The sequence below is a fragment of the Hemitrygon akajei genome, chromosome 15 (assembly GCF_048418815.1).
Source record: "Hemitrygon akajei chromosome 15, sHemAka1.3, whole genome shotgun sequence".
NCBI classification, from domain to species: domain Eukaryota; kingdom Metazoa; phylum Chordata; class Chondrichthyes; order Myliobatiformes; family Dasyatidae; genus Hemitrygon; species Hemitrygon akajei.
The window spans coordinates 32,223,989-32,296,077 of record NC_133138.1 but is presented as its reverse complement, the minus strand read 5'-3'; positions in this window follow the sequence as shown (position 1 = coordinate 32,296,077).

Genomic DNA, 72,089 nt, shown 5'->3' with positions numbered 1-72,089 from the left:
GATTCAAAATTAAGATGTGCGTTTCTGAAAGAGGTCTGGGTTAAAGTCAAAGGACAAATGTGATTTAATTATGTCCGGGGACAAATGTGATTTAATTATGTCTGGGTTAAAGTCTGTAAACAAATGTGATTTAATTATGAATGCAGAAGCCCTGACAAGATTAACTGTTTGTGGAATCATTGAAGACCTGAGATATGGACTATTGTTTTACAGAAACGTGTAAAAAAACAACTCCAAATATGGAATGGGAAAACACTGTGTACCTCCCGAGTCAGGGAGGGGGGTGGTAAGGAAGAAGGATAAAACCTGCTGCCCTGTAAGGTTCGGGGTTCCCTTCTCTGAGGGGGCCCAGCTCTGCAGAACTGTTAATAAACTTTGTTTCCTTGAATTTGTCTTGAAGCCATTATTCGGGAGTGTGGCTCGTTTCTGACAATGACTGTCTGGGTTTACTTCAGCTGCTCCAGTTTACTCCCACCTCCTGAAGACACACTGGTAGATTGACTAAACACAAAGTACACTGTGGTCAAATCAACACGTACAAACAAGCTGGATGAACTCAGCCTTTTCTGCACAATGACACCCTTGTGACCAATTGACTTTCTAACCCATACATCTAATGTGAAGGGTTAGTTTGCTTGCAGGTTGAAATCCGCTTCTGCTGAGTCAGTTGTTGATTGGCCCATTCGAAGGATGCAGCGGTTCTTTCCTGCTGGTTGCCTTGTGTGTGTGCCATGGCACCAAATCTGGTTCTGGGTGCCTCAGTGGTATAAGAATAGCACATGCAAGAGACTGGCTGGCTTTCCTTTGTCTCCAGGGGTTCTTCTTCACACTAAGGTCATGACCAATGCTGAAGAGCCATTGGGAACATATGCTGCAGATCAGGGAGAGCCAATGTATTTACTTAGCTAATTATCTGCTAAATGTTTAGTTCTGTAGCGGCGCAACTTGGGGAGTCTTAAGGAGTTTGAAGTGTTACTGAACGTTTACTATTGTAGTTTGTATAACTTTGGGTGGCTCAGATGTTTAGTTGAATGTTTTACTGTTTGTCTGTAAATAAATGATTAATGTGCTTATCCATAATCAGTCTCACTTATCAAACCCATGAACCTGTTTCCTTGTAGCAGGGCATCTTTGAAATGTAGAAGGAAACCAGAGCACCCAATGGAAACCAACACAGCCATGGGCAGAACATACAAACTCCTTAATATCAGTGGTGGGAACTGAACCTGCATCAGTGATGCTGTAATAGCGTAATGCTACCATGATCCTCATTATTTTAGGAAACTTGTGGGTGCTGATATTACAATGTCTCTGTTGCTCTTAGTTATTAGAATTCCCAGGTTGCAGACACAATTTTCAAAAAGTTGACTGAATCCAAACTACATTTACTGATCATAAGGCCATAAGATCATAAGACATAGGAACAGAGTTAGGCTATTCAGCCATCGAGTCTGCTCTGCTGTTCCATCATGGCTGATCCTGGATCCCACTCAACCCCATACACCTGCCTTCACACCCCATTCTTTGATGCCCTGACCGATTGGGAAATGATTAACTTCCATCTTAAATATACACATGGACTTGGCCTCCACCGCAGTCTGTGAGAGTATTCCACAGATTTACTACTTTCTGGCTAAAAGAATTCCTCTGTTCTAAAGGATCGGCCCTCAATTTTGAAGCTGTGTCCTCTAATTCTGGATACCCCCACCACAGGAAACATCCTCTCCACATCCACCCTATCTAGTCCTTTCAAAATTTGGTAGGTTTCAATGAGATTCCCTCACATTCTTCTAAATTCCAGTTAGTACAGGCCCAAAGCTGCCAAAAACTTCTCATATGTTAACTCCTTCATTCCTGGAATCATCCTTGTGAACCTCCTTTCTGAGATATGGGGCCCAAACTGTTGACAATATTCTATGTGCAGCCTGATTAATGTATTATAAAGGCTCAGCATTATCTTTTTGCTCTTATATTCTATTCTCCTTGAAATAAATGCCAACATTTCATTTGCCACTAGTTGGTAGATAAAGCTAAACACCAGTCAATATAATTGAGATTACTCTACAGCAAGGATTACAGTTGCTAATATAGGTTCACCTTCCTGTTCAGTGTACAAAGAGTTCTGCATTGTATTGTTACCATTTTTGAAAGAGGTTAAATGTGATTTTAGATATGGATCAATAAGTGATTTTGCAGTTTAGCACAAACATATTATTGCAAAAAGGAGATGTGTATCTGAATTGAATTTTATTTGCTTCTGTCAACATGTATGTCTGCAAATTTAATCAAGTCACATTTGATGGCTATACCATAATAATTTCAAATATACAAGTTCATGTGTTATCAAACAATAAGACAGAGCACAGATATAGCTAGTCACTTTGACAGATGGACTTTAATTAAAAGGAATGGTTTACTGAACTGCCATATCACAGTATTAACACCTTGTGCACAAGGTGCAAATGCTGTTGTGATCTTAGATTATCCTGAACTTCAAAGAACAAGACTGTAAATTGCCAACTGTCCTTTGACAACAAATCATTACTTCTGTTATTCAGTTTCATCCCTATCTGATGTGGGGCGAGTCTTGTGCATACGATATTTTTATTGTGCAAACGCGACTTTGCATTGCAATTCTTTGTAAAAGACAGACAACGTGAACCAGCAGTGTTGGGAAGTTGACTGAAATCCAATAATATCCTCTAATATGGTGAAATGCAATGTCAACTGCAATTATTTAGCTATCGTGATGCCATGGCCAATTCTTAACACTTAACAATGCTCTCACTAATTCAGCAGAACATTTCAGTAGACTGCTAGACACAGGATTAGCCACGTATCAGTAACCTCCTGGTATGGAGCTTTGTATGTCTACTGGGGATAGAAACATAATCAGGTTTATTATCACTGACCTATGTAGTGAACTTAGTTGCTTGGTGGTAGCAGTGCAGTAAAAGACAAATAAACTACTCTTAGTTACAAATACACAAATAAATAAGTAATGCAAAAGAGTAATAGCTGAGTAGAGTTCATGTTCATTAAGGTGTCCGAGGCTCCCTGACAGGTATTTTGTGAGGAGAAATATAGAAATATTGCAGGAGAAAGCAACTTAGACCTTCACACTGCTCTGACTTCAATGAAATCAAAGCTTCTCTCTCTCACTACAGTATTTCCAGTCTGACTCCCAGCCCTAATGCCTTTTGGGTCTAGAAATCTACATATCTCCTTAACTATATTGTGACTTAATCTCCACATCCTTCTGGAAGTAGAGAATTGCACAGGGTCACCATGTTCTGAGTGAAGAGGTATCTCTTCATGTCACATCTAAATGATACCCTGAGCTGGCGACCCTGGGTCCTAAGAGCCCCAGTCATAGAAAAGATCCTACCTGACAAACCTTATGATGATATATACATTGGAAAAAAAGATCTCCCAGTCTTCCAGACTCTCACAAATACAGGACAGCCATTCCAGGACTCCACCTGAGAAGGCGAAGAAATCTCTTACCAGTTTGGAAGCAATACCATAGGAAGCATCTGTCCAGATGCATCACAGCTTTTGAATAGCAACTGCTTTTACAACACCTCAATAAGTGGGCGGCTTGGCATGATAACATCATGATAAATACAACACTTTGCAGTACCAGTGACCCAGGTTCAATTCCTGCTGTTGTCGGTAAGGAGTTTGCATGTCCTCTCTGTGACTGCATTTGTTTCCTCTGGGGGCCCACAGTCCAAAGACATACCAGTTGGTCAGTGTAAATTGTCCTGTGATTAGATTAGGGTTAAATTGGGGGTTGCTCGGGGGTGTGGCTGAAAGGACTGGAAGGGGTATTCCGCACCTTATCTCAATCAAAGAAATAAGATTGCAGAGACTTGTTAATGCAAGCAGAATATCACGCAAAGCTGCTCTCCTCCATTGACTCTGCCTACACTTTCCACAGTCTTGGGAAAAGCAGATGATAAAATTAACGACCACCTTCTCACCCCAGACATTCTCCCTTCTCCTTGGCACAGTCCAGCACTAGACACAAACACTTGAAATACCGGGAAGCAGAGATCTTTAGGGAGGAAACTCTGGAGCTGGGAGGATTGACAGATAAAGCCACAGCCACCAGCTGAGGAGAAATTAAATTCAAGGATTGAATTCTGGCAAGAAGCCAGAATTATAGAAGCACAAGTAATTTGAGAAGGTGGAGATTTTGGAACTGGAAATGGGAGGCACCAGAGGGAGATGTGGAGCTAAGGGCGGAGATTTTATAATTGGAATATTACTTGACAAGGAGATGAGGTAGACCAGTGATGTGAATGTGCAAATGTGGAATCCCACCTCCTGTTTTGCTATCTGCCTCTTGTATTACACATTGAAACTGCAATACTCAGTGGCATGTTTATCTATCCCACAGATATAATTCCAGTGCAGTTTATCTGTAATGAACATCACTGGAGAATTTACTATACCCAATAGAAATCCAAAAGAGTCAACATTAAAGGTTGTTAATAAGCCCTTAATTAGAGCTGGTAGACAGTGGACTTTAAAATAATATTAGTACAATACTGCTAGCAAATTCTACTTCAAAGGGGGAGAAGCAGAGCAGCAACTGACTGTACAATCATTTTCTTCTATTGCCAGCCGCTACGGAATTTCGAAACAACAGCATTTCTCCGACACCGCTAACCTCAGAAGAATGAATCTGTGCAATTGATTAATAGTTGTGATATAGCAGGCTTACAGAATTACTGAGCTTTATCATATTCATATTGGGAGCTTTTACCCAGTGGTGGGCAGATATGGCTGCTGATATTATCGTAATGTTGTGACTTTGTATTTGCAGGTCGGGGTTTTCAAAACAGGCTTCCCTGCTATCCTGCTATCCTGCTCCAAATGAATTCCCACTTGCCTTCTCCTTCAAGATTCTCCAAGCTGCTCCAATTGCGGCCTTCAAGCAGCTATTATAACATCCGTTCCTTCAAATTACTCAAGCAATTGTCCAAGTCATGCATGTAATTCTCCTGAACATAGTCACTCCACCCATCTCCCCGGCACCCACCCTACACTCAAACCTCTCTAATGTGGGATTTCTCCTTCATACTTCCCTCATCATTTTAGAGTTAGTGACTTCTTTTTAAATTAAGACCCTCTTCCAGGAGAGACATAGGCTGTAGGTAGAAGTGATCACCATCACACTCAGGCTCCTAAAACATATGTCATTCCAGAAGCAAAATCAGGTTTATTATCACTGCCATGTCATGAAATCTGTTGTTTTTCAGCAGCAATACAGTGCAATATACTGTAAATCATAATAATAGATAAATACACACACACACACACACACACACACACACACACACACACACACACACACACACACACACACACACACACACACACACACACACATAAATTAAATAAGTGGTTTAAAAAGAGAACAAAAATAGTAAGGTAGTATTGTATTGATGGGTTCAGAATTCTGACGATTAGGTTTAAATTCAAGTTTACTGTCATCTAAGTGTACATATATACAGCCAAACAAAACAGTGTTCCTTTGGACCACAGTGCACACATACAGCATACATCACACACAGTGCATAAAACAAAATATTACTGCAAATTATTTAAGAAAATATAATTCAAAGTGCATGCAGTTTGCTTCATAAGTAAGCAGTAAGCAATCCAGCAAGCCGTATAAACAGCTCGCTGTTCTAGGTGGCAGAGAAGCTGTTACTCTGTCTGGCAGTCCTCATCCTGATGCTCCTGTACCTCCTTCCTGATGTTAGTGAGTCAAAGAGATTGAGGGATGGGTGGTAGGGATCCTCATCAATGCTTCAGACCCTTTATATGCAACGCTTCCAATAAATGTCACAAAAAGTGGGGAAGGAGATCCCGCTGATCCTCTTGGCTATCCTTTGTTGGATCTTGCAGCTTCTTTACCAAATATTGATGCAGCCAGACAGGATACTCTCAATTGTGCTCCTCCAGAAAGTTGTAAGAATGTGGTGGGGAAGCCTTGCAGGCCTCAATCTCCTCAGAACGTGCAGACAATGCTGTATCTTCTTGACTAATGAGGAGGTGTAGTGGGTTCAGGTCAGATTGTCCATTATCTAATAAGTGCTCCATAATAGTTCCTACCAGAGCTGCCTGAGGAGGTGATACTTACGTTCTGCTGTGGTTCAAAAACACAAGAAAATGGAAGTGAGAATAGGCTACTAGGCCCCTCAAGCCTGCTCCATCAGAGAGTAATGCCATTACTGCTCTGTGCTACCCTTAATTCCTTTTCTGTGCCTCTTCCCCATAACTTTCAATCCAGTGATCTTTTGAATATTTAACAATTCTCATTTTAACTATTCCTAATGATCAATCCTCCTTCACCCTTCAGAAAATGTTTATGATTTATCATCCTTTGAGAGAAGAAATCTGTATGCAATTATTTTTTAATAACAGCCCTTTACCTTGCCACTATGTGTCCTTGTTTCTTCCACCTTTTTCCCCCATTATGGGAAGGGCAAAATATGTTGGTCTTGCATATATTACTCCAAGTTTCCTGATGAACTGGAAAATATGACTTTACTTTTTTAAAAGCTTAATTTAATTCAAATCTATTTGCGTTAGTGCAATGTTGTGTTTGTCGTTTGTGTATCCGTCCCAGGAATTGGGATTGAGCACCATATTTGTGAGGTGTGGAAATAAAGACGAAACCTTTGACCTTTACATGAAATGTGGAGAAGAAGCCAAGGCCTATTCATGGTAGTTTTTACAGATAACATCACCGCACACAGAGAGAAGTGCTGAGTGTAATTTCTGAGCATGTATGACTTTATTCCCCATTCATGAAATGTGAATATGTAGAGCTATTAAAAATTAATCTCCATTTAAAATATATGATCTCCTTTAATAAATAATACAATAGTTTATAGATTCTGAATATGTTGATATTTCAACCTATGGGGAAGAGGCAATTCAAAGGTTGAGTGTACTTATTTATGTAGTGTCTATATTAATATTTTCATGCTCCACAGAATACAAAATTTGGCTTGCCTACTGAATGACCTTCTCTGAGGATCATAAACTTGTCATGGTGGAGAGGGATAGTCTAGGTGGGCTGAAGGTCAAGTTTCTATTCTATTTTGCTTTATAACATAGAACATAGAATAGTTCTTTATGACTATAAAATTGAAAAGAGTTTCATTCAACCGGTTTTGGAAAACTGCTCATACTTAGAAATCAGACAAAGGATCATTATAATGAGATACACACACGATGCTTGAGGAACTCAGCAGGTCAGGTGGTACTTATGAAAATGAATAAACAGTTGACTTTCTGGACCAGGACTCTTTTTTATGATTACAATGGCATTTTCCTCATGGATCCATTCAATGCACTTGTGAAGAACTTCACTCAGTGGTGAAAATGTTGAATTAACAATGGTTGAATAAAAATGCATGACATTGATAAATTTAAGGACAGGTGAGGGGAAGATTCAGAAACAGGGAAGTTATGTTACTGTCAGGGTCCGGTCCTGAATCCGCGTTCTGGGTTCTGATCCGGTCCGAGGGCTCCGGACTCTGGGTCCTGCAGTTGTCCCTCCCGTCACCCGTGATCTAGTTAGGACCCTCCTGGTTCAAGGAGGCACACCTGTAACTCATTGAGCTGCAGGTGTTTATAAGGGGCCTTGGGACTGGGACCAGGCAGGTGGTGGTTTTGTTCTGTTTCCCTGCTGGCTCTGAAATCTTCTCTACATTCTGTTATCCTGCCCGGGCTCAGATCTACTCTTCATCATGCTTCTCTGCCCTGTACCAGTACTACCAGGTTGGTCCACTCCCCCACCTTTCTTCCCATGCACTGGTCCCGCTTCTCCGCTCATTTGTTTTGTTCGCGCGGTCGTGCTGTCTGCCGGCCGTTTCCGACTTTCCCGTTATCATGGCTGTTGTGTTGGTCACCCTGGACCTATGCCCATTCCTACTCCTTGCCTCCATCAGACAGGTCAGGCTGACCTGCCACTGCCCGGCAGTGGTTCTGCCCGTTCCTATCCCTTGCCCCCGTCGGGCAGGCCCGGCCAGTCTGCCGCTGCCCGGCTGGGGTTTTGCCCCGTCCTCCTCTTCTGCCCGCACCCGCCTAGGGGTCCGTGTCGTGCCTAGGCCTCTGGTGTTTCCGCCTGGGAGGCGACCCTACCCAGGACATATGTGGCCCGCCCAGGGAGGGCTCTCCACCAGCCTATCTAGCCACCTACACCTGCCTGAACCCAGGGACCTGCCTGCCTGAGCCCCGGGGACCTGTCTACCTGCCTGCCTGAATCCCAGGGACCTGTCTACCTGCCTGCCTGAATCCCGGGGACCTGTCTACCTGCCTGCCTGAACCCCAGGGACCTGTCTACCTGCCTGCCTGAACCCCAGGAGCCCGCTCTGCTCTGCCTGCCTGAACCCCGGGAGCCCACTCCGCTCTGCCTGCCTGAACTCCGGGAGCCCGCTCCGCTCTGCCTGCCTGAACTCCGGGAGCCCGCTCCGCTCTGCCTGCCTGAACTCCGGGAGCCCGCTCCACTCTGCCTGCCTGATACTCTATCTACCTGAACCCCAGCTCTACCCTTAAATGCCATGGCATCCCCATCCTGCCCTCCCCCTAGTACTTCAGTGTCTGCATCCTGCGTTTGGGTCCATCCGGCTGCGTTCCTGACAGAACGACAACCCCACGCATGGACCCAGTGGCCCAGGCACTGGAGGCTAGTTCTCATTACCCTGGGGTCCTCTCTGCTCTGGATATTCCCCCCCACCTCCCCGTACCATCCCTGGCCATCTGGCCCCGCTTTGGTTGCCAGGAGGCTCCCTTGGGGGGGCGGGTAACTGTCAGGGTCCGGTCCAGAATCCGCGTTCCGGATCTTGATCCAATCCGAGGACTCCGGACTCTGGGTCCTGCAGTTGTCCCTCCCATCACCCGTGATCTAGTTAGGACCCTCCTGGTTCAAGGAGGCACACCTGTAACTTATTGAGCTGCAGGTGTTTATATGGGGCCTTGGGACTGGGACCAGGCAGGTGGTGGTTTTGTTCTGTTTCCCTGCTGGCTCTGAAATCTTCTCTACGTTCTGTTATCCTGCCCGGGCTCAGATCTACTCTTCATCATGCTTCTCTGCCCTGTACCAGTAATGCCAGGTTGGTCCGCTCCCCCACCTTTCTTCCCATGCGCTGGTCCTGCTTTTCTGCTCGTTTGTTTTGTTTGCGCGGTTGCGCTGTCTGCCGGCCATCCCAGATTTTCCTGTTATCATGACTGTTGTGTTGATCACCCTGGACCTATGCCTGCTCCTATCCCTTGCCTCTGTCGGGCAGATCCGGCCGACCTGCCGCTGCCCGGTGGTGGTTCTGCCCGTTCTGATCCCTTGCCCCCGTTGGGCAGGCCTGGCCAGTCTGCCGCTGCCCGGCGGGGATTCTGCCCCATCCTCCTCTTCTGCCCGAACTCTGGGATCATGCCCCGCACCCGCCTAGGGGTTAGCGTCGTGCCCAGGCCTCTGGTGTTTCCGCCTGGGAGGCGGCCCTTCCCGGGCTATATGCGGCCCGCCCAGGGAGGGCTCTCCGCCAGCCTGTCTAGCCACCTAGACCTGCCTGAACCCTGAGGACCTGTCTGTCTGCCTGCCTGAATCCCGGGAGCCTGTCTACCTGAACTCGAACTCCGGGAGCCCGCTCCGGTCTGCCTGCCTGAACTCCGGGAGCCCGCTCCGGTCTGCCTGCCTGACACTCTATCTACCTGAACCCCAGCTCTACCCTTAAATGCCATGGCATCCCCATCCTGCCCTCCCCCTAGTACTTCAGTGTCTGCGTCCTGCGTTTGGGTCCATCCGGCCGCGTTCCTGACAGTTACATGTTCGTATGGCATCCAATTTTGATTTCTTGACTTTAGAAAGAGAAAAAAGGTGATTGATAGGAATAGATCTGAGAGTTGGGAAAGATAACTAAAAGCTTACAGAAAGTTTTATCAAACCTGCATGGGTGCATGGCCACACAGTGACTGAAATATTCCCACGCATATATCCTTTGTTGCAGTGCAGCTGGAAATTTCTTTTATAATATAATGTTTTATTAAAGTGCAGTACCGTTTACAGGCTGTGTTTTTTTAAAAAAAAAAGAAAAAGAAAAAAAAAATTCCTGCTCGGAACAAGCTGCACAGCTGTATAAAAATTTGGAGGGAATGTTGCTTACACTAGTGGAGCTTGAGTTGCTCACTATAGACCAAAGAAGGTTGGAAAGCAATTGGATACAGATGTGCACAATGATGACTAGTTGGGACAAGGTACACAGAGGGAAGTTGATGTGTTAGTGGATAGTACAGGAGCTAATGGAACAAAGATCTTGTGGAGCAGGCTCAATGAGCCAAATGGCCTACTTCTGCTCCTTTGTCATGTGATCTTGTGATTTTAGTGTGAGTGTTGCTATGACCTGGATCAGAATGCGTCTGCAGATTGGAGGAACAAAGTCAATCACTGGCTTCAAAAATGAATTGCATAGATTCTTCAAAAGAAAAAAAAATAATTTGCAGCACTATGGGGAAAAAAATTTTGGGTACTGGATAGATGTGAATATATTCCTTCTAAGTCCACAGAAACAATACAATTCTAAAACAGCATTGTAAGGAGGAGAATAAATGAGTAGTACAGGAAAAAGGTGAATAATTATTTTAATAACTAGATACATGTGTCATGTAAGCAATCAGGATGATTACTTTGTCAGTACTGTATATAAGTGTAACCCTCTCACAGGGCTCATATGGCTCAACAGCTAACTTTGCTAACATCCACGTGACTCAGCAGTGAGAAGGTGATCAGATGTATATTACAATATATGTATAGAGGCAATATGACTTGGAGTTCAACCAAACAGGAAAGTCGGGTTGTTCTGATTAACAGAACCCCAATTTGAGGTGACTCTGTGTAAATACTGCTCATACAGAATTACTGGTCACCAGGAAAATGACAAAGCATACACTGCCATAAAATGAAAAAGAAAGTAAGTTTATCAATTCCAGCTTTATCAAAATAAAAGGACCCATTACAGCTAGACCAGTCTAAATTTTATATGTGACTGTTGTTGCTCATCTCTTCCAAAAGCTGGGTAAGACCGTTATTCATAGTGCTGAATTCTCATAACCAATCACCAGTAGAACTTCCCATCTTGGACTCTGTCTCACGAAGCACACTGTGCAATAGCACCTTCCCATCGTACTGAATGCTATGGGCGCCTTCCCAAAATTCTTTATTCCAAAACACCTGCAAAAAGACCACAAACACCACCATTGCCCATCACAAATCCCTCTCTGACCTGCTCTCTAGAACTTCCTCCTGATCCCACCATCATGATTGTCTGACACAACATTCTTAAGTTTGACAACGTGGCACGCCCGGGATCCTCTTCAGTTTGCGTATAAGGAGAAGGTGGGAGTGGAGGATGCTATCACGTATTTGCTGCACAAATCCCTCTCTCACCTAGATGGAGTCAGTGGTGCTGTGTGGATTACATTCCTGGACTTCTCTAGTGCCTTTAACACCATCCAGCCCAAGATCTTAAGGCACAAACTAACGGAGATGGGAGTAGACTCTCACATGGTGGATTGGATAGTGGACTACTTGACAGATAGACCTCAGTATGTGCGGTTGGGAGACTGTAGGTCTGACACGGTGGTCAGCAGCACAGGAGCGCCGCAGGGGACCGTGCTCTCTCCGGTCCTGTTCACCCTGTACACATCAGACTTCCAATATAACTCGGAGTCCTGCCATGTGCAGAAGTTCGCTGATGACACGGCCATAGGGGGGTGTGTCAGGAATGGACAGGAGGAGGAGTATAGGAAGCTGATACAGGACTTTGTGATATGGAGCAACTCAAACTACCTGCGTCTCAATATCACCAAGACCAAGGAGATGGTGGTGGACTTTAGGAGATCTAGGCCTCATATGGAGCCAGTGATCATTAATGGAGAATGTGTGGAGCAGGTTAAGACCTACAAGTATCTGGGAGTACAGTTAGACGAGAAGCTAGACTGGACTGCCAACACAGATGCCTTGTGCAGGAAGGCACAGAGTCGACTGTACTTCCTTAGAAGGTTGGCATCATTCAATGTCTGTAGTGAGATGCTGAAGATGTTCTATAGGTCAGTTGTGGAGAGCGCCCTCTTCTTTGTGGTGGCGTGTTGGGAGGCAGCATGAAGAAGAGGGATGCCTCACGTCTTAATAAGCTGGTAAGGAAGGCGGGCTCTGTCGTGGGCAAAGTACTGGAGAGTATAACATCGGTAGCTGAGCGAAGGGCGCTGAGTAGGCTACAGTCAATTATGGAAAACCCTGAACATCCTCTACATAGCACCATCCAGAGACAGAGAAGCAGTTTCAGCGACAGGTTGCTATCGATGCAATGCTCCTCAGACAGGATGAAGAGATCAATACTCCCCAATGCCATTAGGCTTTACAATTCAACCACCAGGAGTAAGATATGTTAAAGTGCCGGGGTTGATTGTATTTAATGTATTTAAGTAAACTACTTAAGAACTTTTTAAAAGCTATTATTAATGCTTTTTGAGAGAGTGATTTAGATGCATATCATATTTTTACTGAGTTAAGTATTGTATGTAATTAGTTTTGCTACAACAAGTGTATGGGACATTGGAAAAAATGTTGAATTTCCCCATGGGGATGAATAAAGTATCTATCTATCTATCTATCTACTTAGCTTTAGCTGAAACCAAAAAAATTCTACCAGCAGGACACACTGCTTTTACACAAACTTCTAAAATGAAATACCTTACAGAATGGCAATAGAAATCTTAACCAGAGCATTACATTCTCACCCACCAAAAATAGCCATGTCCTCATGACTTTGGAACTTATCAAACCTTTATTAATAACTCAGTATCCAAATTAATTTTGTGATTTCATGATCCCTCTTTCAATCCATTTGTAAACAGCAGTAGCATACTTTATTAGTGGGATAGATGCAAAATTCTGTTTCCCTGGTGTATGATATACACACCTATCTGGATGTTTCTTGACATTCTGAGACCTTCTTATCTCATCTTCGGCCTCAGGCACTCCTTGTGACTGTTCCTGTTTATTGGGGATGCCTGCCCCTGTCCATTACTGACAACTTAGTTTCCCCTGTCACTTGACTGAGCTCAGCTTCATCCCAAATTACACTGTAGCCTATTTTCTCCTCACTGTCTATCATCACATCTGCCTGTCAACTGGTAGTCCTCCCTGTCATCTCTGAGTCAGGGCTAGGAGATTCAGGAATCTCGTCATCAGTTCTTGGGGAGTTCTTGACTGCCACACTGCCATTTCCTCATCCTCTTAGTCCATACAGAACACAGTTTGTTGGGTCCTCTTTAGGTTTTTCCGCTGATTGTCTTACTGTTTTCTCCTTCTGTGCAGAGTTCTCGTACTAGGTGTAAGTTCCATGACAGGCTCTGGGTCAACACATAACTCCTCCCCTCAGGGCAAAAGGTGAATCTGATAGAGAATTTTGACAGGACTATTCCTATCCTTTGGCTTCACCAGAAAAACTAGCAGATTTGGCATCTGGCTCTGCACTAGTTAACACGTAGACACCCAGCAGTCAGCCAAATTATGGTTTCCTGGTAACTTTAAATTTCTTATTGAAACTCCATCTCAAGACATCAGTTGAGAGAACGTAATCTTTTGATTATACCTCCTCTTGTTTCCTTGATTACACTTGGTTACAGTGACTGATGCTAGCTCATATACCTTTAGCAGTTCTTTCCTCGTGTCAGACACATACTTGAGACACAACTGTGTCAAGTCTTCACTGCCAGCTCTAAAACAGAGGTCTACAGTTAATCATGCTTCATGCCCGAACATCGAATGGAATGGCGAGTATTCATGAGCTTCATTTTGTGTACAGTTGAAGCAATATGCCAAATGCCCAATATGCTGAATCCACTTGTTCTTTTTGCTCATATCCAGAGTTATTTGGACTGGAAAAGTATAGCCAGGTGGTAGTGAAAAGAGGCAACCTCAACTATCCTGAAGGAGTCGAGTTACCTGAAGGCCACATACCAGATGTACAGGCCAGTACAAATACCCGGGCATCCTGCAGGCTCATGGAAGCCACGGTGAGGACACAGGAAGACTGCAATATCCAAGTACTCCCAAAGAGTGAGACATGTCCTAGAGAGCCAGCTGAATGTGAAGAACAAGATCAGAACCATCAACACATTCACCCTACCAGTCTTCAGATACCCAGCAGTAATACTGTGCCGAGCAAAGAACGTGTTCAGAGCTGCTGACATTGAGATGTGGAAACTAGTAACAATATGTGGACAATTCCAATCAAAAGTCCAAAGTCAAGCGACTGTACCCCTGCTGGAATAAAGGAGGGTGGGGACTTGGAAGTGTCAGCCACATTCCTGGAAGAAAAGCAAAACATCCATGAATGTGTCAGGAAGACCTGCCTGGAGAATATCTCAAACAGCAGGCAGGGGATATGGAAATGGAAACGGGTGAAACAGAGCCAGAGGACCAGAGGCCATGGCAGGACAAGCCACTGCATGAGATGTACAATCACCAGTATCAGAGCTGGCTGACATAAGGATGTCCTACTGGAAATGGCAAGGCTGAGGGACAGCACAGAGGTGCTGCTCATGGCCGCACAAAAATGGTGCTGAGCCCAGGAGCAATAGAAGCAGGGGTCTATCACACCAGACAAGATGCAGGCTGTGCTAGGAATCCACTGAAACTATCCAGCACATAGTAACAGGGTGCAAGATGCAGGCAGGGACAGCATACACTGAACGGCACAACCAAGTTGAGGAATTGTGTACAGGAACATCTGCACTGAGTATGGATTGTACATTCCCAATTCCAAATGGGGAACACCTGAGACAGTAGTGGTGAATGACAGAGCTAAGATCCTGTGGACTTCCAAATACAGACTGATAAGCAAGTACTGGCCAAACAGCCAGACAGAGTAATAATGGACAATGAAAAGAAGGAAGCAATAGTAATAGATATGGCAATCCCAAATTATAGTAACATCAGGAAGAAAGAGTATGAGAAGCTGGAGAAATGTCAGGGCTTGAAAAAGCAGATAGAAAGGATGTGGAAGGCTAAAGCTAGATTAATTCCAGTGGTGACAGGAGCACTTGGGGCTGCGACACCTGGACTGGGAGAGTGACTCCAACAAATCCTGGGAACATCTGAGATCTCAGTCCAGAAGAGCACTGTGTTGCTCTGTGTGTCCAGTATTTGCAGAATTCTGGTGTTTATGAAAAAAAGACAGATCTTAGTCTCAAATCCCATTTAAAGGACAGAATCTCCAGCAGCATAGAATATGCTCAGTGAAGCATTGGAATGTGATTTTTGTTTAAATCTTTGGAAGGCTAGTTCAGTCCACTATTGCATGACTCAAAGGTAAGAGGTTTCTCATGCACAGTCAAAATTACCAAGGGAAAGAAGTACAATGTATATAAAAATGCGTGATTTTTAGTCAAGGTGCGAAAATGCAATACTTTTACCTTAAGCAAAACAGGATTTGTTCAACATTTCTCTGCCAGCTTCTATTGGAGCTTGACAAGGTTAACAAGGAATAATAATAGGTGTAACAGAAAACAAAAAAAGCACATTGATCACCCAGGCATGCTATGGGATCGGCTCCTTCAATGCTCATCAAAGTTTCAAAACAAAACTAACCCAAGGCTAATGAACAAATAGAAATCTTCAGCTGTTTGACAAAGGATCGTAATGCTGGGAATGGGTGCATACAAGCAAATTGCTAACTTCCTGGCTTTGTCTATATGTTCCATTGTATTTAATATTTCAGTAGTATTTGAGTAATATTGTAAATATATTGTTTATTAAGCAATCTTTGTTGTTTGCATAATCCATTGCAATTTATTTGTAAAAATATGTAAATGGCATATGTCATTACGCCACCTCATCATACTGTATGTGCACACTTCGCTTAGAGTTAAAACAGACATCCATGAGTTATATCCCAGCTCCCTTGCTTTCCTTTTAATTAGTTTTATGTTTTGAAATTATAAAACATAGCAATGGCAACAAGAAAGTTTTAAGTGAACCCAAGACTGCTACCTGCCTGATTAAGTGCAGCGAGACATTCAAGTAAAATTAGAGCAGCTAGAAACAGTTTAAAAAATGTGCAGAATGGTATTGTTTTCTTTGGAGTAGCTTAATTATTGTGCAAAAGCAAAGAAGATCAAGTAGAAAAAAGGCAGAGAGTGGAAGAATTCTCGGGTTCATAAGCAGTGAGTAGCTGATGATAATAATCATTAATAAAGAGCAGAAATACCTAGCTGCAGCAGAAAGATTGATGAGTTTGATTACACAACAGATAACTGGATATTGTACACTGAGCAGACTTGAAGCAAATAAAATGGCCAGTGAGTGCCACTTTGGCTGAGTACATTAGATTTAAAGTCATAAAGTTTGCTTAGATGTTTGGCTGCTCCAACTAAACTAGCCATAATGAGTTTGCTGATATTGTGAAAGGAATGCATGGACTCTTAGAGCCAAATAGATGATTGCTGAACAATTTAGGTTTCATAGATGGAATCAAAAAGAAGTGGAGTCCATTCCAGTGTATGTGGCTGAATTGTAGAAGTTCTCTGAGCATTATCACTTCAGAAATGAGTTTAATGACATAATGAGAGATTATTTAATTTGTGGAATCTTGCAAGAAAGCATTCAAAAATGTCTCTTACCTGAAGCACACCTTACATTTAAAAGAGCAACTTAGAGGTCAAGGAGGAGGAAGTGTTGGGTCTCCTAATGAGTATTAAAGTGGATAAGTCCCCAGCGCCTGAAGGATTTACCCTCTCCCCCCCTCAGTTATTGAGGGATGCATGCGACAAGATTGTTGGAATATCAATAATATTTTGGTTTATGTGCTATGTGTGACATTGAGGGTGCGCATTGTCTGGAGGAATATTGTTTCACTTGGTTGTATATATACAGTTCGATGACAATAAACTTGAACTTGACCATTGTTCCTGTACCTAAAAAGACCAAAGTAATGTCAGAATCCCTGGCATCCTGTCGCACTCACCTCAATAATAAGCAAATGCTTTGAGAGGCTGGTCAAGGACAAAACCTGTAGCATGCTACCACCCATACCATACCCCCTACAATTTGCCTACTGACACAACCAGTTGACAGATAATGCAATAGCCACAGCTCTACACACCGTCCTTACACATTTGAAGAAGAAGGATGCTTATGTAAGAATGCTGTTCTTGGACTACAGTTCAGTATTCAACACCATAATTCCCTCCAGGCTTGACAAGAAGCTCAGAGACCTCAGCCTTCACCCTGCCTTGTGCAGCTGGATCCTGGGCTTCCTGTCAGATCACTGGCAGGTGGTAAGAGCGGGCTCCCACACCTCTGCCCCTCTAACCCTCAGCACAGATGCCCCTCAGAACTGTGTCCTAAGGCCCCTCCTTTACTCTCTGTATACCCATGACTGTGTCGCCACCCACATCTCCAATCTGCTAATTAAATTTGCTGACGATACTACGTTGATTGGCCTTATCTCAAATAATAATGAGGCAGCCTACAGAGAAGAAGTCATCACCCTGACACAGTGGTGTCAAGAAAACAACCTCTCCCTCAATGTCACAAAAACAAAGGAGCTGGTTGTGGACTACAGGAAGAATGGAGACGGACTATCCCTTATTGACATCAATGGATCTGGGGTTGAGAGGATGAACAGCTTTAAGTTCCTCAGCATACACATCACCGAGGATATTATGTGCTCTCTACATACCTTATGTGTGGAGAAAAAAGCACAATAGTGCCTCTTTCACCTCAGACAGTTGAAGAAGTTTGGTATTAATCCCTAATTTCTAAGGACTTTCTACAGGGACGCAATTGAGAGCATCTTGACTGGCTTAATCATTGCCTGGTATGGGAACTGTACTTCCCTCAATCGCAGGACCCTGCAGGGAATGGTGCGGACAGCCAGCACATCTGTCGATGTAAACTTTCTACTATTCAAGACATTTACGGAAACAGGTGTATAAAAAGGGTGTGAAGGATCATTGGGGACCTGAGTCATCCCAACCACAAACTGTTCCAGCTGCTTCCATCCGGGAAACTATATTGCAGCATAAACGCCAGGACCAATAGGCTCCAGGGAGCTTCTTCCCCATCAGACTGATTAATTTATGCTGATGCATCTGTAGTTCTACGTTATACTGACTATCCTATTGTAGATAATATTTATTATAAATGACTATAAATTGCACATTTAGACGGAGATGTAATGTAAATATTTTTACTCCTCATGTATGTGAAGGATGTGAAGAAATAAAGTCAATTCAATACAATACTTTGGTTTATTTTGTAATATGATTGTAACTACATTGTGGGTGCATCATATTTTAATCTCCCATGTAGTCTTCAGTTAATTTTGAGGATAATTAAAGATGGTATGTGCTGTGCACAATATACGGGGCTCATCGCTGTAAGTGGCAGAGAGTGTTCAGAGCTGCCATAAGCTCCCCCGGTCAAAGATAAATGGAACTATTATTGTGTTTTCTGGTAGATATCATTTTGTGAATATTGGCAGTTTTCTTTTCACTATTTTCACTCATTTTTGAAGCACCTAATAAAGGCTAAATGACTCCTACCTTTGTTTTCCCTTTGGTAACAATCATACATTGAGAAACAACAGAAATATTTTACTCTGTTGTGCAATGTAAAGGGGAATTGAAAGCTTTCTGATAGTGTAGAGAGATGTTAACAGTATCATACAGAGCTGATGGTGTTCTTTTGGGGGGAAATTCCAGGTCATTGTTCTTTGTAAGTGCCTGTTTTTTTAATGAATATCACCATACAGGCCCTGTAAACACTACAAAATTCCCTTTCTATGAATAGTTTTCAATGCTGTAATTGGTCTTTGGGATGTTGTAAGTTCACATAACAAATTGTAAATGTCTGGTCTTTAACATGAAGTTATTTGGAATAGCCAATGTGGGTGATTAATGATTGAGTCAGAAAATTCCCAGATATGTAATGGCATCAGACATAAGGGACACTTAAATATTTCTAGTCATTTAGTAAGCTGTGTATTTGGTAGCAATGGAAGTTTAAAGCTGATTCTAATTAAATCAGTCTCCAAAAAGAGTTATTGCTACTCGAAAGTGATTATCACTAATGTAATATTCATACATGTATTTATTCAGTACAATATATATTGCCAAAAGGATATGAAATTGTAATAAATCAAAAGTCGCTTGTGGTAAAATAACACCCCATAGTAACAGCTGGAGCAAAAGACATTAGGACTTGGTAGTTTCATTAGAAGCAAAATATTCTCATTATTATTATTCAGTATCATCAAAAGAGGAAATTGATTCTTGTGGTGCAAGATTAGCTTAAGATAAGCTACATATTTCTTTTGTAATTCCTCTCTTAACATTAGTTTTTTTAACAATATTCTGATGGTTCATTTATTCACAAAACGTGGAACTGGCATGTTTAAAAGCTTGTATTAATCCTCCAGGTAATGATTATCCTTGGAAACTTTTGGAGTGTATGCAAGCACACAATCTGCAAGATAATTCATCTTCTTGTTATTTTGTAACAATGAATATTCAACAGAAAAAATAAGCAAGAGCAACAAAATTCCTTTGTATATTAAAAGTAGAGTAAGTTATGCAATACGCCAACTGTTGGTGTAGTGGACTTTAAGGCAAAAGGTCATGAGGTCAGATCTGGCCGGCTCTTTGCACGCTTTCCATCTGTACTGGGTTGAGCGTCGAGTTAACAGCTTGGCCTCATAAAACAGTCAAATGTTATTGAAATGGCAAAAAAAAGGCCACCTAATGTGCCACAAGGCATGAAAAGGGACAAGAACAAGCTATTCAATTGAAGGGCATTTTCATACTTTCCAAGATCATTGTGTGGACTGCTAGAAAGGATATTATCAAAAACCCAGTCATTATTCATGGAGTACTCTGCTGTGAGGACATCAGTCTGCAATTTTCCTGCCCATTAAAGTAATGTTGAGGGAGCAAATTGGGGTGGTGTGAGCTGTGGTAATGACAGGCTGGTGAGCCATGCAGAAAACTTTGGCTTTGATCTCCAAACAGCCTGATTCAGAGAGTCACACAATACAGCACAGAAGGAAGCAACTGGCTCATTATGTAGGTGGTGGCTCTTTGAGAGAGTTAACCAGTTAATCTGCTTCCCCTTCTTTTTTCCTGTTAACTCTTTTGTGTTTCAATTATATTTATCTGCTTCCCTTTTGAATGTTAACATTGAACCTTTTTCCAATATCCTTCCAGGCTGTGCAATGCATAATGGAACGCTCACTGGATGAAAATATTTTACAGTGTTCTCTTAGTAGACTCTTAGGCTCACAATCTACCTCATTTTTGACATTGCACATCATTGTTTACCCGCACTGCACTTTCTCCATAGATTTTACATTTTTATTCTGCCTTGTTATCATCTTACCTTTTTTCTACCGTAACACTCTTATTATGTACCACTGGGGATCATATTTTCTGTGGACTATCACTTTAAAATGTCGGGAGAATGAGACTGGCTTTTGGACACTGTTTGAGTTGTTATTAAGAGAGAGAGGGAGGCATCCAACGCAATGAGAGAGAGAGAGAGAGAGAGGAAGAGACTGCTCGAAAGATTGATGTTATGGTTTCTCTACAAGCTTGTTACCTTTCCACAAGGGCACTTGTTTGCTTGTAAATCTCTTACAGAGAGAGGAGGGCCGAGCAGGTTGATTGGCAGCTAGTGTTCAACATGTGGGGATAAATAAATACCAGGTCCGCTGATACACAGGCAGACACATGGTTTTGGACAGTGGACGAGCTTTGTTGTATCCACAAGAAGGTGGAGTTATTGGAGGATCAATTTGGGGAAATCGATCAGTGGCTCTCGCAGTGTGAAAACGTGTGACCGGTGGGGAATTATTTGTGTGTCCACCCTAGCCTGGGTGATAATTCCATCACAGAAGAATGGTTGCATGTGTTATGGTCATAGTCAGTGACTTCAACAGGATTTCGGAGGATAACGGGGATTTCAGAAGACAACGGGAAGATCGATGGCATCAGCTCACCTCTCACCTCTCTCTCTCCAATGTTACTCAACTAACTGTCTCAAACTGAACTGAACTCTCTTCATCATTGTAAGACAATATCCATCCACCCCTAGGTTTGAAAGAGCCTAGTCTTTTTCCTATTTCCACACTTAGGTGTATATATATATATCTCTCACTGCTAACCTGTTTGATATATCTGAATTTATATTATTGTATTGCGTTGTTACTAATAAACACTATTAGTTAACAGCGATACCAGACTCCAATTTGCTTTCCATTTCTGCTGGCTCTTTAACCCATCACAGGGTACGTGACACTCAGTTTGATGATTCTGATCCTTACAAATACGATGCAAGACAAGCTTTTCAATGCATTTTGGTGCATGTAACAATAATTAATCAATACCAATATTAATACCATCAGTCAGGAGGGACAGGAGCCTGAAGGCCCATAATACCATAAGGCAAAGGAGCAGAATTAGTCCATTGGCCCATCGAGCCTACTCTGCCATTCCATTGTGGCTGATTTCAAAGTTTAAAATTCAAAGTAAATTTATCATCATATACAACCCTGAGATTCATTTTCTTGCAGGCATACTCAATAATTTCATTGAATAATAACCTTATCAGAATCAATGAAAGGATTATTATCCCTCTTAATCCCATTTTTCTGTCTCCTCCCCATAGATAGGCATCGATTATTCTTGAGAGACCATGGATTTGCGCCTTGGAAGGTTTCCAGGGTGCAAGCCTGGGCAGGGTTGTATGGGAGACTGGCAGTTGCCCATGCCGCAAGTCTCCCCTCTCCACACGACCGATGTTGTCCAAGGGAAGGGCAAGGGCTGATACAGCTTGGCATCAGTGTCGTTGCACAGCAATGTGTGGTTAAGTGCCTTGCTCAAGAACTCCTCCTCATAACCTTTGATTTAACAAATCAAGAACCTATCAGCCTCTGCTTTAAATATATGCAATGGCTTGGCCTCCACAGCCCACTGTGGCAATGAATTGAACAGATCCACCACCCTCTACCTACAAAAATTCCTCCATGTCTCTGCTCTGAATGGATGGCCTTCTATTCTGAGGCTGTGCTCTCTGGTCCTAAACTCCCCCACTATAGAAACATCCTCTCCCCATCCACTCTCATTAGGGCTTTCTATATTTGATAGGTTTCAATGAGATCTCCCTTTAATCTTCTAAAACTCACACTTCAAGTTTGAAATAACAGCTTTCTCCACACTGTATCAGGTTCTTGAAGTGATCTGAAAAATGCTAACTCTACATCAGACTACATTTCTTTCTACTCTCTTAATCTGTTATTGGTATAATTTGTTCATTTTATTGTTCATTTTGCACGTGTGAAAATTTTATGTCAATAAAAGTTTATGTTAAATTAGGGTTGTCCTTGTTTTGCAATGTATTATGCAGCTGTTGTAAACAAAAGTTGTGGCATTTATACTCTATGTATGTCTATGACAGCAACAAACTTAAGACTTGAAGATTAATACAATTTATGTATTAGAAACAGAATCAGGTTTATTATCACTGACAAATGTTGTGAAGTTTGGTCCTTTGAGGCAACAGTACTGAGCAAGATATAAAAATTATTTTAAGTTATAAAGAGTAAACAAGTAAATACTACAAAAAAAGAATAGTGAGGCTGTGTTCATGAGTTAATGGACCCTTTGGAATTGGTGGAGGGGATAAAGCGGTAGCTAAAATGTTGAGTGTAGGCCTTCAGGCTCCTGATGGTAATTATAAGGGAATATCCTGGATGGTGAGGGTCCCTTATGTTGGATGCCACTTTCAGGAAGTACTTCTATTCGAAGATGTCCTCAATAGCATTGATCATTGTACCCAAGATGGAGCTGGCTGAGTCTACAAGTCTCTGCAAAACTTGTCCTGTAAGCTCACACGATAGCAGAAATGTCTGTACTTTGAGTTTTGCAATCCTTCATTTGTAAAGAACTGCAACAAAAATCTTGGCTGACTGAATTGTCCAGATTATTTTCTAAATTCCTCATATAGATATTGATTTTCAGTATCAGGAGCAGTCAAAGAAGTTATGTTGGTATGGTAGTTAAGCAGTCATATTTTTGGATCCTTGATCCAAATATATAGATTTGAATGACATTTTGGAATGGGAACTGACTTCACAAAAGGAAATCCATTATCCTCTGCTGCCTAGGCTTTATGTCCCTGAATGTACAGAGGGTACTGAAGTTGGTAGGGTTGTAAAGAAATCATATATAGATTCTTGCCTTTATTAGCCAAGGCACTTGAATTCAAGAGTTAAGAAATTGTGTTCCAACTTTATAGAACCCTGGTTAGGCCATATCAGGAGTATTGCATTAATTTCTGATCACCCCAAAATGGAAAGGATATGGAGGTTTTGAAGAGGATGCAGAAGGAGCTTACTAGGACACCGCCTGGATTAGAAGGCATGTACTATGAAGGGAGGTTGTACAAACTAGGATTGGCTTAGAAATAACTCAGAAGATGTGTAGCTCAGATGGTTGATGGTCCTGTTGAGTTGTTCTCTGATCTTGGCAATTTACTTGCAAACATTTCATCTCTTTGCATGGTGATGAAGCATTTGTAAGTGAATTGTCAAGATCGGAGAACAACTCAACCCATCCAGGGTTGTCTTCTCTGGAATGCCAGAGTGAGTCAAGAACTGATAGAAGATTATAACATTATTAGAGATATTGATAAGAGTGTTTTTCTCTTGAGATCAAACTGTTTGATACTCGAAGGCATGCATTTAAGTTGAAGGGGGTAAGTTCAAAGGAGATGTGCTGGCCAAGTTCTTTTTTGCACAGAAAGTAATAGGTGCCTGAAATACACTGCCAGGGGTGGTGGTAGAGGCAGTACAACAGATGTGTTTGAGAGTCTCTTAGACAGGTACATGGAATATGCAAAGATATTGACCATGTACAGGCAGAGGGGATTAGGCATCATTAGCATAATTAGTCTGGCACAACATTGTGGACCAAAGGGCCTGTTCCTATGTTGTACTATTCAATGTTCAATGTTACATGTTCTATGTTACTCCAGATCAACAACATTGAGGTTACCTCTTGACTCTTCACTTCAAAGAATACTAGGGATAGTCTAAATGTTGCCATCACCAGCAACATTAAAAATAAACAAACATTAAAAATTACAGAGTGACCATCATGAATATTGATCGCATTTTAGCCACTATGCAGAATGCCTTCCAAGTAAAGAATAGAACAGGAAAGGTTGATTAAACTGGAAGGAAATGAGCTCATATCTCAAGGTAATAATCATCCATCTGAACATGATTTTGGAGAGCTGGATGAACTGAAGGATTAAAAACAAGATCTATTGGCATCAGCATCTGCTCCATGAGATGCTTAACAGGGACTCCATCTGCTTTTCCTGGCAAGTGCAAATATCCAATGCTATAAAGTTTAAAGAACAGCTATAAGTTATTCTTGTTGTGACCAATGCTTATTCCCTGGCCAGTATTTTGAAAATAAATAGCTGACACAGTTGAACAAGAGATTCTACAGATTCTGGAAATCCAAAGCAACACACACAGAATGCTGGAGGAACTCAGCACATCAGGCAACACCTATGGAAATGAATAAACAGTCAATGTTTTGGGCTGAGACTCTTCTTCAGGACCTGAAAAGAAGGGGGAGGATGCCAGAATAAAAAACATGGGGGAAGGTGGGGAAAGAGGATAGCTAGAAGGTTCTAGGTGATGACAGGTGGATAGGAAAAATAAGGGTTTGGAGAGGAAGGAATCTGATAGGAGAGGAGAGTAGACCATAGGAGAAAGAGACGGAGGAGATCCAGGGGGAGGTGATAGGCAGGTGAGAAAACATGAGACATTATGGTGGGGAATAGAATAAGAAGAGATGGAGAGGGATTTTCTTTACTCGAAGGAGAAATCAATCCATCTGTGAGCATCTGTGGAGGGGAATAAACTGTTGATGTAGCAGGCTAAGATCACTCATTGGGACTTGAAAAGAAGCAGGCAGAAGCCTGAGTCAGATATCAGATGTAGGGGAAGGAAAACAAGGTGGCAGGGAATAAATGAGACCTGATGTGTGGGGGGAGTGGGAATAGGATGGGAGGGAGAAGGGATATGATGTGAGAAGCTGAGAAGTGATAAGGGGAAAAGGTAAAGGACTGATAGGAGAGGACAATGGAGGAAAGGGTAAGAGTTGGATAACCGAAAGGAGGTGATGGGCAAGTTATGATGATGGGGAGAGACAAGAGAAGGAGTGAGAGGCCCTCCAGAATGGGGAAACAAAAGAAGACTGTAAGATCAGAGTGGGTATTGTAAGTCCGAGAAATTGATATCTCTACTACCAGGTTGGAGGCTAACCACACAGATGGAATATAAGATGCTGCTCTTCTGACCTGCTTTTTGGCCTCATTATGGCAGTAGAGGAGGTCATGGGTAGACCTCCTCAGTGTGGGGCCTTGTCCAAATTCACATAACGGCACTGCCAGCAGAACTGCTGCATTACAGAGCCAAGTTTAGTCCTAAACACTGATACCATCTGTGTGGAGTTTGCAAGTTCTTCCTTAGTGTGTTCCAGGTTACTGCTGTATTGGTAATATTTATTAACTAGAGATACAGATCAGTAACAGACCCTTCCAGCTCAACAAGCCCACACTGCACAATTACACCCAGGTGACCAATTAGCTTACTAACCATATGCCTTTGGTATCTAGGAGGAAACCTAAGCACCTGGAGAAAACCCACACAGTCAAGGGGAGAACACACTTTGTGTTTATTTTTGTTATAATTGTTTCTTTCTTGAACAAATGCTTTTGCTTCCTGAACCCATGCAGAGCTCGTTGACTTCATCAACTTTGACTCCAACTTCCACCCTGCCCTCAAATTTACCTGGTACATTTCTGACACATCCCTCCCCTTTCTCAATCTCTCTGTCTCTATCTCTGGAGACAGCTTATCTACTGATGTCTATTATAAACCCACTGACTATCACAGCAACCTGGATTAAACCTCTTCCTACCCTGTAACTGCCACACTCAGGTTGGAAGAACCACACCTTATATTTCATCTGAGTAGCCTCCAAACTGATAGCATGAACAAGAATTTCTTGAATTTCTGATAATGCCCCCTCCCAACTCCTTCACCATTCCCCATCCCCTTGTCCCTCGCTCACCTTATCTCCTTGCCAGCTCATCACCTCCCCCCTTTTCTTTCTTCCATGACCTTTTCTGTCCTCTCCTATTAGATACCCCCTTTTCCAACCATGTATCTCTTTCATCAACCAACTTCCCAGCTTTTTACTTTAGCATGTACCTCCTGGTATCATCTATTACCTTGTGTTACTCCCTCCCCTCCCCACCACCTTTTGACTCTACTCTTCATCTTTTTTTCTCCAGACCTGCTAAAGGATCTTGGCCTGAAGTGTGGACTGTACTCTTTTCCAAGGATGCTCCTTGGCCTGCTGAGTTCCTCCAGCATTTTGTGTGTGTTGTATGGATTTCCAGAATCTAGAGACTTTCTCTTATTTATGTTTAATTTATGTTTATTTTATGCAGCACTTTATGAATCAGGTTCAATACTAATATTGCATTGCAACAGCATGATGCAATACATGATATTAAAAAACTGTACATTACAGTAAGAAGTATTTAATAAGTTAAATTAAGTAAATAGTGCAAAAAAAAGTAAAAAGTAGTGAGGCAGTATTCATGGGTTCAAAAGAAGCTGCTTCTGAATCCTTGACTGTATGCCATCAGGCGTCTGTACCTCCTCCCTGGTGGTAGTAATGAGAAGAGGGCATGTCCTGTGTGATAGGGGTCCTTAGTGACGGATGCTGACTTTTTGAAGCATTTCTCCTTGAATATGTCCTAGGTGCTGGGGAGGATATTGCCCATGATGGAGCTGACTGAGTTTACGCCTTTCTGCAGCTTAGTTAGATGCTGTGCAGCGCAACACCCCCCCCCCTCCCCATACTAGATTGTGATAAGGCCAGTTAGAATACTTCCCATGGTACATCTATAGAAATTTGTGAGTGATGCTATGTGCCAGGTAGCTGGTGCAAGTAAGCTTTTCATTGTACCTTTGCATATATGTATTTACACATATAACAATAAACTCAACCTTATTGTGCATTCCCACTGATCCAGGCAGCATCCCGATAGACCCGGCGCTCTGGTGTCCTCACACATACCAAAGGTGCAGCAGGGAAGTTAACTGGGCATTGTAAATTGTCCGATGATTAGGTTAGGGTTGTCAGTTGTTGCTGAGCGACTTGGCTCAAAAGACCAGAAGGGTCTATTTGACATGGTAGCTCTAAATAAATACATAAACAAGCATCTTCTACATCCTTTTCAAAGATTCCTGCCAAATAGTCTAACAGGCTGTTTTGTTTTCAAACTTACAACAATGTCAAGGTTCAGGAAAAGTCACTGCAAATTTTCAAAAATAACTTGAAAGCTGAAGGCCAAGTGATTCATTGCTTGTCAATCTTCATTGAATCATACAGTCAGCAGCCCCTTTTTTAGTTACATCTCTGTACTTGCTCATTAACGTAAATATCTAATCAGCCAATCATGTGGCAACATCTCAGTGCATAAAAGCACACAGGCATGGTCACGAGGTTCAGCTGTTGTTTAGACCAAATGTCAAATATGTTAAGAAATGTGATCTAAGTGATTTTGATCGTGGAGTGATTGTTGGTGCCGGAGGGGGTGGTTTGGCTATCTCGGAAACTGCTGATCTCTTGGGATTTTCTCACACAACAGTCTCTGGAGTTTACGGAGAATAGTGCAAGAAGCAAAAACAGCCGGTGAGCAGAAGTTCTGTGAAACACCCGGACAATGAAAGAGGTCAGAGGAGAATGACCAAGCTGACAGCAAGGTGATAGCAATTCAAGTAACCACGTATTATAACAGTAGTGTGCAGAAGAGCATTTTTGGATGCACAGCATGTCGAACCTTTAAGTGGACGGGCTACAACAGCCGCGGACCACAAACGTGCTGTCAGTGGCCACTTTAATAGCTGCAGAAGACACTGAATAAAGTGGCACTGAATGTACATCCTTTAAGCCTGTGTTTGTTGGACTTGAAATACATTTTCTTTCTAAACACATTCTCTGTAAAATAAGTTGGCAGGAGAAAGGGAACTGGAGTGATAAGGCTGAGGATGGGACAGTTGGTATATAGGTCAATGCAGTGTGCAGTCAGACAGTGAGGAAAATCAGGTTGCTGATAGGGAAAAATTGTAGTCAGTAGGATGAGTTGAAGTGCAACGTGGGGACAAAATATAAAAGTGTAATAAATATGAGACTGAAGGTGTTATATTTGAATGCATGTACTATATGGAGTAAGTTAGATGATATTGTAGTGTAGTTAGAGATTAGCAGGTATGAAGTTGTGGGCATCACTGAATTGTGGCTGAAAGAAGATCATAGTTGGGAGCTTAACATCCAAGGATACACATTGTATTGAAAGGACAGGCAAGTGAGCAGAGGGGGTTGGTAAAAAATGAAATCAAATCTTTAGAAAGAGGTGACATAGGATCAGAATATGTAGAATCCTTGTGGGGAGAGTTCAGAAACTTCAAGGATGTAAAGACGCTGATGGGAGTAATATACATGCCCTGAACAGTAGCAAGAGTGCATGATATAAAATGCAATGGGAAATAGAAAAGACATGTAATAAGGGTAATGTTTCAATAGTCATGGGGTTCTCAATATGCAGTTGTTTTGGGAAAATCAAGTTGGTGTTGATTTTCCAGAAAGAGAATTTTTAGAATGCCTGTGAAATGACTTTTTAGAGCAGCTTGTTGTTAAGCCCACTGGGGAAAGTTAATTCTGGATGGTGTTCCATAATGAACCAGATTTGATTCGGGACCTTAAGGTAAAGGAACCCTTGGGAGTCAGTGATCATAATATGATAGAATTCACGCTGCAGTTGGAGAGGGAGAAAATAAAGTCATATGTATCAGTGTTCCAGTGGAGTAGAGGGAATTGCAGAGGCATAAGAGAGGAACTGGCCAAAGTTGATTGGAATGGGACACTAGCATGGATGACAGCAGAAGAGCAGTGACTTGAGTTTCTGGGAGCAATTCGGAATACACAGGATAGAGGCGACCATGGGTGACAAGGGAAATCAAATTCAGCATAAAAGCAAAAGAGAAGGCATACAATACAGCAAAACATACTGAAGAGTCAGAGAATTGGGAAGCATTTAAAAACTAAGAGAGGGAAACTAAAAAAAGGAGAGAAGAGCAAACTGTTGCCCATGTAGCATGCTCTCCCTCTCCATGCATCTGATGAACCCAAAGGAACGGCAGAGACCAATACAGTTTGGCACCAGCAGTTTTGCAGGAGTTGTCAGTCAGCGTTGAATTCAATGCAGGGCTGCCTTAGGGACTACAGCTCTGGAGTTTTCCTTTTGGGGTTTACTGCTGAAGCCTTCCCCATGACTGGGTGCAGCCACAATGAGTTTTCCTTCTCTTAGATGAGCTGCCAACCACGGCTGATGAGCTTCACCTGCCTGAAGTGATTGGTTTAAGGTGCTAGTAGCCTGCCTTTTACCCTTCTCCTCTCTGTAGAAATGTTCCAGGAGGCCAGGAGCTGAACTTGGTTGTCAGGGACTCTTTGAGATGCAAGTCATTGGGAGCATTTAGTATGTAGTGGGAGCTTGTCCCCACTAGCCCTCCTGGCAATAACAAGCTTAAAGGATCTCTGTGTTGCTTGGATTTCCAGCATCTGCATATTTTCTCTTGTTTGTGATCCAGGCTGTTTACTTGGATTGTTAGAAGGCCTATGACAAGGTGTCACACATAAGGCTGCTGAACAAGTTAAGAACACATAGTATTACAAGAAAGAGGATTAGAAGGATGAGAGGAGATCCGATTGAAACATAAAAGATTATTAAGGGATTGGACATGCTAGAGGCAGGAAACATGTTCCCGATGTTGGGGGGTCCAGAACCAGAGGCCACAGTTTAAGAAAAAGGGGTAGGTTATTTAGAACAGAGTTCAGGAAAAACTTTTTCACCCAGAGGGTTGTGGATCTATGGAATGCTCTGCCTCAGAAGGCAGTGGAGGCCAATTCTCTGGATGCTTTCAAGAAAGAGTTAGATAGAGCTCTTAAAGATAGCGGAGTCAATGGATATGGGGAGAAGGCAGGAACGGGGTACTGATTGTGGATGATCAGTCATTGAATGGTGGTGCTGGCTTGAAGGGCCAAATGGCCTACTCCTGCACCTATTGTCTATTGTCTATTGATACTAGTGTAGATAGAAGCTAGGCTGACTGGCAAGAGTCAAAGAGTGGAATAAAGGGGGCCTAATATGGTTGGCTGTTGGCGACAAGTAGTGTTCTGCATGTGTTAGTATGTGCTACTTTTCATGTGATATGTGAACTGATGGCTTTGTGGCCAGGGTTTCAAATGATACATAGAGAGGTAGTGTTGAGTTTGCTGAAGGACTGAGACAGTTTAGGAATTGGGCAAAGAAGTGGCAGAATGAGTAAAATGCAGGGAAGTGTATGGTCTTGCACTTTGGTAGAAGGAATAAAGGCATAGACTATTTTTTAAACAGGGAGAAAATACAAAAATCAGATGATCAGTGCCAAGGGACTTTGTCATGGTTCTGGTTGGCCGTTCCCCTTTAACACTTCTTTCTCCCTGATCATGCTCCAATTTCAGTCAATTGCTGCTAGTTACCCAATAATCGTACACCTGGCTTTCATCAGACTGGGAAATAAATACGAGGACAACTCTATCACAGGTTGCCAGTTTGTTGGTCAATTCTTGTGTGATAATTTGTTCTGATGAGAACTGTTAGTTCTAAGTTCTGCTCTAGTTTCTAGTGAATCCTGTCTCCTTGTCAAGATCCCTCTGGTTTTCTGCTCTGTGTTCAGGTCTATGCCAGCCTCCCCAACTGAGTTGATGTGTCAGTGTCCTGCACTTGGGTTCTCCTCCATTACTCCTGTGTAACAGACTTGGGAGTCCTTGTGCTGAATTCCCTGAAGGTTAACTTGGAGTTAAGTGTGGTGAACTAGATATACCTGTCTGACTGCTCCTGTGGCTCCTCCCACAGACCCCTGTATAAAGGTGACTGTGGGCTGCTGCTCTCCCTCATTTTCCCCAGGATGTAGTGTTGTTTATTCTTCCAGTCAATAAAAGCCGATATCTCGTTTCCTAAGTCTCAGCGTGAGTTATTGATGGTGCATCAGTAAGGAAGGCAAGTGCAATAGTAGCATTCATTTTGAGAAGTTGTGATGCTGTGGCTTTATAAGGCATTGGTCAGACTGTATTTTGAGTATTGTGAGCTGTTTTGGGTCACTTATCTGAGCCAAGATGTGGAGGCATTGGAGAGGGTCCAAATGTTGTTTATGGGAATGATTTGGTAATTGAAGTGTTAATATGAGGAGTGTTTGATGTCTCTGGGCCTATACTTGCTGGAGTTCAGAAGAATGGGGGGGGGGGTTCTTGATGAGATGTATTGAACATTGAAAGGTCTAAACAGAGTAGAGAGGATGCTTCCAATAGTGTGAGTCTAAGGCCAGAGTGCACAGCCTCAGAATAGAGTGATGTCCATTTAGAACAGAGATGAGAAGGGATTTCATGAGCCAGTGGAATTCATTACCACAGATAGCTGTAGAGGTCAAGTCATTGAATATATTTAAAGAGGTGTTTGATAGTTTCTTGGTTAGTCAGGATATTAGATGTTTTGGGGAGCAGGCAGGAGACTGGGATTAAGGGGAATTATAAATCAGCCATGATGAAATGACAGAGCAGACTGTGGGTTGAGTAGCCTCATTCTGCTCCTATGTTTTATGGTACAATTCCAATGTTACCTTAAAAGTACAAATAAACTCTCTTGGGCTTTCTGCTGGGTACAAGTACTGATTTTAAACAACATTTTGATAACAAATTCAGCTATCTTGAGTTTGTCATCAAACTGTCAGTTAAAATTGATAACTGTACCCACCTGGAAGCCCAAGAAGAGTTTATTCATCATATATGCTGGAAGAGCACTAGATCTTTTTCACCTTAAAAGTAATTCAAGTTAAAGATGATACTTTGCAGCACATCTAGGTATGTAATTTAATTTTGATACTGGACCACAGCTTACTGATTGATAACCCCACCAATATGCAGCATTCGATATTGATGTGACACCATATATAGGGGTCAGGAAAAAAGCACAACATTTAACCTTTTGTTGCATTAGAAGGCTGATTATATCACCATGGCAACCCAAGTGCAGACCTGAAGCCTAATGGATTAATGTCTGTCTGTGAAAGAGCTTAATTACCACTATCCCAGGCATTCCTTGTGGAGGTGAATTAGCACCATTCTCACTTACAGTAATGCATTAATGGTTCTCATTTCTAACCTTCATCTGATCCACTCTCTTATGGCCACAATTATGTTGATTCACTTTCAACTTACTGCCACCAAAAAGTGGGTGTTATATTTGTCTTGCTTGGAATGTGTGACCCATCCTTCATAAATATCCTCTATTAAATCACTCAAAAAGTGCTTTCAATGTAATGGTTCTGTTGATTTAACAAGGATTGGCACTCAAAACAATGTACCAGTATGTGATGATGAAAGACTACGCTGATGCTGAGTGGACCAAGAAACCACTTGGTTATTTGAGTGAACTTGAAATCTTATTTTAAAAAGAGACATGTCTTTATTGAAGCCTCTTTCACAATCACAAGTTGTCCCAGATCCAATTAATTAAATTTGCAGTGTCACCATCATTGCAATATAAGCAACTGATTTACACTGAATGATGCCTCAGACACATTAAAGTGATAATGTACAAGTATTCTGGTTTGGTGACTCCAGTAGCAAAAAACTGAAGATACCTGAAATCTGAAATAAAACAGAAAACCAGAATTTCTCAATAGGTCAAGCCAGGTACAAGGAATGAGAAAGAGTTACAGTAGAATTGCAAGCTAATAGTTATAGTATGCTACAGCACAGTAAAAAGCCCTTTGGCCCATCTAGTCCATGCCAAATGATTAGTCTGCTGAGTCCATTGATCTACAACCAGACCACAGCCTCTAAACCCATCCCATCCATATACTTATCCAAACTTCTCTTAAATGGTGAAATCAAACCCATATCCACAGCTTGCTAGTTCTACACTCGCACCACCCTCTGAGTAAAGAATTGCCACTCAATTTCCTCTTAAACATTTTGCCTTTAACCCTAAATCCACGACCTCTGGTTGTAATCCCACCCAACCTCAATGGAAAAATCCTGCTTGTATTTACCCTATCTTTAGCCCTCATAATTTTGTTTACAATTGTGAAGGTACAGCTAGGGTAAATATAAACAGGCTTTTGCATTTGTTTTATGCATTCTGGGGATCTAGGAATCATTAAAAGTCCAGCATTTGATGCTCAATAATACTATCATTGTCCTTCTAGAAGTTCAGTGTCACTGGGCAGGAAGCTTTAAGATTATGACCTAGCAGTGATACAGTAACAAAAATATTTCTGAAATTGGATGATGGGTAGCTTGGAGGGAAACCTGCAGGTGGTGGTGCTCCCCTATGGCTGCTTTGTCTAAAGCATGTTTATGAGAATGATTTTGGCAATGGAATGTTAATATATGAAGAGTGTTGAATGTCTCTAGGCCTGTACTCGCTGGAGTTTAGAAAAATGAGGAGGTTTCTCATTGAAACATATTGAATATTGCAAGGTCTAGATAGAGTGGAGAGGATGTTACCAATTGTACATGAGCCTAGCACCAGAGGGCATAGCCTCAGAATAGAGGGATGTCCATTTATAACAGATGAGAAGGAATTTAATTTCCCAAAGTGTAATGAACTTGTGAAATTCAGTGGAGGCCAAGTCATTGAGTATATTTAAATCAGAGGTTGATAAGTTCTTGGTTAGTCAGGCCATTAAACATTTTAGGAAGAAGGCAGGAGAAAAGGATTGAGAGGGATAGTAAGTGCCATTCCTCCATAATTTTGTTTGTTGCTCAAGATTTTATCAACTGCAATCTCTTCTGATGTGACCTGTCCATCTGATCCGTGGTTCTTTAACACAAAGCATAAATACAGGGGTGTTGGAGGTTGGCTAGGAGCAGATTCTCTGTCTAGAATTTTGCCTTGCAGCAGATGTTTTAGTGCACTGTAGGAAGGTGAAGCTCAATTTCCATGGAACCAAAACTAAGTCACAAACAATTTTTTTTTACTAGCTACTGAATATACATTGCTAAATATTTAAATTTGCATGAGTGCTCATGGATATGCATGTTGTGGTGGTTATGAGGGGTTTGCTGATTGTTATGGCTTGTGGAGAGGTTTGACAGCGAAGCTACTTGTTGAACTCATTATCCAGTCTCTTTTCGCTCCTCTTGAGTGCTCTTGCTGAGGAATGTCCAACAATCTGCACTCCTCTGAATATGAATTCTAGTCATTCTCCACCCCCTTAACTGCACAATTGAAGATCATCTACTGCTACCTCCTCTGTCTGCAGATTGCATTGTATCCCCATCTAGCCATTAAAATTTAAGAGAGCACTTCTTTTGAACACAGCATTAGTTTTAGCCCACACATTTTGAATACATGCCACACAGAAAAAAATGCAGATGAGTTGAATCAGAAATGCAAAGAGAATAAACCATGAAAAGGAAACACTCAATGTTAGCATCTATGGAGAGGAATAAACACTTGATGTTTTGGGCTAAGACTTGATTTGATATATATAAAATATAGTCTAAGGCACATATATATAGCTAGGGTGCCTATGATGTTTGCACAGTACTGTAGTAATTTTATGCATTAGACTGTACTGCCTCAACAAAAGAAAACAAATTTCATGACATAGTGAGTGGTGATAAACCTGGTTCTGATACGAGTTTCTTCTGTGGACTGAGAGTCCGAAGAGGGCAGGGAGAGGGGAGGCAACAGGAAGCATCAGAGAGACGTTTTGTAAAGATTATTAAATCAATTGTCTGGAATCAAGTGACATTGCCTGGTGTCTCAGAGCTGGTGCACCTGCTCCGTACCACACTACGCCCTTGGCAATCCTTCTCTGATACCTGTCCTACACCCCTCCTGCAGTGTTCCACCCTCACTATTCCCAACATTCTTCATTCCCACCAGATTTACAAACTTGCTGTCTAATCTACGTTGTCAAATACAGTAGTGTCCAGAAGTCTTTGGCAACCCTCTGCAGCTTTTTATGATCCTGTGCAGTGACCACTCCATACCAGACAGTGGTGCAACCAGTTAGAATGTTCTCTGTGATACAATTGGATTCATATTCTACAGGTTCTACAGAACCTGTAGAATATTATAGCCAAGTGACTACAAATAAATTAAATGCTTCATAAACGTGGCTTGTAATGCCTGTCATTGCATTTTATTTCAGAATCAGAATCAGGTTTATTATCACTGGCATATGTGGTGAAATTTGTTAACTTAGCAGCAGCGGTTCAATGTAATACATAATATAGAAGAGGAAAGAAATAATAAATCAATCAGTCAATTAATCAATTACATTATATACGTGTTGAATAGATTAAAAATCATGCAAAACAGAAATATTATATATTTTTAAAAAAGTGAGGTAGTGTTCACAGGTTCAATGTCCATTTAGGAATTGGATGGCAGATTTGAAGAAGCTGTTCTTGAATCCCTGACAGTGTGCCTTCAAGCTTCTGCACTCCTATCTGATAGTAACAGTGAGAAAATAGCATGCCCTGGGTGCCAGAGGTCCTTAATAATGGGCGCTGCCTTTTTGAGACAATACTCCTTGAAGATGTCCTGGGTGCTTTGTAAGCTAGTACCCAAGACAGAGCCGACTATATTTACTATAGAACATATAGAACATAGAATAGTACAGCACATTACAGGCCCTACGGCTCACAATGTTGAGCTGACCCTCAAACCTTGCCTCCCATATAACCCCCCCCCCCACCTTAAATTCCTCCATATACCTGTCTAGTAGTCTCTTAAACTTCACTAGTGTATCTGCCTCCACCACTGACTCAGGCAGTGCATTCCATGCACCAACCACTCTCTGAGTGAAAAACCTTCCTCTAATATCCCCCTTGAACTTCCCTCCCCTTACCTTAAAGCCATGTCCTCTTGTACTGAGCAGTGGTGCCCTGGAGAAGAGGCGCTGGCTGTCCACTCTCTCTATTCCTCTTAATATCTTGTACACCTCTATCATGCCTCCTCTCATCCTCCTCTCCAAAGAGTAAAGCCCTAGCTCCCTTAATCTCTGATCATAATCCATACTCTCTAAACCAAGCAGCATCCTGGTAAATCTTCTCTGTACCCTTTCCAATGCTTCTACATCCTTCCTATACTGAGGCGACCAGAACTGTACACAGTACTACAAGTGTGGCCTAACTAGAGTTTTATAGAGCTGCATCATTACATTGCATCTCTTAAACTCTATCCCTCGACTTATGAAAGCTAACACCCCATAAGCTTTCTTAACTACCCTATCTACCTGTGAGGCAACTTTCAGGGATCTGTGGACATGTACCCCAGATCACTCTGCTCCTCCACACTACCAAGTATCCTGCCATTTACTTTGTACTCTGCCTTGGAGTTTGACCTTCCAAAGTGTACCACCTCACACTTCTCCGGGTTGAACTCCATCTGCTGCTTCTCAGCCCACTTCTGCATCCTATCAATGTCTCTCTGCAATCTTTGACAATCCTCTACACTATCTACAACACCACCAACCTTTGTGTCGTCTGCAAACTTGCCAACCCATCCTTCTACCCTCACATCCAGATCGTTAATAACAATCACAAAAAGTAGAGGTCCCAGAACAGATCCTTGTGGGACACCACTAGTCACAACCCTCCAATCTGAATGTACTCCCTCCACCACAACCCTCTGCCTTCTGCAGGCAAGCCAATTCTGAATCCACCTAGCCAAACTTCCCTGGCTCCCATGCCTTCTGACTTTCTGAATAAACCTACCGTGTGGAGCCTTGTCAAATGCCTTACTAAAATCCATGTAGATCACATCCACTGCACTACCCTCACCTATATGCCTGGTCACCACCTCAAAGAACTCAATCAGGCTTGTTAGGCACGATCTGCCCTTCACAAAGCCATGCTGACTGTCCCTGATCAGACCATGATTCTCTAAATGCCCATAGATCCTATCCTTAAGAATATTTTCCAACAGCTTTCCCACCACAGACATAAGGCTCACTGGTCTATAATTACCTGGACTATCCCTACTACCTTTTTTGAACAAGGGGATAACATTTGCGTCCCTCCAATCCTCCGGTACCATTCCTGTGGACAACGAGGACATAAAGATCCTAGCCAGAGGTTCAACATACTTCTTTCGGTCCTGTGCAGTAGCCCTTCCCTACCAGACAATGATGCAGCCTGTCAGAATGCTCTCAGTAAATCTATAGAAGTTTTTAAGTGTATTTGTTGACATATCAAATCTCTTCAAACTCCTAATGAAGTATAGTTGCTACCTTGCCATCTTTATAGCTGCATGTTGGGACCAGGTTAAGTCCTCAGAGATCTTGACACCCAGCTTTTCAACGGAATGTAATCCAAATCTGAGGGCAAACAAGAATTGCTGAATGTAGAGCAAACTCGATGGGCTGCATGGTCTAATTCTGCTCTTATGTCTTACAGTCTACATACCACAAAGCGCAAAAGCTGCAAGCTACAATTGACCTACAGATGGAGGACCCTAAGGCTGTTTTATTTGAGTCTTGTAATATGCATTTTAAAAGCTCTTAAAAATAATTTTAAAAATTTAGAACACATCCAAATACTTGAAACAAATTAGAATTATCTATATAGCGTAAACAGGTCAACCATTTGGATTCTACCTACTTCAGTCATTGCTGGTATAACACTCAGAAACTGGATTCAGTTTACACCTGACCCCAGTCATCAGTGCCACTTCGTGTTAGGGACGTGAAAACATGTTTTTCAGCTGGTTACATCCAAAATGATCACTGGGCACTCATCTGTATTAAAGATTTAAAGATTATCTTTATTTGTCACATTTACCCCAAAGCTTGCAGTGTTGTGTGCATCAAATTAAATCAACGATGATTGTTCTGGGCACCCACAAGTGTCACCGTTCTTGCGACGCCAATATGACATAACCACAAACTACGAGCTCTAACTGTTGGTCTTTGGATTGTGGGAGAAAACCAGAGCATACAAAGGAAACCCACATGGAGAATGTAGAAACTGCTCATAGCCAGCAGCATGAATTGAACCCCAATCAGTAATCACGGGCACTGGTTTTGTAAAGCGATGAGCTAACTCTTATGTTAACTTGCCGCTCATTTTCCAGCACTTTGCCAATAGCCTTCTACACTTGGGTGATTCAAATCATCGTTGTGACTGCTTTTGCCATTCTCCTTGCCAGCACTACCTTACAGTTACTCATCATACTCAGGGTGGGAGTAGGGCGCTCTTAAACATATCCTCTCTAAATTCCTTATACCTTATCTGAGCTCTATGTCCTCAAGTTTTAATTGGGATACATGGTAGCATAGCAGTTAGTGTAATACTATACAGTGTCAATGACACGGGTTCAATTCTGTCCCTTTTTGTAAGGATTTTGTATGTTTTACTCTTGGCCTCTGGCTGCTCCGGTTTCCTCCCACATTCCAAAGATATAAGTGTTAGGGGTTAACTGGTCACTTGGGTGTAGCTGGGCAGCACAAACTCATTACGCCAAAAAGGTTCTTTTACCACACTATATCTTTAAATAAAAAAAAATCAATATTAAACTCCGATAAGGGGGAGGTTTTCCTACAATCTGCCCTATCTCCACCACTGACAAAATCTGTTTATGTCAATCAAGTTCCCTCTTAACCTCCACTCACAGGGGAAAGCAGACCCAGACTCTCCAGTCTCATACCTAGAGGTCCCAACCCAGGCAACTCCAGTGCTATCGGATATTTCCAATAGTGTTAAGACCAAAATTTTATAGCGACACAGAGTCATAGATTAATACAGCACAGAAAGTGGCCCTTCAGCCCATCTAGTCCATGTTAAACTATTACTCTACCTAATCCCATCGAAACATGAAACATGTTTCTGCTCCTGAAACATGGACCTCCATGCCCCTCCCATCCATGTACCTATCTAAATTTCTCTTCAATTTTGGGATCAAACCCACATCCATATTTCCGCATGGAGCTTGTTTCACAGTCTCACGACCCTTTGAGTGAAGAAGTTCCTCTCATGTTCCCCTTAAACATTTCACCTTTCACTCTTAACCCCGGATCTCCAGTTGTAGTTTCAACCAACCTCCATGGAAAAAGCCTGCTTGCATTTACTCTATTTATGCCTCTTATAATTCTGTAGACCTCTGTAAATTCTCTCCCATTCTCCTACACTCTATAATCTATTCAACCTTTCCCCATAACTCAGGTGCCTAAGACCTGTTAACATCTTTATAAACTTTCTCTACACTTTTGTATGCCGAACTTGACTTGAAGTCTTCCCAATGTTTTATAAAGTTGGACCATAACCCTCCTGCCCTTGTATTCCATGTCCTGACTAACAAAGGCCAGCGTTCTATATGCCTCCTTAACTATGTTACCTACATATGCTGCCACTTTCTAGAAGGTTAAGTGAGGTGCACCAGTGTCAGATCTCCAGTTCATCACTGGTTTGTGCTTTCGGACAGAGAGTTGATGAGTTCAGAATTGAGCCAACTAGCAGATGTCACTGCAAGTTCCCTGTGGCCAAGATTAAATAAGTTCCAGCATAAAGCTTTCACTGGAAAATTTTTATATCGGAGATTTATGGCTAAGCAACTAAATCACTAGAATTTTTTTATCAGGCTGTATTCATGAAACCAGTTGCAATGGATTGCTAGAGATTCTGTATTTGGAAAAGAAATCCCTCATATACACACTCCATTTTTAATCTTGACTGAGGAGTGAGTTCCCACAGTGTCAAACAACCTGAGAGTTTAATAATCAGACCCTGTGATCCTTTAGGGCAGACTCCCCTATGGTGACAGATTGTATCTCATCACTCTCACATCTATGTCTCACTGATTCACCTTGTTTCTACTGCTTGTCATCCCAGCAGGTCTTGCTAGCTCTCGTGCACGTTTGAACCCTAGATTCTGACAAACCCTACCAGCAATAAATTAACAAGTCAGGCTGCAGCATCACAGAGTTAACCATTTGTGTACATGACTGTTGTTGTGGATGTGAAACAATAGGAGTACATTAAAAGAGGATTAGAACTACAGCAAACTGAATTATTAGTGACTGTAAATAATTAGAAGGCTAATACACTTTAATTTGCACATCAGAAAGATGCAGAGTCAGGAAATAGTGATGATTATATACATTAAAAATACTAATTAATGCAGAAGGAAATTAGCAATAGTCTGGATATTTTAGAACATAGAACACTACAGCACAGTACAGGCCCTTTGGCCCACAATGTGGTGCTGATCTTTTAACCTACTTTAAGATCAATCTAACCCTTCTGTTCAAAATAGGCCTCCATTTTCTTATCATTCATTTGTCTGTCTAAGAGTTTCTTATTGAAAAGAAGACTTCAAATTAGCTGTTAAAAGCTTGTTTGAGAATGAAAGATGCTGCATTTACATATACTGCACTTTTTGCAAGACCTAGAAGCTCTTCACAACAATCAGATATCTTTGATTTGTAGGATTTGTAATGCAGGAAACAGGACCTTGCTGGCTTCTGAACAGCAAAGTGACCATGACAATGGCGACAGGAAAGACTACAGATGTTTCAAGCTGAAGCAACAAAACCATCTGCTGGAGAAACTCGTTGTGTCCAGAAGCGCCTGTGGTAGGAAAGGAATAAACAGCTTTTGGTTGAAACCCTGCATCAGGACCCAAAAAAAACAGCAAACCCTTGCCCCCTGCTGATGCTGTTTGACATGCTGAGTTTCTCTGGCAGACTGTTTGTTGTCAGTGGAGATAATTGATTAAATAATCTGTTTACTGTCTATTTAATGAGGAATACATAGAAAATAGGTATTCATTGCCTCCTCTTTAAAACAGTCAAATGATGCAATTCACATTGACATGAATTCAGAAGGGTCTTTACTTCATCTTACATCCTAAAGATAGTACTTCGCGCAATGAGGCACTCCCCCTGTGCTGGCACTAGTATGACTCTAACAGTACTAATTATTTTTTCCTGTTACTTATTGGAGTTGGAATTGAAGTCAAGAAAAGGAGGATAATGATGATTACCCAATATTGATTAAGGTTATTGACACTCTTTGTAATACTGTGTTTTCAAGTAACAAGACCAGGAGAACAAAGCATGATTTTTACACAAACGAGATGACAGTTTGGCATGTTATTTATTTATTTATTTACTGAGATCCAGCATGCATTAGGCCTTTTTGGCCCTTCGAGTTGCACTGCCCAGCAATCCCCTGAGTTAATCGCAGCCTAATCATGGGACAATATACAATGGCCAATTAGCCAACCAACTGGCATGTCATTGGACTGTGGGAGGAAGCCAGAGCATCCCAAACAAGCCCATACAGTCACAGGGAGAGCATACATACTCCTTACAGGTAGCAACGGGAATTAAATCTGGGGTGTCAGTACTACAAAGGCTCTCTGTTCTGTCCATACACAGATGCCCCAGTAGCTTCTAAAGTTACAGGAACATTACTCACATCATTCATAAATTGTCTCTCAAGTTTCTGCTAAACTGATGGGAGACTGCATGCAGTGAGATGGTCACGACCAATGATGTATTCATGACCAGTTAGTACACCAGAGTCAATAGCTGTTCATACCTGGAGCAGCTTCCAAGAAGAACTTTCCTCACATCAGCAAATCCAAATTTGTCTCCTCAGAAATCAACTCTCAGCTAAAAATATAAGACACATTTGGATAATGTGTATAGTTGGCAAAAGTTCTTCTCTCTGCTACAGTTGATATTAAAAAAGTAATTGTTTTTGCCAAAGTAGTGGGGCAAGAAAATGAAACTCAGGGTTGTATATGGTGACGTATATGTACTTTGATAATAAGTTTACTTTGAACTTTGAACTTGGAGGTGAACTTCATCTCAGAGAGTTAAGCATTTTCCTAACTAGAAAATACAAATGGAATTTAAAATAGAATTCAGTGAAATTAAATTTTGGGAGGAGTATACAGTATGTCATAACACATTGAAAATTTAATATGTGCCACTGAGAGGGAATTTCTGTCTTATTGGTTATAAGGCTCTGAGAAGACTTTATATAGTAGATTCTGAAAGTTTGTTTCCCTGGCAGGAAGTTCCTGGATAACGAGAAATGGTCTTTGGAGCACAGGCCCATTAATTGGAAAAGATTTGAGAGGACATTTCTTCCTCAATGATTGTGAATGTTTGTATTTCTCAACCACAGGGAATTGTGAAGGTTCAGTTATGAACATCCAAGGCTAAGACTCAGATTTCTGGACTTGGAGGCAAAGACAATGAGAACTGGGCAGGGGAATACATTTGATAGAAAGCAGAAGGTGTAGTCTTACTGAGTAGTAGAGCTAATTTAGACCATATATATTATATTGGTTTCCTATTTTAATTGCTTTTATTCAATTTGCAAGATCAGGGCATGGAGCAATATTTCCACCTAGTTTGTGTTGTGTACTAACTGCTTGGCAAAGGGAAGCTTTGAATTCCATTGAATCTCCATTGGCTTTTTTATTTAATTTTTATTTATTTAGAAATACAGTGTGAATGTGGACCCTCTGGCCTACCACTGCCTTGCAATCTATTGATTTAACCCTACCCTAACCACAGACAATTTACAATGACCAATTAACCTATTAGCTGGTGCATATTTTGACTGGGGGGGGGGAATCGGAACACCCAAAAGAAACCCACACACACACATGACAAGGACATGCAAACTTTCTTAAAGATGACACTGGAGCTGAACTCTGAAATCTGATGCTCCAAGCTGTAATCACATTGCAGCTAAGTGCGATGTGGTGTCCTAAACCAGTTTTTCTCAAAGCATGCTGAATGATTTAAGAAATACAAGGCAAGGCAATCAATGTCAGAAAATCTTCAGAAACCCATTAAAGATAATTTTTTTTCTGTGTTAACAAGCATGTTATTTTCACTTATATTTTAGTTTATTTTATAGTTATGTTAAAACAATACATAATATTCAAATCCCAAATTTTTCCCAATTAATAGGCCTGCGCTCCAAAGACCATTTCTCGTTATCCAGGGACTTCCTGCCAGGGAAACAAACTTTCAGAATCTACTATATAAAGCCTTCTCAGAGCCATATAAAACAACAACACATTTAATGAGCTATTTTGTTCCTTTATTTTCTATCTTTTCTCCTTGAACTTGATTTTGACAGTCTGGCTCCCATTTCTTAATGTACATATCTCATCCATCACTAATGGTTCCAACAAGTAGGAAGGACAGATGAGATGGAAATCTGCATACACACCAACAACACACCTACACACGCAACACCAGTCTTTTCACTGCAGTTATTAGCTGATCTGCTCTGACAACTTGATATATGGACTGACTATTTTAATCATGTATTAAAATAGAGTCTTTCAATAAAATGAAATAAAATAATAGAGATTTGTTAATCTGGATTCCCAATAGCCAAGAAGTAAAACAAAAGAAGCATTTGATATGAAGCAATGTAGCATCTCCTCCAGTCAGCAATTTTGTAAATTTATGATGGAATATAATTTATGGATTAACTTGTCTGATTTTACTGTTCAGACAAACAGAAAGAAACTTGTACTGAACAGCTTAATCACATTTGGGAACCAGAAGGTAAATAGAAATTAAAAGTTCATTTGGCTGGGATGATTTGATTTAATTTACATAGAGGTATATCAGTGCCTCTAAGAGTGCTGCCATTTACTTTATACTTTCCAATTCAACTTCCCAAAGTGCAACACCTTACACTTGTCTGGATAATTTTGCAGTTTCTCTACCCACATTTCCAACTGGGCTATATCCATGATAATTATATCTGTAAAACATTTTAGAATTTCCCTGCATAGGTCCACATTGTTGTATTGTCACTGCACTGGGGCTCCCAGGAAAGAAAAAAAAATGCTATTATCTGCACAAATTCATTCATACGTGATGTTTTCTTTTGTCTGTTTGAGGCTTAGAAAAAAGAGTACAGAACCATAGAGCTACATATACAAAATGCTGGAGGAACTCAGCAGGCCAGACTGCATCCATGGAAAGAGTAAACAGTCGACATTTCAGGCAGAGTCCCTTTTTCAGGAGAACCTTCTCCAAGATAGGGTCTTGGCCTGAAACATCAACTGAGGTAGTGTTCTTGGGTTCATTATCTGTTCAAAAATCTGACAGTGGAGGACATGAAGCTGTTGCAAATACACTGAGTGTGTGTCTTCAGGCTCCTGTATCTCCACTCTGATGATAACAATGAGAAGGCGGCTTTCCTGAGGAGATTGGGATCCTTAATGATGGTTGCCACCTTTTTGAGGAATTGCTTTTTAAAGACATCCTGGGTGTTGGGGAGGCTAGTGCACATGTTGGAGCTGGCAGTGTTTACTACTTTCTGCAGCTTGGATGCTGAAGTGCATGGTTATAGTCTATTTTTCCCCAGCATAAGGATATTTAAGTTTTAAGGGGAGTGGGGAAAGATTTAGAGGGAACCAGAGGGACAAGTTTTTCACACAGACTGTAGTATATCTATGGAACAAGCTACCAGAGGAAGTGGTAGATGCAGCTACAATTACAATTCTTAAGCGATATTTGGACTAGTATCTCTTGGATAGGATAATTTTGACAGATCAGGCAAAAGGGATTAGTTCAGGTAGGCACTTTTGTTATAATGGATAAGTGCAATTAGTTAGAGCTTTGGACAATAAGACTGCAATGCGACTTCATTCAGTGCAAAACAGCATAATGACAATTCAATTACTAAACACACAATGACTAAATTTAAAATAACGTTTGAGATATTTAGAATAACATCTAAGTTACACAACTCTAAAATTAAAAGTAACAGTGGCTGCCCCATTCAAGTGTTGCACATGCCCATGTTACCAAAATCAACAATCAAATATAAATTGACACCAAGAATTATGCCCATATTTTCCACATAGAGATTGTCCCTGGTGCCTATGGACTATGGGTTGGTGGTGGGGGGGTGGGTTGCATTGTTCAGATACATGACAGCACTGGGGAAAAGCTGTTTTTCAGTTTGGATGTCCATGCAGAGATATTTCTGTATCTCTGCCCGATGGAAGGAGATTGAGAAGGTGATTACTCGAGTGGGATCAGTCCAACAAGATTTTAAGAGCCCGCCATAGAAATCAAGAGTTGTTGATGGCTTCCATATCCAGTAGCTGTGTTCCGATAATGATCTGTGCAATCCTGATCACTCACTGAAGCACTTTCTGGTCGATCTAGTTGCAGCTAGTGCACCTTACTGCCATGCAGAAGGTCAGTATCCTCTCAATTACACATAGATAAAGGTTTATTGGGCTATTGGGCAGATTTACCTGGATCAATGCTGTATTACTCTACAATTCTATGACTATGTGCATGATCTCATGTGCTTTAATTTCTTTATCAATATGTCTTGCCATTTCAATGATCTATGCACATGCACTCAGGATCTTTTTGCTCCTGCGTGTATATTGGAACCATTCCATAATCTACGTGACTTCTCCCCATCTCTTCTCAACGTATATATCAGCTCGTATGTCACTCTGTCTATTCTTCTAACCTGTATGCAGCCTGTGGAGTTGATTTTCATTGTTCCTTGTCTTTACTATTGCCCAAGTTTGGTATCACAGAAAATGTTCTATTCTAACATCTAAGTCATTTATCGGTATTAAAAAAAACGCAAGTGTCCCTGCTTTAACCCTTGAGGAATAGTGCTGGAAAATTAACTTTTTTTCCACAAGATCTAGTCCAGAATACATGTCAGTTTATGGCCTCCTTTACTGTCATGATAGGCCGTTCTCATATTCTGCTTGGGTAATCTCCAACCTAACAGCATGAATATCAATTTCTCTAACTTTCAGTAATTTTCTCCCTTCCTCCTTCTCTCTCTTTTTTCATTCCCTGTTCCAGATCCTCTTTTATCCCTTCCTTTCCCCTTACCTGCACATCACCCCCTCTGGTATCCCTCCAACTTTCCTTTCGTCCAAGCTGCTCTCCTATCAAATTCCTTCATCTTAGCCCTTTACATTTTCCAAATATCACCTCCCAGCTTCTTACTTCAACCTTTCCCCCACCCACCCACCTTCCCCCTCACCCAGCTTCACTTATCACCATCTGGCTTGCATTCCTCCTCCGCACCACCCCCCTCGCCCCCACCACCACCACACTCTAATTCTGGCTTCTTTCCCCTTTCTTTCCACTCCTGGACGAGTATTTCTGATCTTTATTCACTTCCATAGATGCTGCTTGACCTGCTTAGATCCTCCAGCATTGTGTGTGTGTTGCCCTGAATACTACCAATAACACTTAGACCATAAGATATAGGAGCAGAAGTAGGCCATTCAGCCCATCGAGTCTGCTCCGCCATTCGATCATGGGCTGATCCAATTCTTCCAATCATCCTCATTCTCTTGCCTTCACCCCATACCCTTTGATGCCCTGGCTAATCAAGAACCTATCCATTTCTGCCTTAAATACACCCAATGACTTGGCCTCCACAGCCTCTTGTGGCAACAAATTCCACAGACTTACCACCATCTGACTGAAGTAATTTCTCCACATCTCAGTTCTAAATGGACGCCCTTCACTCCTGAAGTCGTGCCCTCTTGTCCTAGATTTGCTTGCTGGTGCATCAATAAAATGCTTGTTTTAGTGCAAAAAGAGGAAGATCCACAGAAGCTAAAAGTCTCCCGGTGCTTTCATTATCATCATTACTATGTGCCATTTAGTATGACGTGGGTGATCATGGTGACCGCGATTGTTCTTGGCAATTTTTTCTGCAGAAGCGGTTTGCCATTGACTTCTTCCGGGCAGCATCTTTACAAGACAGGTGAACCCAAACATTATTAATACTCTTCAAAAATTCTCTGCTTGGCAAAACCAGGATGTGTGATGTGCACCAGATGCTCATACAACCATCCACAACCTGCTACCATGGCTTCACATGACCCTGATCAGGGGGCTAAGCAGGTACTACACCTTGCCAAGGGTCACCTGCAGGCTAGCAGAGGGGAAATGTGGTAGAGATTTATCTCCACTCCACCACCCAGCTGCTGAATGCATTATCTTTTCTATAGACTCCATTTTCACTTTTATCTCATTCTTTCATTAAATCCCTGCAGAATAAATATCTTAAATCATTTAACTTTCCACCCACATTCCCATCATTATATGTGTTCCTTTTTCAATTCTCTCAACTTCACTTTCTTTTTGGTTTCTAATATTACATTGTTTTTCAAAGCTGTTATGAAGATCACACTCTAAAATCTTGTATGGCCTTTACTCCTCTTTTGCACAGAATTTGCCTGATTGACTGGCTTACTCTTCCCCCGCAATACACTTAATATAGTTCCTGCTTTAGCTGATGTTTTTGCTTCAAACCTCAATTAGCTGCAGTTTTTTAAAGAACATGGAGCGCAGAACAGTACAGCCCAGGAACAGGCCCTTCAGCCCGCAATTTTGTGCTGAACCAGCTAAAGAGTAAATTCTTAAAAATCCAATAACTAACCTACACAATGCCCATATTCCTCCATCTTCCTCATATTCATGTGCCCATCTAAATGTATCTTAAAAGCCTCTCATATATTTGCCTCCACTACAATACCAGGAGGTGCATCCTAGGCATCCACCACAATCCGAGTAACTAACTTATTCCTCACATCCCCTTAAAGCCTAACCCCCTCACCTTCAATGCATGCCTTCTGGTATTAAACATTTCAACCCTGGGAAAAAGATGCTCCTTGTCTAACCAGAACTACACGCAATACTTCAGATGTGGCCTAACCAGAAGTTCTATAAAGTTGCAACATAGCCTCTCGATTTTTGACCTCAATTCCTTGACTAATAAAAGTAAGCATTCCATAAGCCTTCTTTACAACCCTATCAACTGTATAGCCACTTTTAAGGAGCTATGAACTTTTACTCCAAGATCTCTCTGCTGAGCAACAATGTTAGGGTCTTGCCCTTAACTGTGTACTGACTCCTTGCTTTAGTACTACCAAGGTGCAACACCTCACGTTTATCTGCGTTAAACACCATCTGCCATACCTCTGCCCAGATCTACAACTGATCTATATTCCGTTGTGTTCTTTACCAGGCTTCTACAGTATCCACAACTCCAGCAGTCTTGGTATCATCACAGACTTACTGACACACCCATCTATGTTTTCATCCAGTTTAATTATAAATAAAATATTTAATTTTTTAAATAAATAATTTGCATAAAGGATTCTTTTGCTAGAACTGTCAGAAGGGAAAGTAAGAGGGAAGCTTGGTGTATGTGACACAATTTGTTTTGTGGAACAGCCTTAGTTGCAGAACCCCATCTCAACATTGCTGTACAGAACATGGAACACAGAACAGTACAGCACACAATCAGGCCCTTCAGCCCACAATGTTGTTCCAAACCAACTAAATTAGTAATCAGATGGCAAGGTAAACTAATCCCTTCCACCTACACAATGTCCATACCCTTCCATATTCCATAGGGGTATTGACAAGGCTCTTGGATACCAAATGAATGTGCAGGAAATAAAAAGATAGGGACATTATATAAGCAGAAGGGATCAGTTTAGTTCGGTATTTGATTACTAATTTAATTAGTTCATCATGACAATGTGGGCCGAAGGGCCTGTTCTTGTGCTGTACTCTTCTCTGTTCTATAAACTTACTTGCAGCAGCGCCACAGGCACAAAGATAAGCTGTATTCATAGGAGAAGCATAATAAACATAAATTATACAAAATTATTGATGAATAACACATTTTAAACAAAAGAAGTCCATTGTGGTATAAAGAGGTCAAGGTGCTCCTAGTGTTGCTATGCATGGTCAAGATGAGGGTTGTGTAGTTTGGTTCAAGAACCAAGTAATTTGAGGTTAGTTTTAGAGTAGAATCAGAATCATGAAGGTTATAGATAAGGAATCAGGTTTAATATCATTGAGATGTTATGAAATGTGTTGTCATGCAATAGGAGTATACTGCAATACATAATAATAAAAGTGGTGAATTGCAATAAGAAGTATATACTATATAAAAAGAGAAAATTGAACTAAATCAGTAGTGCAAACAGAGAGGTGAAAAATACTGAGCTAGTGCTCTTAGGTTCATTGGCCATTCAGATATCTGATGGGGTGGGGAGGTGGGGGGGCAAGAAGCTGTTCCTGAAATTTTGAGAGTGTGTCTTCAGGCTCCTGTACCTATTCCCTAATGATAACAATGAGAAGAAGGTATGTCCTGTGAGATGGGGTCCTTAATGATGGATGCCACTTTGCTTTGGCTAAACTGAAAAGATTAAACTTGTATTGTGTATTTTGAATCAGTAAGGTAAGCAAGAAAATGTTGAAAATTGGATTAAAATGTATATCTCTGATGTGGATCTCGAGATGACACAGGCATTGAGGTATGAGTGGACTTTTTCTGTTTTCATTTTCCATGATTACTTTTATTCACCCAGCCCTCAAATTCACCTGGTCCATTTCTGACACCTCCCGTCCCTTTCTTGATCTCACTGTCTCTATCTCCGGAGACAGCTTATCCACCAATATCTATTACAAACTCATGGACTCTCACAGCTACCTAGACTACAGGTCATTCCACTCTGCTACTTGTAAAAATGCCATCCCCTTCTCTCAACTCCATCTCTGCTGCATCTGCTCTCAGGTTGAAGCTTTTCATTCTAGAACAAAGATGTCCTCCACCATCAATGCTGCCCTCAACCGCATCTCTTCCATTTCACGTACATCTGCTCTTACCCCATCTTCCCACCACCCTATCTGGGATACGGTCCTCACCTACTATCCCACCAGCCTCTGCGTCCAGCACATAATTCTCCGAAACTTCCGCCTCCTCCAACAGGACCTCACCACCAAGCACATCTTTACCCCCCACCCCACTTCTTGGTTTCCACAGAGATCGCTCCCTACGCGACTCCCTTGCCTATTCGTCCCTCCCTACTGATTTCCCTCTTGGCACTTATCCTTGCAAGCAGAGCAATTGCTACATCTTCCCCTACACCTCCTCCCTCAATACCATTCAGGGCCCCAAACAGTCCTTCCAGCTGAGGAGACACTTCACCTGTGAGATCGTTGGGGTCATTTACTGTGTTTGGTGCTCTCAGTGTGGCCTCCTGTATGTTGGTGAGACCCAATGTAGACTGGTAGCCCACTTCGCTGTGCATCTACGCTCCATCTGCCAGAATGTGGGGATATCCCAGTGGCCGCCCATTTTAATTCCACTTCCCATTCCCATTCCGATATGTCCATCCATAGCCTCCTCCACTGTCGTGCTGAGGCCACTCTTAGGTTGGAGGAACAAAACCTTATATTCCATCAGGGCAGCCTCCAATCTGATGCAATGAACATTGATTTCTTGAACTTCTGGTAATGGCCCCCGACCACCCCCACACCCCCTTCACCATTTCCCATCCCCTTTTCCCTCTCTCACCTCATTTCCTTACCTGTCCATTACCTCCTTCTAGTGCTGCTCCCCCCTCTTTCTTCCAAGGCCTTTTGTCTCTTTCACCACTCAACTTCCCAACTCTTGACTTCATTCCTCCCCTCCAAGTTTCACCTATCACCTGGTGTTTTTCCTCTCTCCTTTCCCCCCACCTATTTCTCTCCTGTCCTGCCAAAGGATTTTGGCCCACAACTTCAAATGCACTTTTTTTCCATAGATGCTGCCTGGCCTGCTGCGTTCCTTCAGCATTTTGTGTGTGTGGTTCGGGTTTGCAGCATCTGCAGAATTTCTCGTTTATAAGATAGCGATTATGGTTTGCAGGTTCGTTCCAGAATCAAATAATTGAAGGGAAGTTGTTCTTCAATCTGATGGTGGGACTCACTGGATCCTTTGGTTCCCCCCCCCCCCACCCCCCATATTTCAGTATATGTTGATTTGCTGCTGTGAGTTATCCCAGTTTAAAAAGGACCTTGTGAGGCAGAATTGGTTACAGGGAAATAGTTAATTGTAGGCATGCCTCTTAATATCAATGCTCTCTAAGAGCTGGCACAGACATGATAGGTGAATGGAGTAAAGGTATTAGTATCACAATGCTATTACCACTCAGGGCATTCCAGAGTTCAAAGTTCAATTCTGATGTCATTGGTAAGGAGTCTGTACCTCCTCCCCATGGAGTGAATGGGTTTGCCGCAGGGTCTCTGGTTGCCTCCCAGAATCCAAAGACATGCCAGATAGATTAACTGGTTATTATAAATTGTCTATGATTAGGTTAGGGTTAATCAGAGTGTGGGGTTGCTGGGGCAGCGTGGCTTGAAGGGCCAGAGGGCTTATTCGGTAGTGTATCACTAAATAAATAAGAAATAAAATAGTTAAGTAAGGAAGTAAAAGTGGCTGAGGGATTGTGAGAAAAAAGGATAACATACAAAGACCTGTCAAAATGAACAATTTCAACCAGCCCAGGCATCCAGGCATTTGATGGAAATAGGAGTAGATTAGTACTATCGATGGAGTCTACCTGAGTGGGCATTTTTGTCATGGGGTAACTACAAGGCATGCTGACCTTGTCTGGTGTTTGTTGTTATTATCTAAGATGCTTATCATCACAAACCTGTCATCTGGCAGAACACAGATTGACTTAAACCTCCTGTGTCCATTTAGATGTTTAGGTTGCTATTAGTGTTCTGCAGATAGTCTAATACCCGAGGCAGTGACTGAGACTTCCTCCTAGCTATGTCAACTCCATAGAAATCAACCATTTGAAAAACAATTTTTTATGGTATTTTTATTTTGTGGTGCTGGCCAGCTTATATAAATTCAGTGGCCTCTTTATTAGGTACATCCTGTACCTAAAAAAGTGGTCATTGAGAGTATGTTTATGGTTTTCAGTTGCTGTGACCCATCCACTTCAAGGTTCGACGTGTTGTGCATTCAGGGGTACTCTTCTGCACACCAGTGTTGCAATCGTAGTTAGAGCTACTTTCACTTTCCAGTCAGCTTGAACCACTTTGGCCATTCTCCTCTGACCACCCCCCACCCCCCCCCAACATGAACAGCACGTTTTCATCTACAGAACTGCTGTCCATTTAATGTTTTTGTTTCTCCCATCTTCTGTAAATTCTACAAACTGTTGTGCATGAAAATCTTAGGAGATCAACAGTTTCTGAAATACTTAAACCACTCCGTCTAGCACCAAAAAGCATTCCATGGTCAAAGTCAATTAGATCACATTTCTTCCCCATTCTGATGTTTGGTCCGAGCAACATTTGAACTTCTTGACCATGCCTGCATATTTTTTATGCATTGAGTTGCTGCCACATGATTGGCTGATTGATATGTGCACTAATGAGCAGGTGTACAGGTGCACCTAATAAACTAACCACTATTTGTACAGTATATTATAAGGATATAAGTAATATTACAAAAGCTATTCTGAGAATTAATCATCTTGTTGCATGATACTATAAAGTTATTGCAATTATATAATGGGTTACATATCTCAGTAATTCATATTGTATCATACACCAAGCTGCTCTCTTCAGCTACCGGATGAGGTAATCGTAGCCTTTGGCCAGGAATAGATGTCATCAGGTGGTGTCCAACCTTCACTGAGCATTTCAACTCTTAACCTCTACACTATCCAGTTGGTGCATCAGCAGTGCTGGTCAAGTCACTGCCCATCTGCTCCTGACTTCCAGCTCTACTCTTTTCACCTGCTACATATCCAGCAAGAGGATTTTTCTGCTTCTGCCCCCATCCTGCAACCTGTTTGGTTCTTGTTCTTTTCATCAAGGCCCAGCGCAGACAGAAACCTCCATGCTGACCTTGCCGGGAAACCCTCTGCAACCGATCTCCGTGGGGAATAGCCAATTCTGCCATTCTTTGTTCCTGCACTCCTGGACTAAGGATTGGTACCTCAGGGCCTTTCTCTTGTGAGCCTCCTCGCATCCTTCATCCCATGGCATTGTGACACCGGAATGAGTTTATATTTAGCATTAAATACGTACTTATACTAGTATGTATAAGTACAGGAGATAGGATGTTACATTGAAGTTGCATATGATATTGGTGAGCCTAATTTAGAGTATTGTATCTAGTTTTGGTCACCTACCTACGAGAAAGTTGTAAAGAAGATGGAAAGAGTACAGAAAAAAATTTATGAGGATGTTGCCCGGATTGGACTTGCAAGGAAAGATTGAGTAGGTTAGAGTTTTATTCCCAAGAACATAGAAGTTTGAGGAGAAATTTGGTAGAGGTATAGAAAATTATGAGGGATAGACATAGGGTAAGTGCAAGCAATCTTTATTCCACTGAGGTTGGGTGAGACTACAACCAGATGTCATGGGTTAGTGGTAAAAGATGAAGTGTTTAAGGGGAACATGAGGGGAAACTTCACTCAGAGGGTGGTAAGAGTGTGGAATGAGTTGTCAGCACAAGTGGCGGAGTGATTTTGATTTCAGCATTTAATAGAAGTTTGGATAGGTATGTGGATGGTAGGGTATGGAGGACTATGGTCTGAGTACAGGTCGATGAGAGCAGGTGGTTTAAATGGTTTGGCATGGACTGGATGGGCCAAAGGGCCTGTTTCTGTGCTCTATGACTAGTGTTACGTACCCCGTAATGGGTTAAAAAGGACCAGCAGAAATGGACACACCTGGAGTCTGAGTCTTCCGTTATAAACTCCATTTTATTAATAACTATGTGATAAAGTAATATAAAACCAGATAAGGTAAACAGGTTAGCAAAGTATATGCATATATAAGTGAGTAAATAAAATTCCCAAGCTTCTCCCAGCTCAGGTGATTAGATGATACAGTCTTATGGTGGTATGGTAAGTAGCCAGTTCAGTTCTGGAATTTGATTTGAGTAGAGTTGGAGAGAGAGAGTTTTGTCTTCCCAGTCCCGATGCCGTTGATCTTCCACATTGTCCTCCTGCTCCCGAAACTTACAGTCACCGACTGTGACCACAAAAAGAGGATGCCATTTTCACGTGGTACCGCTATCAACCCGGGCAAGGGTTAAACACACCAATAGCATTCCACCGGTCACCCCTTTGTCCACACTGCCAGCAAAAACCCCACCTTTGTCGTGGGCACACAAAGTTCAATCAGTGTCTTCCTTGGTGCCTGGCATGTCTGATTACAAAGCCAACTGACCTTTTATATATTCCACAAGTGCTGAACACTAGCTGTCCATCATATAGTTCTGCCTTTCAGTTTCCAAGGCAACTCACAGACTTTCTCTCCCTCCGTTGCTCTCTCTCCTTGCTGAAATAGCGCACATGCTGTTCGCTCCCTCTCTCTCATTTTATAGGAACAGTCCACTTAGAATAATCCTTCAGATCTCATCACACTAGTGTCAAAAATCCTGAAAGCATGTACTACTAGGCTCAAGGACAGCTTCTGTCGTTTTTTTTCTATCATCCTCTTAAATGATAAGATAGATACTTGACCTCATAAGCTAGCTCGTTATGATTGTGTTTGATTTTTTTTTTACCTGCATTTACTTTAATTGTTTTAATTCACTTGTTTACCTGCATTGCACTTTGTGGATTTTACACATTATTCTGCATTGTTATTGTTTTGTTGTTGTTCTACCTCAACACACTGTGTAATAATGTGATTTGTATGAACAGTATGCAAAACAGTATGCAAAAAATGTTCAACTTACGTTAATGCCCCTCCTCCCCTTCTTACCCCATCCCTGACATATTTAGTTATTTGCCTGTTCTCCATCTCCCTCTGGTGCTCCCCCCCCCCCTTCTTTCTCCTGAGGCCTCCCGTCCCATGATCCTTTCCCTTCTCCAGCTCTGTATCACTTTCGCCAATCACCTTTCCAGCTCTTGGCTTCATCCCACCCCCTCCGGTCTTCTCCTATCATTTCGCATTTCCCCCTTCCCCCACTACTTTCAAATCCCTTACTATCTTTCCTTTCGCTTAGTCCTGACGAAGGGTCTCGGCCCGAAACGTCAACAGCGCTTCTCCCTATAGATGCTGCCTGGCCTGCTCTGTTCCACCAGCATTTTGTGTGTGTTGTTGTTTCAGTGAATCTAAGTACATTTCACAATAATAAACCAATACCAATAGCAATAACGGATACTAATGAAGAAGATTGTCTACAATTTGGCTACACTCTTAGTGTATTCACTGCAGTGTTGTCAATGTGTTAACTGAAGCGATTAGCAAATCTTCATTTGCGTTGTAGAAATCATCCTCTTCCACACTCAAGCCCACACTGAATGAACTTATACCTATTCTTGTACATCAAAAGTTTATCAATGATATGACTCTGCAATAAATGCAGAAACTGGAAATACTCAACAAATCAGACAATATTTGTGGAAAGAGAGAGTTTCAAATCATTTCTGATCTGGTTCTGACAAATTATCTTTGTCTTAAAATGATAATCTTGTTTCTTCTTCCACTGATGCTGTTCAGATTATAATGCATACAGTAGGAATAGAATTAGGCCATTCAGCCCATCAAGTCTGCTCTGCCATTCAATTATGGCTGATTTATTTTCCTCTCAACCCCATTCTCCTGACTTCTCTCCATAATCTTTGATGTCCTCACGAATCAAGAACTTATCAAGCTCTACTTGAAACAAACTCAGTGACTTGGCTTCAAAAGCTGTCTATGGCAATGAATTCCATAGATTCACCATCCCTGACTAAAGAAATTCCTCCTCATCTCTGTTCAAATTTCCATCTCACACTTTGCCTCCTGTCAATCAGCCACTGATTTATCAGTGCCAGTATCCTTCCTATTATATCCTGGGCTCTTAACTAGTTAAGCATCCTCACATGCAGCAGCTTGTCAAAGGCCTTCTGAAAATCCAAGTGCAGAAATTCACAAAGGTTAGCACAGCGCTATTACAACACCAGAAACTCAAGCTGAATTTCCTCCCTTGTCTGTAAAGTGTTTTGTCACTCTTCCATAACCACGTTTTCTTTCTCCAAGTGCTCCAGTTTCCTCGGTTATCCCAAAGAGATGTGTATTAGTAGGTTAATTGGTTATGTGGGTGTAATTGGGCAGTACACAATTGCCAAGCCAGTAAGGCCAGTTTCATGCTGTATCTCTAAATCATGGGTTCCAAACTTTTTCATACCATTGACCCCTACCATTAACCCAGCAGTCAGTGGACCCCAGGTTTGGAAGCTCTGCTCTAAATAAATGGAAGTAAATTTAATGACTGGGAACTTCTATTCAGCTATGCTGTTTTCTTGATGTTATGATTCACCCAATTTTGGCATAAATTTTGCAGAAGGTGATTTATTTTAAGGGCAAGTTATAATGATCCAAGCTAAAGCCGTTTGCATCTACTTGCAAAGTGTTCGTCCTCAAGTTCAAGTTTAATTGTCATTCAATGATACACATGTATACAGCTGAACAAAACATCATTCCTCTGGGGCTAGCGTGCAAAATATAGTACATACAGTCACACACAGCACACAGAGTTACAATGGCTCATACATTCAATAGTTCAATGGTTGAATGGTTCAATTTAATATCAGAGAATGTATACAGTATACAACCTAAAATTCTTTCTCTTAGCAGACATCAAAAAAACTCAAAAAATGAATGACAGAAACAATATATTATTAGTGGCATGGCCTGAAGATTGATAGTGCTTGAGAAGTGAAATTTAGAAAGGGAATGCTTAAATTGTGTCCCCACTCCGTAACTCTTGCCTTCTTTCCAGCCCCAAGATCGTGTTGCCTAAAAGAAGCTACACCGCGATTGCCAATTCAAATAATTCATTCAGTATGCAGAAAAGGGTTATCGGTCACTTGTACCTGCATTGAGATTCCGTTAATTAATGCAGTATAAACTGGATGCTGCATTGGTATTAACTAATTACGAAGATATGAGAATTCAGCGCAAATATTTATTACAGAAGGATTTGGCTGGTTATATCAGCATAGGACAATTATTCATTTTCTGAATCAAAGGGTAATTTATGTCTAGGTGAAGACACATACTTATTTCTAAGCACTCTCTGAATAGAATGTGTAGTAGCTTTAAATGGCATGATTTATTCTTGTGTAGAGCGTGGCTTTTCTAAATATGAATTTGATGTTTTTTTTTAATCAAATCCAAAGAAAATTGCTTTGTTCTTGAAACAGAAGTCTGAAATTGGATTTTGCTAAGGTTTTTTCTCATGTTGTTGGCATTCTTTTTAATTTTTTTTAACATTCAATTTGTCCTTGTTTGTCCAACACTTGGTTTTTTAGTTCATTCTGAACAGTGCACTCAGTGGCCACTTTATTAGGTACAGGATGCGTCTAATGAAGCAGCTACTGAGCATATGCTTGTGATCTTTTGTGGCTGGAGCCCATCCACTTCAATGTTCGGTGTGCTGTGCATTCAGAAATGCTCTTTTGCACACCTCTGCTGTAACACATGATTATTTGAGATACTACCTGTCAGCTTGAACCAGTCTGGCCTTTCTTCTCTAACCGCTCTTACTCACAAGTTGTTTTTGCCCACAGGACTGCCATCCACCGGATTTTTTTTTTTGGTTTTTTGCACCCTTCTCTGTAAACTCTGGAGACCGTTCTGCATGAAAAGCCCAGGAGATCAGCTGTTTCTGAGATACTCTAACAACCCCACCTGGCACCAACATGGTCAAAGTCACTTAGATCGCATTTCTTAACCATGCTGAACAACAACTGAACCTCTTGACTATGTTTGCATGCTTTTGTGCATAGAGTCGCTGCCACATGATTGGCTGATTAGGTACTTGCATTAATGAGCACATGTCCCTAATATAGTGGATACTGAAAGTAGAACATGGGGCATAGAACACTACAGAACAGGAATAGGCTTTTTTGCCCACAGAATGGTATATTGTAGTGTGCCATGGTAGTGTGGTGGTTAGCGCAATGTTATTACAGCTCAGGGTGTTGGATTTTGGAGATCAATCTCAACATCGTCTGTACATCCTTTTTGTGGAGGGAGCGCATGGGTTTTCTCTGGGTCCTCTGCTTTCCTCCCACAGCCTAAAGACGTATTGGATATCAAGGCATGTGCGTATGCACACACATTCATCTGTTGCTACTAGTGCACAGAGAAATTTAAAATGCACACAAAAGGTTTTCAATCTCTACCTCGTTGGCATGCAAGTATATTTCACAATTTTATGCAAACACTTTCCTTTACCAGTTTCTGATGCCAACAGTGTAGACAACATGAAGTTTGTGATGATTGGCCTGCAGATTTTAGAACTGGCTTATTTATACTGCTTTTATTGAAGAGATTATTGATTCACTATGTCGAATTCCAAAGAAGCAAAGGGCAAGAAGCACAGAAGAACTGCTAGTTCATTTAAAGTCTGGCTTGAGATTTACTTCCACTTAAAAATTCAGTGTACACATGTTGTCACTGGGCACAAAAATTGCACAGCACAAGATTTTTGTGCACACCGGTCATTGCAAATTAGAGGGAACATTGCTGGATAGGTTAATTGGTGATTGTAAACTGTCCCGTGATTAGGTTAGGATTGAAATAGGCTTGTCGGGGGTTGCTGGGTGGTGTGGCTCAAAGTGCCAGGAAGGCCTATTCCATTCTGTATCTCCAAATTAATAAAATAAGTAAAATAAAGGTATCCATGCTAAGCTTGATGCTAATTATTGCCTGCGATGACCCATTTCTCTCCATTCCCTACATATTCATCTATCAATGTATCAGTGTATCAATGAATACTGATTATTGAAGAACTTATGTTACCATATACTAGCACGAGATTCATTTACTTGCAGGCATTTAAAGGAAAATTAAAGAAATACAATAGAATTTATGAAAAAAAAGAACTCTACTTCTTAAACAAAGACTGACAAACAATATGCAAAAAAAACAAGCTCAAAATAAAAATAATACTGAGAACATGAGTTATAGAGTCCTTGAAACTGAGAGATGTAAGATTTTAACATTGTTTAATGTAATTGTTAATGTAGGACACAGTGTAAATGAGAACAAAATAATTGGTACTCTGGCTCCAATGCAGCACAAAAAAACACAGTAAGATAAAGAGCACAATAATAATTAAAACACAATAAATATAAATACAAGAGATAGCTTATATACACAGATTAATTTTACAGTACTGTGCAAAAGTCAGAAATCGATCTATATTATATATATACATACACGTGTGTGTATGTGTATGTATATATACAGTTTATTTGTGTGTGTATGTTTCTGTCTGTGGTGCCTAAGACATACGTGAGTGATGATAAACTTGATTATGAAAATGGTCTCTTTTGTGGACTGAGAGTGGGAAGGCAGTAAGAGGAGAATCACGTTTGGGGAAAAGGGGAAGGGAGAGGGGAGGAAGTGGGAAACATGAGAGAGAGACTGTAATGATCAATAAATTGTTTGGAATCAAATGACCTTGCTTGTTGTCTTGGGGCTAGGTGTGTCTGCACCCGAACCACCACCCGTCCCTGGCACTCCTCTACCACCTGTCTCACACCCCTCCCACGGCGCACCAGCCTCGCCACTCCCAACATCCTTTGCTCCTGCCAGATTTACAAACTCATTCTCTACTCCATATTGACAATATAGTACCATGCAAAAGTCTTAGATGCATATATATAGCAGGGATGTCCAAGACGTTTGCACAGTACTCTATGTCCATAAAGTGACACGAGACACAGGAGTGCCTGAACATAAGGTGACTGACAGGAAATGATAAAGCTAAGGGTGTGGAGGGATGGGTTAGTGGGTGGAGGTGCTAATTAGCCTTACAGATGAACACATCCACCTTGAGGTTCAATTTATGGATGTCGAGGGTGCCACTTACATAGAATAAGCTGCCAGAAGAAGGTACTGAGTCTGGAATAATAAAATTTAAAAGATATTTGAATATGTACATGATTAACAAAGTGTTTTCATTCTCAGAACTGCTACTCACTAGATTTTTTTTTGTTTTTCACACCATTCTCTGTAAATTCCAATATTAATAATAACATGTTTATTGACTACTCTTCATAGAAACACTGTTGTACAAATTCAAAGTACTTTACAATGATGTTAGTGTGCGGCTATTGGAGTGGGTCCAGAGGTGATGCATAGAACTGATCCTGGGAACGAAGGGGCAAAGGTATGAAAGTGTTTGATGGATTTTAGAAGTATGAGGGAGGACCTGATTAAGACCTATCCAATATTGAAAGGGCTAGATAGATTGCATGTGGAGAGGATATTTCCTATAATGGGGGAGTCTAGAATCAGAGGACCTAACCTCAGAATAGAACATCATCCCTTTAGAATAGAGATGAGGAGTTTCTGTAGTCAGGGAGGTGAATCTGTGGAATTCATTGCCACAGAGAGCAGTGGATGCCCTATGCATGGGTATATTTAAAAAAGGAGGTGATAGGTTCCTGATTAGTAAAGGCATAGTAGAGGTTATGGGGAGAATGGGGTTGAGAGGGATAGTAAATCAGCCATGATGAAATGGCAGAGCAGACTCAATGGGCTGAATAGCCTAATTCTTCTCCTGTGGGATTTGAACCTGCAGTCTGGAGAGTGTATGAGCCCTCACATCTAAGAATTGTCATACCTACAAATCACCAAAAATAAGGATGTGCACGCAGTGGCCACTTTATTAGGTACAGTACATCTGTACACCTGCTTGTTAATGCAAATATCTAATCAGCCAATCATGTGGCTGCAACTCAGTGCATAAAAGCATGCAGGCATGATCAAGAGGTTCAGCTATTGTTCAGACCAAACATCAGAATGGGAAGACATGTGATCTAAGTGACTTTGACCGTGGAATGATTGTTGTTGCCAGACAGGGTGGATTGAGTACCTTAGAAACTGCTGATCTGCTAAGATTTTCTTGCACAACCGTCTCTAGAGATTACAGAAAATGGTGTGAGAAACAAAAAATGTCCAGCGAGTGGCATTTCTGTGGACAAAATTGCCTTGTTAATGAGAGAGGTCAGAGGAGAATGCCCAGACTGGTCCGAACTGTCAGGAAGGTAACAGTAACTTCAGTAACCATGGGCTGCAACAGTGGTTTGCAGAAGAATGACTCTGGATGCACAATCCGTTTAGCCTTGAATTGGAAGGACTACAGCAGTAAAAGACCATGAACGTACAGAAATACATTCAGTTGCCACTATATTAGGTACCCCTTGTACCTCATAAAGTGGCTTCTGAGTGTACATACTCTTCAACATTACATGCCTCATCTGTCAGTATTATCAAAACAGCGTCATATATCACACCGACAAAATGTTATGGCTGCTTTCTGACAGATGGTGATCTTGAAAGCTTTGGAACAATAAAGTGCAGAATATGCTGACTTCCACCTGATGTATTGCAAACCTTTCTTGCTATGGGTTTTTTGTTTTGTTCTGGCAAGGTGGATTTCCCTCTTATTGTTCAATTTTAATGCTGGACTTGTGAATTGGCTGCTTGTTATAGAAACCACTGAAACTACTCACTGTGGAAACCTGACAGTTTCTACTACAGCTGTTCCAGTCATGTGAAATGCATCCGAAAAGATAATCCTTGGTCAACTTTCAAAAATTTATTGAATAAATGCTTAACTTATTTGAAGTCTGTGGGGACAAAGCAATAAAAATGGGATTAGTTTCATGTTCACACACACAAAATGCAGAAAGAACTCAGCAAGTCAGGCAGTACCTGTGGAGAAGAATAAGCAGTCAAAGTTTTGGGCTGGGACCCTTCATCAGTACTAAAAGGGAGGGGGAAGAAACTAAATTGTCCGGCTTCCTCCCCCTTCCTTTCCAATCCTGATGAAAGGTCTTCAGACTAAAACCTGGACTGTTTGTTCCCACAGAATTTTATGTGCTTTACTCAGTATTTCAATCACTTGTGTATTTAGTTTCATGTTATAATTTCTAAGAATGAAGTATTTGCATTCATATGGTACCATTCACTTCTGAAAGCACATCACAGCTGGTGATTTTGGAGTACAACAATTGTTGTAATGTAACAAAGGGATTGCCGTTTTCCATGCATTAAGTTCCCACAATAATGATGAGAAAACCACCAAATAATCTGTCATTGTGATGTACAGGGAGGGATAAATTGGATCAAGATTCCAATCTCAAAGCAAACGCTAAATGAAATTGTGCTACCACTCAAGTTGATTATGTCTATTGGTGGGTCATCAGGTGGCTATAGAGGATGACATGGGATCCACAGAACCAGATGGATTCTCTTAATGGAAAATTTCTGTGCATGGTTTTGTTTAATGTGGAGAGGCTGATGCATGGGCAGCCATCACATGGTCCTTGACAGATCGGGATCATGGTGCAGTGGCATGGAGTTCAAGATGACTGGAGACCCCTCACTGCTGCAGTCTTCCTCAGCTCTACCACTGAGGACTTAGTTAGTTCGCTCTTTGTCTGGAACCTCCCTTTTGTCACCATCAGTGACCCTACCTAGAGCTAAGCGCCAGATGGATAAACTCCAGACGTCATCAGTCTTGGGGTCTCAGAAACTGACAAGACTCTCCATCACAGCAAGGTGATGATTCTCAGAGAAGAGTAAGTGAAATATACTTACATGAGAAAGCAGACTAGACATTAATACCTAATCTCAAATTCAGTGTTTTGTGCCTTGAAGGGTGTCCTTTGTGTTGCACTGGGGCTTCAGCATAAACTTCAAAGCACAGAGTGGCTATCGAGCCACCAGCCTGCTGATTCAGAGGAAGAAGTATTGCCCATTGAGCTGTGGAAGATACAGCAAGGCAAGTATTAAAACAGTGTGCTGACAGATCAAAGTTCAGACCTGTCTTTTCTAGGTGTGAAAGTTCAGCAAAGCAAGAGTCATAATGATTAGCACACGAGATTCTGCAAATGTTGGAAATCCTGAGGAACACACAGGAGATGCTGGTTTTTGTGTGTGTTGCTGACAGCTGGTCAGGCAGCATCTATGGAGAGGAAGAAGCAGTTGATGTTTCAAGCCAAGACCCTCCATTGGGACTGGAAAAGACAGTGGAGGAAGCCAGAGTAAGAAGGTGGGGGAAGTAAAATGAGTGCAGACTAGCAGGTGATAGCTGAAGCCAGGTTAAGGGGGAAGGTAGGTGACTAGGGAGGGGTATATGAACCTAGAAGCTGGGAGGTGATCAGTGAAAGAGTTAAAGGGCTGATAAGTAACCGGGTAGGAGAGGACAGTGCACTTTAGGAGAAAGGGAAGGAGGAGAGGCACCAGAGGAAGGTGATGGGCAGACGAACAGAAGGAAAGGAGTACGAGAGGAGACATAACAGAGAATGCAGAAAGAGAAGGGGGAGAGGGAGAAGCTAACAAAGTCAAGCAGAATGATGTTCGTGGCATCAGGTTGGAAGCTACCCAGGTAGATTATGAGATGTTGAGTCAAATTGGTAAGCTGACAGAAACAGTATGCAGACATAGTGCAGTCATTCAGATCTACCATTACTTTGAATGCTTTACTCTTCTCTGTACAGCCTTTTGTTCAAGCCTGTGAACCCAGCACACTGAGCTACCAAGAAAAGATAAATATGCAAACAAAGAATTCAATGGCAACACTTACTATTGGACAGTTATTTTAATAATTCTCAAATATTCTTGAGAACTGGTTTTAATTGGCTATTAACATCTGAAATATATATCATAATTGGTATTGAAGTATGCAAATAATGGAATTCAGAAGGGAACAAAATTTCTGTTGAATGACATTCATTTCCAGCTAATCAATTTCAGAATAAAATGGGTATTTCTTGTTCGAACTTCAGAGCAGTTTCGTGATGGGGCTGGACTGGCTTCCTTGTGCACAAATAATTGAAGTGTGATTGCAATGAGCGTGAGATTTACTTAGTTGTTTATTTATTGAGCCGCTGCATGGAATAGACCTTTCAATTCAAGTTGCACCACCCAGCAACCCTCAATTTAACTCTCGCCTAATCACAAGATAATTTACAATGATCAGTTAACCTACTAACCAGTACGTTCTGGAGGAACTGTGGGAGGAAACCGGAGATCCTGAAGGAAAGCCACAGTCACAGGGAGAATGTAAAGCTCCTTACAGGAGCTGTCAGAGTCCAATTAATTGGTGATAATAGAGCCACAGAGGCCTGTATGTAGCAACAACTGCATGTGCAAGGTTAAGTTGGATATTGGTAAAGTTCAATTTGGATGAACGATCCTGATACATTAAATTTTTCTCTCTCTGCAGATGCTGCCTGACCTTCTGAGTGTTTTTCAGTATTTTCTGTCTTCTCACTTGTTCAGGACACATTCAGAGCCCTGTTAGTCACCCAGTAATTGGACTAACTCTGGAATTCAAGACATTATACAGAACCAAACTTCCTTTTTTGCAGACTGACAGTCGTGCACATCGATCATCTGCACCAAAAAAAAATCTGTCTATGTGACCCTGCAGCTAAAGGGATAAACGATGGAAGATGTTTGATATACGTCAGTCCTGCATCAGCACCATATAGCATGTAACACTTGTAGTAATATATTTATCACTCTGTCTACCATCAGTTCCCCATACCTCTATATTTCTCCCTTCATTGTTTACTATGGTAATGCTAGTAGGTTAATAACAAAGTAAACTCATTGGCAAAACAGTAGTGACTTGAGTTTTCCGTTGGACATAGAGCTCACAGTGTTAAAGATTCAAATATTGAAGATTAACTTTACTTGTTACCGGTACATCAAAACATACAGAGAAATGCATGGTTTGCGTCAATGACCAGCACAGTCTGAGGATGTGCTGTAGGCAGTTCACAAGTATCGCAACAGAGCATGCCCACAGCTGAGCATTTATAATGTTTGCCATGGTAACACAGTGGTTAGCATAATGCTTTGCATTCCAGCGACCTGGGTTCAATTCCTGCTGCTGTCTGTAAGGAGTTTGTACGTTCTCCCTGTGACCATGTACGTTTCCTTCAGGTGCTCCAGTTTCATCCCACAGTCCAAAGATGTGCCGATTGCCAGGTTAATGGGTCATTATAAGTTGCCCTGTGATTTGGCGAGGGCTAAGTAGGAGGTTGCTGGACAACGTGGCTCAAAGGATCGGAAGGGCTTACATGCTGTCTTTCAATAAATAAAATAAATAAATAAACACTAACCCTAACCTGTACATCTTTAGAAAGTGGAAGGAAACTAGAGCACTCGAATGAAACCTACATGCTCATGAGTGTACAAACTCCTCACAGACAGTGGTGAGAATGGACCCCTAATTACTGGCTCTGTAAAGTGTTACAACATCCTCCTTCTACCTCATTATTTTCTAGCACCCTTAAGGTTAAATGGAATGCAAACACAAAATAATTCATTTATGAAAATATAGACACTAGAAAATTACTGAATAAGATCACAATTTATTTCAGAATGTGACACAGCTTACCACTCTCTGCTTAAAAAAAGGTTAGCTTTATTTGTCAGATATACATCAAAGCATACAGTGAAATGTATCATTTTGCATCATGGACAAACAAAGCCCATGAACGTTGCTATCCTTCCTGCACCAACATAGCATACAGTGAACTACATTGTTCAAATCAAATCAAATCAGTGAGGAATGTGCTGGGAAGCCCACACTTAAGCACATCACTTTAAATCTGTTCTGGGTTTAGCTATCTTCATTTTCAGTCATATCATGTCATTACTTGATAGCAAGTGTGTGCTTTTCATTGATATTGAGGTTGATGACAAATATTTCCCTCCCATTTTATCACCATGGTGCCAAACTCCACAATCCAATCAGATAAAACTTTCTGATTAATAAAACTCCAATCCTATATATCCATCTAAATGTAAAGAATAACAATCACAGCATTGTGGTTCAGCGATGTGCAAGCTTCAGTTTCCAGGTGATAAGGATAAAGCCTACAGACTTTAATCTCGTGGTTTTTGACTGCAACATGCTTCAGTCTATCTGCCTTCTTACATATGACTCTCATTGTCTTGCCTGAAATTTATCTTGATGGTATTTTGACAAAGCTTCAGTGCAAAGTAGCCTTCTCCCCTGAGTTGTTGAAAATATTGTTACAGAGCTAAGCTCTGCTGCATCATTTCTGACGCTGAACTAATCATCGAACTCAACCTATGGTTCTAACTTCCAAGGATTCTACGTTTCAGTATTGTTTATATATTTGTTATTTTTTTTGCTTTTTTTGATAGTTTCTCATCTTTTGCACATTTTCCTTTTGTCAGTCTTTTTTGTGTAGTTTTTCATGTTTCTATTGTACCTCTTCCTTCTATTGAGAATGCCTGCAGGAAAATGAGCTACAGGGTTGAGTATAGTGACATATACAATGCTTACTTTGAGATTAAATCTACTTTGAACTTTGAAATTTGACTTGAATGAAACAGTCATTAAATGAACTTGTTCACATGGTATCTATGGAAATGAATAAACAATTGACATTCCAGGCTGAGGCTTTGACTGCCTATTCTTTTCCATTGATGCTGCATGGTTTGTTGAGTTTCTCCAGCATTTTGTGTGTGTTGCTCTGGATTTCCAGTATCTTCAAAATCTCTTGCATTAATCGTTAAATGAATATCTTCTGTTATGAGCAATATCCTTCTCTCAGTTAAAGAGGCCAACAGCATAACATACATTCATTTTTAGAATGCCTTACTCTGCAGATGAGTCTCTTCTGACAGAGTGGACTGTTAATCATCCACTGCATTCCCATTCTGGCCTCCCTCTCCTCAGTCTCTCCAATTATTTCAGTGATGGTCAAGGTAATGGTTAGGATTGGGGTTAGGGTCACAATTAGACATGTCGATCTGGTGAGCTGAACAATGATTTTAACAAAGAGCAATTTCAGCACTTACTCCTTTAATGTCAGATGTCCTTCATCTGCATCATTTCATTTTTTCATTTTTTTGTGTAATTTCAGAGAAAAATCCTGCTTCTTCTGTTCTCAACTCTTACAGATCAACCTTTACCAAAATGTGACCAAAAATCGACATCCTTCAGACAGTTCACAAAATGATTCTGTTCTTTTACTTTCAAATATGATACTGCTACTATTGGAACCTGTGATTTACATTTTGATAGTGTGTTTTTTGGACAATTGAGCCAAATGAATGATCTGGCACTTTGCTCTCTCTGAGGGAGTTCAGTGAAGTTCTGAGCGGAGTTCGTTGCCTGGAGATGGGGCGCAAGCCTACGATTGACTCCATTTCATGCCAAGGTTGTTGGTTAAAGTGTCAAGCAAGATGGAAATCAATGAAGATGGAAATGGAAGGCGAGCAGATGTTCAGCGTCGTATGCATGTATTTGACCAGTACCTCGCTCCCTCTTGCCTGCTGATGCCAGAAGAAGATGCCTGCATTCAGCCAGTCTCTCTCCTGCTCTTCCTCGCTGCTCCCAATGGAAGGTGGCTATGTTTGACTGGTCTCTTTCTCTCCCCATCTCATTCAATGCTTCCAGAGGATGGTGCCGGAGTTTTGGGTCTAGCGCAAGGTTTAATCAATGTGGTTTGTGGATTCGACTCTGTAGTACCCAATTTCCCCTTGGGATCAATAAAGTATGTCTGTCTGTCTGTGGCTCATCCTGTTTCTGGCTTCCGGTTATTTCTTTTTTGGTCTTTTGTGCGATTTTGATCAGGGTGGACTAGCGTTGCAACCTCCAGTTAATGAATGACACAGCGCTAAATTGAACTGATCTGAACTAAACTGAATATTCCTGGACTGTTTCAATGACTCTGTGGTTTGATGTGTTATGTTCTGTGTTCTTCACTTGTTCTTTTTGCCATTTGCATGATTTGTTCTTTTGCACGTTGGGAGTGTTGATGTTATCTTTGAATGGGTTCCATGGTGTTTCTTTGTTTCATGGCTATCTGTGGGAAGAGGATTCTCAGGGTTGTATACATACTCTGATGATATATGTACTTTGAATCTTTTACTGTTAAAACTTCTTCCTTAATCACAGTTTATTCAATTTCCACAGCCCTCCAACTTCAAAGTATAAAATTCAAAGTAAATTTATTGTCAAAGTTCATATATATTACCATATATACTACCATGAGATTCACTTTTTTGCAGACATTCACAGTAAGACAAGGGAATACAATAGAATTAATAAGAAAAACACACAAAGACAAACAAAGTACTAACGTGCAAAAGAAGATAAACTTTGCAAATGCTAACAAATAAACAAACAAGTAAGTAAATAATACTGAGAACATGAGCCCTTGAATGTGAGCCCATAGGTTGTGGAATCTGTTCAATGTTGAAGTGAGTGAAGTTATCCAGTGGGTTCAGGAGTCTGATGGTTGAAAGATAACTTTCCTGAACCTAGTGATGTGGAACCTAAGGCTCATCTACCTTGTTCCTGATGGCAGCAGTAAGACAAAACCATGGCCTGGATGCTGGGGGTACTTGATGATGAATGCTGCTTTCTTGTGGCTGTGCTCCTTGTAGAAGTGCTCAGTGATGGGGTGGCCTTTTCTTGTGATGGACTGGGCTGTTTCCACCACGTTCTGCAGACTTTTCCATTTCCATCACATAGCTTCCTTTGTCCTCTTCACCTTTCTCACATTTATCCGAATCTTTATAACCGTGCTTATCTCTAATGATACCAGAATTAATGGAAAGCCTTTAATCTGAAATTATAAATGTTCCTTTTCATATATGCTGCCTGAACATTTGCAGAAGTTTCTATTTTTATTACAGATTACCGAGATTATTATTTTCTATTAAGCAACTTACTTCCATAACTGTAGATTCACGTGTGGATCTGAGTCATTGCATCTTTCAAATGAAGCATTAAGAAAAGGTATAAATACAAAAGAGAAGTGGGTTAATGAGAATATAACTACACAAGGTAATGTGCCAAAAACATACATGAAAAAAATAAACAATTTGGTTGAAATTAGTCAATGAAATTACTGTATTTGCAACATTGCACAAAGTCTCGTATTGGTTTCTGGTCCAAGCAAATTTTCCTTACAATTCATTTCTTCTAACTATGCACTCAGTAGTCACATTAGTAAGTGCCACCTGTACCTAATAAAGTGGCCACTCAGTGTATGCTCAGTCTCCTGTTGCTGCATCCCATCCACGTCAAGATTCAACATATCTATGTTCTATATTCTGCATTCAGACAGCTGCACATTTTCTGAATTATTTCCAATTCAGAGATGCTCTTCTGCACACTACAGTTGTAATGTGTGTTGTCCTGTCAGTTTGAACTAATCTGGCCATTCACCTGTCCTCTCCCATTAACAAGGCATTTTTGCCCACAAACTTTCCCTCACAAGATGTTTTTTCATTGTTTGCTTCTTTTTCTGTCAACTACAGAGAAAGTTGTGAGGGAAGATCCCAGAAGATCAGCAGTTTCTGAGATACTCAAACTACTCCAGCTGGCACCAACAATCATTCCACGATGAAAGTCACTTAAAGACACTTAACATATATATAACAATCACAGCACGGAAACAGGCCATTCCGGCCCTCCTAGTCCGTGCCGAACTCTTAATCTCACCTAGTCCCACCTACCCGCACTCAGCCCATAACCCTCCACTCCTTTCCTATCCATATACCTATCCAATTTTACCTTAAATGACACAACTGATCTGGCCTCTACTACTTCTACAGGAAGCTCATTCCACACAGCTATCACTCTCTGAGTAAAGAAATACCCCCTCGTGTTTCCCTTAAACTTTTGCCCCCTAACTCTCAAATCATGTCCTCTCGTTTGAATCTCCCCTACTCTCAATGGAAACAGCCTATTCACGTCAACTCTATCTATCCCTCTCAACATTTTAAATACCTCGATCAAATCCCCCCTCAACCTTCTACGCTCCAATGAATAGAGACCTAACTTGTTCAACCTTTCTCTGTAACTTAAGTGCTGAAACCCTGGTAACATCCTAGTAAATCGTCTCTGCACTCTCTCTAATTTATTGATATCTTTCCTATAATTCGGTGACCAGAACTGTACACAATATTCCAAATTTGGCCTTACCAATGCCTTGTACAATTTTAACATTACATCCCAACTTCTGTACTCAATGCTCTGATTTATAAAGGCCAGCGTTCCAAAAGCCTTCTTCACCACCCTATCTACATGAGACTCCACCTTCAGGGAACTATGCACTGTTATTCCTAGATCTCTCTGTTCCACTGCATTCCTCAATGCCCTACCATTTACCCTGTATGTTCTATTTGGATTATTCCTGCCAAAATGTAGAACCTCACACTTCTCAGCATTAAACTCCATCTGCCAACGTTCAGCCCATTCTTCTAACCGGCATAAATCTCCCTGCAAGCTTTGAAAACCCACCTCATTATCCACAACACCTCCTACCTTAGTATCATCAGCATACTTACTAATCCAATTTACCACCCCATCATCCAGATCATTTATGTATATTACAAACAACATTGGGCCCAAAACAGATCCCTGAGGCACCCCGCTAGTCACCGGCCTCCATCCCGATAAACAATTATCCACCACTACTCTCTGGCATCTCCCATCTAGCCACTGTTGAATCCATTTTATTACTCCAGCACTAATACCTAACGACTGAACCTTCTTAACTAACCTTCCATGTGGAACTTTGTCAAAGGCCTTGCTGAAGTCCATATAGACTACATCCACTGCCTTACCCTCGTCAACATTCCTCGTAACTACTTCAAAAAATTCAATAAGGTTTGTCAAACATGACCTTCCACGCACAAATCCATGCTGGCTACTCCTAATCAGATCCTGTCTATCCAGATAATTATAAATACTATCTCTAAGAATACTTTCCATTAATTTACCCACCACTGATGTCAAACTGACAGGTCTATAATTGCCAGGCTTACTTCTAGAACCCTTTTTAAACAATGGAACCACATGAGCAATACGCCAATCCTCCGGCACAATCCCTGTTTCTAATGACATCTGAAAGATCTCCGTCAGAGCTCCTGCTATCTCTACACAAACTTCCCTCAAGGTCCTGGGGAATATCCGGTCAGGACCCGGAGATTTATCCACTTTTAAATTTCTTAAAAGCGCCAGTACTTCCACCTCTTTAATTGTCATAGGTTCCATAACTTCCTTACTTGTTTCCCACACCTTACACCATTCGATATCCTTCTCCTTAGTGAATACCGAAGAGAAGAAATCGTTCAAAATCTCTCCCATCTCCCTCGGCTCCACACATAGCTGACCACCCTGATTCTCTAAGGGACCAATTTTATCCCTCACTATCCTCTTGCTTTTAATATAACTGTAGAAGCCTTTCGGATTTACTTCCACCTTATTTGCCAAACCAAACTCGTAACTTCTTTTAGCTTTTCTAATCTCTTTCTTAAGTTTCCTTTTACATTCTTTATATTCCTCGAGCAATTCCTTTACTCCATGCTGCCTATATCTATTGTAGACATCCCTCTTTTTTCGAACCAAGTTTCTAATATCCCTTGAAAACCATGGCGCTTTCAAACCTTTAATCTTTCCTTTCAACCGAACAGGAACATAAAGATTCTGTACCCTCATAATTTCACCCTTAAATGACCTCCATTTCTCTATTACATCCTTCCCATAAAACAACTTGACCCATTCCACTCTCTCTAAATCCCTGCGCATCTCCTCAAAGTTAGCCTTTCTCCAATCAAAAATCTCAACTCTAGGTCCAGTCCTGTCCTTCTCCATAATTATATTGAAGCTAATGCTATTGTGATCACTGGACCCGAAGTGCTCCCCAACACATACATCTGTCAGCTGACCTATCGCATTCTCTAACAGGAGATCCAACACTGCCCCATCTCTAGTCGGTACTTCTATGTATTGTTGCAAAAAGCTATCCTGCACACATTTCACAAACTCTAAACCATCCAGCCCTTTTACAGAATGAGCTTCCCAATCTATGTGTGGAAAATTAAAATCTCCCACAATCACCACCTTGTGTTTACTACAAATATCTGCTATCTCCTTACACATTTGCTCTTCCAACTCACGCTCCCCATTAGGTGGCCTATAATACA